General features: G+C 42.9%; 1 protein-coding gene across 1 annotated transcript; it reads left to right on the top strand.

Annotated features, from left to right (window-relative positions):
- The first annotated feature begins 31342 nt into the window (after positions 1-31342).
- Positions 31343-46789, top strand: LOC106573323 (muscarinic acetylcholine receptor M2). The gene is made up of 4 exons (XM_014148276.3): positions 31343-31491; positions 37168-37407; positions 37697-38677; positions 39724-46789. The coding sequence occupies exons 2-4, from the start codon at positions 37234-37236 to the stop codon at positions 40048-40050; spliced, it is 1482 nt and encodes a 493-aa protein (XP_014003751.1). The 5' UTR covers positions 31343-31491; positions 37168-37233; the 3' UTR covers positions 40051-46789.
- Positions 46790-61975: the final 15186 nt, after the last annotated feature.

Raw genomic sequence — 61975 nt, 5'->3', positions numbered from 1 at the left:
AATAGACCAAATTATTCGGGTGAGGAATATGGGCTACTAACAGCTTACTACACACCATACACTTAGTATTACTTCCTTAGCTACAGTATACATATCCCCCTGGCATGTTACATCATTTATGCAGCAGCATACAATACATTTTTGGACTAACCTTGTTGTGCTGTGCTCACTTGAACAGGAAGGTTGTGCGGCGGTCCTTCGTGGGCAAATTTTGTCATCAAACTTTATCATCAAAGTCTGACATTCTCTGGATTTATGGTGCTGTCAAGACAACTGGGAACTTAAAAAAAGGTTGAATCATGATGACGTCAGTGATCTTCAGTTTGTAGCTCTAGAAAGAGGCCTGAGTTCCCGATTTACAATTCCGAGTTGGATGAAAGTTCAAAACGTATTTTCAAGAGTTTCCAGTTGTCTTCAACTCACTGAAGTCAGATTTTGCAGTTCCAAGTCAACAGTTGTTCTGAGCACAGCACAAATCATGCTTCATTGACAGCATGGCCAATATTGAATGTTTATAATTTTAAACTAGGAAAACAGACCCTTAATCTTAGACTTGGGACCACACAGCCACTCCACTGAATAGCAGGATAATGACTGCTTGGCAATGCTTGCAGTTAGCCACTGATTCGTTTCAAACCACTCATTGTTGTATTTGCGATTTCCAACTTGTTGTGCAATGTTTATGCAGTGGTGTAAAGTACTTAAGTAAAAATACTTTAAAGTACTACTTAAGTAGTTTTTTTGGGGTATCTGTACTTTACTTTACTATTTATATTTTTGGAAACGTTTACATTTACTACATTCCTAAAGAAAATAATGTACTTTTTACTCCATACATATTCCCTGACACCCAAAAGTACTCTTTACATTTTGACAGAAAAATTGTCAGTTTCACACTAATCAAGAGAACGTCCCTGGTCATCCCTAATGCCTTTGATCTGGCGGACTCACTAAATACAAACACTTCATTTGTAAATTCTTTCTGAGTGTTGGAGTGTGCCCCTGGCTATCCGTCAATAAAAAAATAGAAAATAAAATTGTGCCATCTGGTTTGCTTAATATAAGGAAGTTGAAATGGTTTATACTTTTACTTTTGATACTTAAGTATATTTAAAACCAAATACTTTCAGACTTTTACTCAAGTAGTATTTTTCTGGTGACTTTCACTTTAACTTGAGTCATTTTCTATTAATTTATCTTTACTTTTTCCACCACTGTGTTTATGTCCAATGGCTGATGAGCACCGATATGTTTTATCTTTAATTTCTCTTAATTATTTCTCTTCATATGACAAAGATTAAAAAGGATTTGCCAGTAGATTGTCGACTTGATTCATGATGATGACTGCAAGCTAAGATTTTGAAAGAATGAATTTGACAGTCCAATCAAAGCTATTGTAGCTATTAAGTGATTTGACGTCATTTTATTTGTGGCCAATGACCTTGAGCCTTCTTGGATGGGCACTTTTAATGTAACTCTATGGCAGCTCCCAATGGGCTTGAATTTTCGAGCTCTACCCTAAGACTTGGTGGTGACGTAGTGTCCCCATGAGTGACAGAAGACCGAGCCAATCAAGGCACAACGCTCCGTATTTTCTGCTGGCTTGACCACCACCACAGAAAGCACTGAGCTAGGCTGAAACACCTGCAGTTTGGAGCTCCCTTACTCAAGAAAACCAAAAAGATGTTTGTATGTTTGCATGCGGCTTTATTAACTCATTTACATATATATATATATATATATATATTATTTTTTTTTAATTATTTTTTTTACATTGTTTGCAAACTGATATGTGACAGGTATTAATGCCAAAATAACAAGCAAAACAGGCAAGCCCCCCCAAAAAAGTTGAAAGTTGAAAATAAATTATTTATAGACGTCAATGTTTGGTTCCAGATTTGGTGCGGTCCAGACCGGCCTTGATTTCAATGTCCATGGACATAGATTTTTAGTCCTGTAAGGACCAAATCTGAACCAATCACAGATGTCTACGTACTGTAGAATAATGGCACCGGAAGGGATGGCTGATGTTTTACTAAACCAATTGTGCTATTTTGTGTGTTTTTTCACATTGTTTGTAACTTATTTTGTATATACAGTGGATTTGGAAAATATTCAGACCCATTGACTTGTTCCACATTTTGTCACGTTACAGCCTTATTCTAAAATGGATTAAATAAAATAATTTCCTCATCAATCTACACATAATACCCTAAAATAAAAAAGCAAAAACAGGTTTTTAGAAATGTTTGCAAATGTATTAAAAAAAACAGAAATACCTTATTTACGTAAGTATTCAGACTCTTTGCTATGAGACTCGAAATTGAGCTCAGGCGCATCCTGTTTCCATTGATCATGAGATCATTGAGATGTTTCTATAACTTGATTGGAGTCCACCTGTGGTAAATTCAATTGATTTGACATGACTTGGAAAGGAACACACCTGTCTATATAAGGTCCCACAGTTGACAATGCATGTCAGAGCAAAAACCAATCCATGAGGTCGAAGGAATTGTCCGTAGAGCTCCGAGGATCTTGGAAAGGGTATCAAACATTTCTGCAGCATTGAAGGTCCCAAAGAACACAGTGGCCTCCATCATTCTTAAATGGTAGAAGTTTGGAACCACCAAGACTCTCCCTAGAGCTGGCTGCCCGACCAAACTGAACAATCGGGGGAGAAGGGCCTTGGTCAGGGAGGTTACTCTGACAGAGCTCCAGAGGTCTTCTGTGGAGATGGGAGAACCTTCCAGAAGGACAACTCTCTGCAGCACTCCACCAATCAGGCCTTTATGGTAGAGTGGTCAGACGAAAACCACTCCTCAGTAAAAGGCACGACAGCCCGCTTGGAGTTTGCGAAAAGGCACCGATAGGACTCAGACCATGAGAAACAAGATTCTCTGGTCTAATGAAACCAAGATTGAACTCTTTGGCCTGAATACCAAGCGTCCCGCCTGGAGGAAACCTGGCACGATCCTGACGGTGAAGCATGGTGGTGGCAGCATGATGCTGTGGGGACGTTTTTCAGTGACTGGAACTGGGAGACTAGTCAGGATCGATGCAAAGATGAACGGAGCAAAGTACAGAGAGATCCTTAATGAAAACCTGCTCCAGAGTGCTTAGGACCTCAGACTGGGGCGAAGGACAATGACAGGACAATGACCCTAAGCACACAGCCAAGACAACGCAGAAGTGGCTTCAGGACAAGTCTCTGAATGTCCTTGAGCCAACCCAGACAGAGTCCGGATTTGAATCCGATCGAACATCTCTGGATAGACCCAAAAATAGCTGTGCAGCGACGCTCCCCATCCAACCTGACAGAGCTTGAGAGGATCTGCAGAGAAGAATGGGAGAAACTCCCCAAATACAGGTGTGCCAAGCTTATAACGTCATACCCAAGAAAACTCGAGGCTGTAATCGCTGCCAAAGGTGCTTCAACAAAGTACTGAGTAAAGGGTCTGAATAAAAATGTGCAATAATTTCTACAAACCTGTTTTTGCTTTGTCATTATGTATGTATTGTGTGTAGATTGATGAGGGGAAAAAACAATTGAATACATTTTAGAGTAAGACAGTAACTCAAGGGGTCTGAATACTTTTCGATTGCACTGTAACGTTGATGCTACGATCTCTTATGACCAAAAAGAGCTTCTGGATATCAGAACAGCGATTACTCACCTTGAACTGGACAGAGATTTTTTCGTTAATGAGTCAAACGCCAAGGATATAATGTTGCTCCCAGACAAGGCCCAAATCCCCGTCATTCGCATGAAGAAAATAAGGAAATACATGGGGCGGAGATCAGGGTGCATTGTGAGAATATGTCGGTGAGTGGGTAACGCGCCTCTACCACCAGTTCTATTAGCCAATGTGCAATCACTGGAGAATAAACTGGATGAGATTCATTTGAGACTGTCCTATCAACGGGACATTAAAAACTGTAATATCTTATGTTTCATCGAGCCGTGGCTGAATGACGACACGGACAATAAGTTAGCAATTCACGATAAGGTCTACACCTGTTGTATTCTGCGCATGTGACAAATACAATTTTATTAGATTTGAATATCTTTTCACCTTTCATTCAGAACCGAAATTGAACCTAACTTCAACGTCTGGAAAATACGTATTTTAGATGTCTTTTCAACTAATTTTGCCTACTGGACTATTCTAGTTTTGTGGGGGGATGCTTTTTTTTGGCTCGCTTATGGCAACAGAACGGCAAGGACCGGCCGAAAAACAATAACCATTACAGACCATTGCTGGTGGTCACTGTTAATACATAGGAATATGAATATATCTGAAGACAGTAGCCTATGTTTAACAGTCATACTTTGGTCCAAATTTTGAATCTTCATTCAATGTGTGCGTGTGTGTTCGTAGTACATGTTTGTTTGCAAGTGTCTGTGGAGGTTTGAATTAATATTTAATAGATCCTGTAATGGTAACTGACAGAGTTTATGAGCAGGAGCAGATTTGCATTGAAAGCTACAGCCACAATAATATGAAGTGTTAGACACAGCAGCCCTATAAATTGTCAGACAGAGATGCTATTCAGAGCCATTGGTTGACAGTGAAAATAAGCTTTCTTATTGGACAGGAATAGCTATGACATAAGGGTCATAACCCTTGGGTAGTTATTTCACTCCAACCACATCCAGAGGGATTAGACATTCAAATGACTGTATCCTGACAGATGCCTAATGACTCATAGAAGACATAGAGAGTGAACCTCAGTCATAGAAGTAGAATAAAAATGGACATTCCATTCAAAGCAATTCTCTGTGGTGTATGGACCACCATAGCCATATTGGGTCACAGTGGACCAGTTGGAATGTTTGATTAATTGCAGTTTATCTCATTGCTCAGAATACTGTGCCTCTTTCCTTGCTTCACACATGCAGCTATGGCATATACCAGTTCTATTAAGTATTGTGTAAATAGGAGGCTCTATTCTATTGATTCTATATCTTTGGCTTCAGTATCATGCCCTTGTCATGTACTGTAGGTGCACTGCTAATGCTGTGCTCATAACCAAGTGGGAAGGTGGTAATTACCAGTTGTGAAGTCGCAAATACCAGTTGGATGCATTCACATGCTTTGAATCCGTTGAGAAACGCAGATGGGCTAATGGCCAACAAGCTGCGTCAACCATAAACTAAAAGTACAGATATCATGTTTATAAACAAATTATAGTGTTAAAAAACCATACTACTATATTGCTTTTTATAAATCATGTTTTGTTATTACATTTAACTGCCAAAAATTCTGTTATCAAGGTAATTTCCTTAGTAGGTGACGTCAGAAGTCAGCATGTGGGAGAAGTCGGAGGTCAGGGACGATAGACGAGTTTCCCAATAGTAATTATGAGTTGGAGGGGCGTTCAAGTGCATTTTTTCCAGTTGTATATGGTACATTTCACCTTCCCACTTGGTTATGAACATTGCATTGGATACAGTATATAAAGGCAATGGAAGATATGGTCATAATCCACCTCCTTGCTTTACATGGCATTTCCATTTCAGGATGGGGCTTTATGCAAACTAGTGGCATAATTTTTCCAATCCACTCACGGTGAAAGACTTTCCTAAGCAACCACACAGGGTAAGAGAGCACAGACAAAAACAAAGACTCAGTAGGGATCAACACAAGGGGCTTACAATCAAACACAAAGTCTAATTTCCTTTTAAACTGTTGTCTCACACCCCTGTGCCCTCATTAGTCTTACCACCGTATCGCCAACATCATACCAGTGTCTAATGTATTCTGAGTAAACAAACTTGTTATAAAGTATAAAGATTGTCTGTGATTTTGCATGAGACTTTTACACAGTGAGTTAAATTTGAGAATAGCAGCTGTACCATTTTCTGGATTGCCATGTGAACAACCCTATCACGAAGGTCCCAGCTATGCTGTGTTTTCTTTTAGCAGTAAGTGATAGCATTCCCAGTTTGTGTGTATGTGTGAGGTAAATGGAGAGTTTAAATTAGCGCCTTGTTAGTACTGTGGTACTCATTATGCTCCTAAGAGAACTTGGCCTCCATGTGGGACTGATTAGTGTGTGTGTGTGTGGTGTGTGTGTGTGGGGGATGTGCACAGGGTCCCATAGGGTGGAGAGAGATGCGCAGTCAGCCCATATGCTTCTATTCAATTTCCTTTATGATTACTGGTCTTCCAGCCGGGGGAGGAGGTAGTGTATACTCTCTCTCCAGCCTCTCTCGATGCTCTGTCTATATCCATTTCTGATGTCTCTTTCTACTCTACCCCTTTGCTCCCTCACTCCAGAACCAGCAACTCATTGCTATACAGCAGAGGTGGATAAACCAGGTCCAGAGGAGAACCAGTGTGTGCAGAATGTTGTTCCAACCCAGCTTTAAAACATTGTATTAAATGATCAATCGACCATGATTAGTCAATTATTTCAATCAGGTGTGTTTGTAGTGCTGAGCGGGAACAAAAGCTGTCACCACCGCAGCCCTCTGAAACCAGGGTTGGCCACTTAAAAAACATTTATAACTGCAGATTTAAACAGTTTTGTTCAGACTATACCCGTATAATTATTAAAATACACTTACACATGATGAAAGGGGTGTTGGGGTTAACATGAAAACAAATCACTGTCTGAGAGAGTAACACAGATTGTCATGAGATTGAACTGCTATTGCGCCATCACGTTGTATTGTGAAACAGTGTCCCTGTGTGGTAGTAAGATTAACAACAACCTGTTAGTCTTTTGTAACTGAGAATGTCATCCTTTTTACTTACTAATTTTGACCATGTTTCTACTATGAATGGCCATGCTGGTCAAGAGTGTTGGTCTCTAAGTCTAAGTCTGGGTCTTGTCTGTCCACAATTAAAGTGGTCTTGGTCTTGATAAACAGGGTCTTGTTGGTCTCTCTGTCTCAAGAGGTTGTCTTGGTCTGGTCTTGGTCAGATCTGGTATTGGTCAAGTCTGATTCTGGTCTGGGTCTTGAAGGTTCTTCTAGTCTTGACTCCCATCACTGCTATCAGTCAATACTGGTGGTGTCCTGTCAGTACTAAAACATTAAAACACTGATCCACTAGATGGCAGTGGTGTCGTTAAAACACAACTGATCTAGCCAGCAGGTGAAATGTAGCCTATATGATCATGGGTCCCTGATTGTAAACGTATTCGTCCAACCAATTATTATATCATAAAAGAGTCCACATTTTTTCATTGGGTTGCTTTGGTTCCACCCATCTTAACAGTAAACCCCTTAATTTAATCTCCCTGTCGGTGTCTAATAAACTGACCAGTGAGTGTATATATATAATATATACATACACACACACACACACAGTGGGGAGAACAAGTATTTGATACTCTGCCGATTTTGCAGGTTTTCCTACTTACAAAGCATGTAGAGGTCTGTCATTTTTATCATAGGTACACTTCAACTGTGAGAGACGGAATCTAAAACAAAAATCCAGAAAATCACATTGTATCATTTTTAAGTAATTAATTTGCATTTTATTGCATGACATAAGTATTTGATACATCAGAAAAGCAGAACTTAATATTGGGTACAGAAACCTTTGTTTGCCATTACAGAGATCATACGTTTCCTGTAGTTCTTGACCAGGTTTGCACACACTGCAGCAGGGATTTTGGCCCACTCCTCCATACAGACCTTCTCCAGATCCTTCAGGTTTCGGGGCTGTCGCTGGGCAATACGGACTTTCAGCTCCCTCCAAAGATTTTATATTGGGTTCAGGTCTGGAGACTGGCTAGGCCACTCCAGGACCTTGAGATGCTTCTTACGAGACTGTGAGATGTTTTCTTTGAGACTGTGGTCCCAGCTCTCTTCAGGTCATTGACCAGATCCTGCTGTGTAGTTCTGGACTGATCCCTCACCTTCCTCATGATCATTGATACCCCACGTGGTGAGATCTTGCATGGAGCCCCAGACCGAGGGTGATTGACCATCATCTTGAACTTCTTCCATTTTCTAATAATTCCGCCAACAGTTGTTGCCTTCTCACCAAGCTGCTTGCCTATTGTCCTGTAGCCCATCCCAGCCTTGTGCAGGTCTACAATTTTATCCCTGATGTCCTTACACAGCTCTCTGGTCTTGGCCATTGTGGAGAGGTTGGAGTCTGTTTGATTGAGTGTGTGGACAGGTGTCTTTTATACAGGTAACGAGTTCAAACAGGTGCAGTTAATACAGGTAATGAGTGGAGAACAGGAGGGCTTCTTAAAGAAAAACTAACAGGTCTGTGAGAGCCGGAATTCTTACTGGTTGGTAGGTGATCAAATACTTATGTCATGCAATAAAATGCAAATTAATTACTTAAAAATCATACAATGTGATTTTCTGGATTTCTTTAGATTCCGTCTCTCACAGTTGAAGTGTACCTATGATAAAAATTACAGACCTCTACATGCTTTGTAAGTAGGAAAACCTGCAAAATCGGCAGTGTATCAAATACTTGTTCTCCCCACTGTATTTATTTAGGACACTTAAGAAAAAAAAAAAAGAAAACGTACGAACGAACAGGATTACAGGCTAAACACAGCTATGCAATCACAATTTCCCACAAACCCCAAACAAAACACACCCCTCTATATAGGACCTTCAATCAGAGGCAACGTGGAGCAGCTGCCTCCAATTGAAGGCCAAATCAATAAACTAAACAGAACTACAAAGACTAGAACATAGAAATATACTAACATAGAACATAGCCCAAAACCCCCGGAAAACACTAACCAAACACCCCTCTACATAAACACACACCCCGAACCACATAAAACAAATACCCCCCTGCCACGTCCTGACCAAACTACAATAACAAATAACCCCTTTACTGGTCAGAACGTGACAATATTAGATATTTCTGTATTTCATTTTAAATACATTTGGGAAAATAATTCTAAAAACGTTTTCACTTTGTCATTATTGTCATGAGTGTCGTAGGGATTGGACCAAAACGCAGCGGGAACGTGTAAACTCATCTTCTTATTTTATTAAAGAAGGAAAAAGAAAAGAAACATGTATACAAAAACAACTAATGACACTAAACAGTCCCGTCAGGTCCACGAACACAAAACAGGAAACATCTACCTACAAAAACCCATGAAAAAACACCCCTACTAAATAGGACCTTCAATTAGAGGCAACAAGGAACAGCTGCCTCCAATTGAAGGTCAACCCAATAAACTACACATAGAAATAGAAAGACTAGAACGAACATAGAAATATACTAACATAGAACATTAACCACAAACCCCGAAACACATAAAACAAACACCCCCTGCCACGTCCTGACCAAACTACAATAACAAATAACCCCTTTTACTGGTCAGGAAGTGACAGTACCCCCCCCCCCCCCAAAGGTGCAGACCCCGGAAGCACCTCACACAAAAATAAACACCATTTAAAAAAAATAAATAAACCCCAAAACAAAAAATAATCCTAACTAAAGGGAGGGAAGGGAGAGTGGCCACCGTCACCGACGGTACTTGTGCTACACCCACCCCCCCCCCCAACCTCCTACTACGGAGGTGGCTCAGGCTCTGGCCTTACTCCCCAACCTAACCTGTCCACCCCCGCTAAATGATTATTCAATTTTACCCCTCCCGAAGTCTCTGGGCTATGGCGCATCGCTGGAGACCTCGGGCTGATGCGCGTCGCTGGAGACCTCGGGCTGGAGGGCGACTCTGGGAGCTCCGGACTGGAGGGCGACTCTGGGAGCTCCGGTTCCGGACTTTGGGCCGTCTCTGCTGGCTCCGGACTTTGGGCCGGCACTGTCGGCTCCGGACTGTGGGCCGTCGCTGCTTGCTCCTTACTGTGGGCCGTCTCTGCAGGCTCCGAACTGTGGGCCATCTCTAGACGGGGCACTGTCGCCGGAAGCTCTGGACGGGGCACTGTTGCCGGACGCTCTGGACGGGGCACTGTTGCCGGACACTCTGGACGGAGCACTGTTGCCGGACACTTTGGACGGGGCACTGTTGCCGGACACTCTGGACGGGGCACTGTTGCCGGAAGCTCTGAACAGGGCACTGTTGCCGGAAGCTCTGAACAGGGCACTGTTGCCGGAAGCTCTGAACAGGGCACTGTTGCCGGAAGCTCTGGACAGGGACTGCGCAATGAAGGCCTGATGCGTGGGGCTGGCTTAGGAGGCGCCAGACTAGGGACACGCACCACAGGGCTAGTGTGAGGAGCAGGAGCAGGACAAGCTGGACTGGGCAGGCGCACTGGAGACCTGATGCGTGAGGCTGGTACTGGAGGTATCAGACTGGAGACATGCACCCCAAGGCTAGCGTGAGGAGTGAGGAGCGGGAACAGGACGTACTGGACTGGGCTGACACACTGGAGGCCTGGTGCGTGGTGCTGGCTTTGGAGGCGCCAGACTAGAGACACGCACCTCAGGGCTAGTGCGAGGAGCCGGAACTGGATACACCGGGCCATGAGTAGGCACTGGAGGTCTGGAGCGCACCGCCTGCACAACCCGTCCTGGCTGGATGGTAACAGTAGCCCTGCACGAGTGGAGTGCTGGCACAGGGCGAACTGGGCTGTGCAGAGGCCTGATGGCTGCCGTGCATAGAGCAGGCGTAGGGTAGCCTGGGCCTAGGAGGCGCACTGGTGGCCAGATGTGCTGCGCAGGCATCCTCCTTCCAGGCTGGATGCCCACTCTAGCACTAGCACTTGCGAGGGGCTGGGATCGCTCGCACCGGACTGTGCATGCGCATGGGCAAGATCGTGCGCACTTCTGCATACACCGGTGCTCTCCTCTCACGCTCCCCATAATAAGCACGGGGAGTTGGCTTAGGGCTCACCCTTGGCCCAGCCAAACTACCCGTGTGCCCCCCCCAAAAAAAATATTGGGGGTGCCTCTCAGGCTTCCTTGCCAGCCGTGTTCCCGCATAGCGTCCCCGGTCCTCTTCAGCCTTCCTCCATGGTCCTTCTCCCGCTAGTATCTGCTCCCAAGTCCAAAACTCCTTATAACTCTATTGCTGCTCCTTCCTCCGCTGCTTGGTCCGTTGGTGGTGGGTAGTTCTGTCATGGGTGTCGTAGGGATTGGACCAAAACGCAGCGGGAACGTGTAAACTCATCTTCTTATTTTATTAAAGAAGGAAAAACAAAAGAAACACGTATACAAACACAACTAATGACACTAAACAGTCCCGTCAGGTGCACGAACACAAAAATGGAAACATCTACCTACAAAAACCCATGAAAAAACACCCCTACTAAATAGGACCTTCAATTAGAGGCAACGAGGAACAGCTGCCTCCAATTGAAGGTCAACCCAATAAACTACACATAGAAATAGAAAGACTAAAACGAACATAGAAATATACTAACATAGAACATTAACCACAAACCCCGAAACATATAAAACAAACACCCCCTGCCACGTCCTGACCAAACTACAATAACAAATAACCCCTTTTACTGGTCAGGACGTGACAATTATGGGGTATTGTGTGTAGATGGCTGAGAAAAAACAACAACAATTTAATTCATTTTGAATTCAGGCTGTAACACAACAAAAGGGAATAGTATATGAATAATTTCTGAAACACTGTATTATTATCCAAGGTATAAAAATATTACTGAAGGCTATATCCCTCTCGCACAGGTTAATTATGGAATGAGACTGCTCCAGTGCCTATTGCCCCAATGGCCAGTAGAACTAATACAGGAACAGATTTTCTCCAAAAGTAAAAGGTACTTTGTGGTATTTGCACACTCATAGTCACATAACATCGTAATCAAAGAGCACCCAACAGAAAGGCACTGTCCCATACACACAATAATGGAAAGAAAATTCCAGATAGAAATCCTAAAGATAATAACAAGGCAAGAAACCCAAGGCCTGTGTCGTGTCTTTGGCTATGCCGGATTAAGTGATATGACATGCTAACCTATACAATTCTTTCTCTGTAATTAATATTACCTGATTAAGCTATTCATGTAAATGTAATTAACTAGAAAGTCGGGACACCACGGAAGAGTGTTTATAGAGCCGTTATCTTCCGAATAAACTCTTAAAGACCTATTTATATTTTACATCGATAGCAGGCAATATTAACCCTTATCTTATTTTCAGTCTCATAATGAAAGTTGTAAATTCTTGGTTATCTTCACGAATCCTGGCTAACAAGTTGAATCAGCAATACAAAATTGGGTTTAATTATTTATTTACTAAATACCTAAACTAATCACACAGAATTACAAATACACAGAATACAAATGATGTCATACAGAAAACGTCCCTGGTGGACGGAAGCTGTATGATGGCTGGTTACACAAAGGAAAGGGGGTTGGGCTTGAATGAAAGAGCGGGAAGACTTAGGAACAAAGAAACAGCAGCTATGCTATCGTAAATACATTATCTTATGCATTACTAAATTACCGCCCATTTGGAAAAGGAAAACGCAATAAATATTTACTCTGAGCTGCGCTTCGGTAGATTGGTCGTAGATGCTGGCCGGGTTGGCCAACAGATCTTCCTGTCCTCGGAAGAATGTCTCTGGTGGTAAATTGGATACGTGGTGGTATCTTCGTCTGTTTGTTAGACTGGATCCGTCGTCCGTCCTTTCCTAGCCCACGTCTACAGCGGCCGCTGCTAACTCAACGGCTAGGAAGTATCACTTCTGTAGTGAATAAACTCAAAGTTCATACCATTCGCCACCAAAGCTCACGCCGAGGTTGGCTTAGTTCTGTACTTGACGTGTGTCCTTCTAACGTAGAGGCTGCAGACCTCACGTACTGGAACATGTGGTTATCTTTTCGTCAAAGGCTTATATAGTGGAGAGGGGGAAGGATGTGTTTCATCGTTTATAACTTCTGTCTCTTCACAGGGGTGGGCCACTGATCAAGCAGGGCACTTTCCTTATGAAATCCCAATTCTCTCGTTTGGAAGCTAAAATTACATTTAATCTCCTAACAAACAATTTCAATATCAAACCTTTCAATTGCATAACAATTCCATGTGACTCTGATAACTAGAGGGTGTATACTTTCCCAGGTACAGTTTATGTCGTCCTGTCATCAGTCATAATGTCTCAGATGACAACCGAACTGACATCCATACTCATTACGTTCTAAAGCATATTTCCAACTGGTTTTATTACCAAAATATGGTTCCTTTCCCCATTTGTTTGATGTTCCCAGACTCTCTATATTTAACAGGACAGCAGTCCTTCAGGACAGCAGTCCTTCAGTAGGGTCAGAAAGAGAGGGGAAGGGAGAAAGGTATTTATGGGGGGGTCATAAACCTTACCCACAGGCCAACGTCATGACAGTCCCCCCATGTTGGGTTCAATCTTGCGATTAACCTGCATGTTGTAAACCAACATAAAAATTAACGTGGGTTGTGCTGGTTGTGGATCATCGTTGTGGTCCCCATCTGGCGGTCGACCCGGGTAGGGTGTCTGCAAATTGCTTCCGGTTTGGAGCGAGCAGTCGCACCACGCTTCGCTCCACAGGTAATATTACACTTCTCTACATTACAACGGCTTGATTTGTTTGATCTGAGCAATTCTTCTTAGCTAGCTACATAGCCGTCTTTGTATCAAAGATAATTGTGTAGTTTAGAGTACTGAGTAATTATCGAGGCTAGCTATCTTCGTCCTCCTAACGTAGTCAACACTGCTAGCTGCTAGCTAGCTAGTCATCACTGTTAGCTAGCCAACTTCTACCAACTTCTACCGACTAGCAGCACCGCAGAAACTATTACATTACAACGCAACGACTTGATTAGTGTGGTGTTAGTGTTAGTTAGCCAGCTACATAGCTGTCTTTGCTGTCTCTGTATCTAAGATAATTGTGTAGTTTGAGTTTGAGTATTATCGAGGTGTGCTAGCCAGCCGCGACGCGGCGCCAGACTTACTCAACACACCTAGTCATCATTAACCCACTGCCAGCTAGCCAACCGTTACCGACTAGCAGCGCTGTAGTTACTAATACTTTACAACGGAACGATTTGACTAGTGCAGTGTTACCTAGCTAGCTACCTAGTTGTCTTTGTCATAGCTTGATAATTGTTAATTGATAATTGTTAGCTAGCCAGCCATCGAGGTTAGCTAGCCAGCTATTTCCGTCCCCCGCGACGCCATTTTTCCTAACCTAGCCAACTATTACCGACGAGCAGCATTGTTGAAACTAAATACACTACAAGGAACGTCTTGATTAGTGTTATGTTAGCTAGCTAGCTACAAAGTTGCTTTGTATCATGACAAGGTGTAGTACTGAAACTACCGAGGTAACCTAGCCAGCTACACGTTCAAAGTCAACAACGCAGCCACTGCTAGCTAGCCTACTCCACCAGCCAGCAATACTGTATCATTTTAGTCAATAACATTTTTGCAACGTAAGCTTAACTTCCTGAACATCCGAGACGTGTAGTCCACTTGTCACTCCAATCTCATTTGCATTAGCGTAGCCTCTTCTGTAGCTTGTCTACTATGTGTCTGCCTATCCCTGTTCTCTCTCCTCTGCACAGGCCATACAAACGCTCCACACCGCGTGGCCGCTGCCACTCTAACCTGGTGGTCCCAGCGCGCACGACCCACGTGGAGTTCCAGGTCTCCGGCAGCCTCTGGAACTGCCGGTCTGCGGCCAACAAGGCTGAGTTCATCTCAGCCTATGCTACCCTCCAGTCCCTAGACTTCCTGGCGCTGACGGAAACATGGATCACCACAGATAACACTGCTACTCCTACTGCTCTCTCCTCGTCTGACTACGTGTTCTCGCATACCCCTAGAGCATCGAGCCAGCGGGGTCGTGGCACTGGAATCCTCGTCTCTCCCAAGTGGACATTCTCTCTTTCTCCCCTGACCCATCTGTCTATCTCCTCATTTGAATTCCATGCTGTCACAGTTACCAGCCCTTTCAAGCTTAACATCCTTATCATTTATCGCCCTCCAGGTTCCCTTGGAGAGTTCATCAATGAGCTTGACGCCTTGATAAGTTCCTTTCCTGAGGATGGCTCACCTCTCACAGTTCTGGGTGACTTTAACCTCCCCACGTCTACCTTCGACTCATTCCTCTCTGCCTCCTTCTTTCCACTCCTCTCCTCTTTCGACCTCACCCTCTCACCTTCCCCCCCTACTCACAAGGCAGGCAATACGCTTGACCTCATCTTTACTAGATGCTGTTCTTCCACTAATCTCATTGCAACTCCCCTCCAAGTCTCCGACCACTACCTTGTATCCTTTTCCCTCTCGCTCTCATCCAACACTTCTCACTCTCCCCCTACTCGGATGGTATTGCGCCGTCCCAACCTTCGCTCTCTCTCTCCCGCTACTCTCTCCTCTTCCATCCTATCATCTCTTCCCTCTGCTCAAACCTTCTCCAACCTATCTCCTGATTCTGCCTCCTCAACCCTCCTCTCCTCCCTCTCTGCATCCTTTGATTTCCTCTGTCCCCTATCCTCCAGGCCGGCTCGGTCCTCCCCTCCTGCTCCGTGGCTCGACGACTCACTGCGAGCTCACAGAACAGGGCTCCGGGCAGCCGAGCGGAAATGGAGGAAAACTCGCCTCCCTGCGGACCTGGCATCCTTTCACTCCCTCCTCTCTACATTTTCCTCTTCTGTCTCTGCTGCTAAAGCCACTTTCTACCACTCTAAACTCCAAGCATCTGCCTCTAACCCTAGGAAGCTCTTTGCTACCTTCTCCTCCCTCCTGAATCCTCCTCCCCCTCCCCCCCCCCCCTCCTCCCTCTCTGCGGATGACTTCGTCAACCATTTTGAAAAGAAGGTTGACGACATCCGATCCTCGTTTGCTAAGTCAAACGACACTGCTGGTCCTGCTCTCACTGCCCTACCCTGTGCTTTGACCTCTTTCTCCCCTCTCTCTCCAGATGAAATCTCGCGTCTTGTGACGGCCGGCCGCCCAACAACCTGCCCACTTGACCCTATCCCCTCCTCTCTTCTCCAGACCATTTCCGGAGACCTTCTCCCCTACCTCACCTCGCTCATCAACGCATCCTTGACCGCTGGCTACGTCCCTTCCGTCTTCAAGAGAGCGAGAGTTGCACCCCTTCTGAAAAAACCTACACTCGATCCCTCCGATGTCAACAACTACAGACCAGTATCCCTTCTTTCCTTTCTCTCCAAAACTCTTGAACGCGCCGTCCTTGGCCAGCTCTCTTGCTATCTCTCTCAGAATGACCTTCTTGATCCTAATCAGTCAGGTTTCAAGACTGGGCATTCAACTGAGACTGCTCTTCTCTGTGTCACGGAGGCTCTCCGCACTGCTAAAGCTAACTCTCTCTCCTCTGCTCTCATCCTTCTAGACCTATCTGCTGCCTTTGATACCGTGAACCATCAGATCCTCTTCTCTACCCTCTCCGAGCTGGGCATCTCCGGCACCGCGCACGCTTGGATCGCGTCCTACCTGACAGGTCGCTCCTACCAGGTGGCGTGGCGACAATCTGTCTCCGCACCACGTGCTCTCACCACTGGTGTCCCCCAGGGCTCTGTTCTTGGCCCACTCCTATTCTCGCTATACACCAAGTCACTTGGCTCTGTCATATCCTCACATGGTCTCTCATATCATTGCTATGCAGATGACACACAATTAATCTTCTCCTTTCCCCCTTCTGACAACCAGGTGGCGAATCGCATCTCTGCATGTCTGGCAGACATATCAGTGTGGATGACGGATCACCACCTCAAGCTGAACCTCGGCAAGACGGAGCTGCTCTTCCTCCCGGGGAAGGACTGCCCGTTCCATGATCTCGCCATCACGGTTGACAACTCCCTTGTGTCCTCCTCCCAGAGTGCTAAGAGCCTTGGCGTGACCCTGGACAACACCCTGTCGTTCTCCACCAACATCAAGGCGGTGACCCGATCCTGTAGGTTCATGCTCTACAACATTCGCAGAGTACGACCCCTACTCACACAGGAAGCGGCGCAGGTCCTAATCCAGGCACTTGTCATCTCCCGTCTGGATTATTGCAACTCGCTGTTGGCTGGGCTCCCTGCCTGTGCCATTAAACCCCTACAACTCATCCAGAACGCCGCAGCCCGTCTGGTGTTCAACCTTCCAAAGTTCTCTCACGTCACCCCGCTCCTCCGCTCTCTCCACTGGCTTCCAGTCGAAGCTCGCATCCGCTACAAGACCATGGTGCTTGCCTACGGAGCTGTGAGGGGAACGGCACCTCCGTAACTTCAGGCTCTGATCAGGCCCTACACCCAAACAAGGGCACTCCGTTCATCCACCTCTGGCCTGCTCGCCTCCCTACCTCTGAGGAAGCACAGTTCCCGCTCAGCCCAGTCAAAACTGTTCGCTGCTCTGGCACCCCAATGGTGGAACAAGCTCCCTCACGACGCCAGGACAGCGGAGTCAATCACCACCTTCCGTAGACACCTGAAACCCCACCTCTTCAAGGAATACCTGGGATAGGATAAAGTAATCCTTCTAACCCCCCCCTTAAAAGATTTAGATGCACTATTGTAAAGTGGTTGTTCCACTGGATATTATAGGTGAATGCACCAATTTGTAAGTCGCTCTGGATAAGAGCGTCTGCTAAATGACTAAAATGTAAAATGTAAAATGTAAGAAGTCCGCTCCAAGGCTGGGCAGCAGATGTCCAGTTGGTGGTTGCTATTGCAGTCCCCCCTCTGGTGGTCGACCCGGGTAGGGTCTCTGCAAATGAAGAAGTCCGTTCCATGGCTCGGCAGCGGATGTCCGGATTGGGATAGCCGTTCCGGACCCGTCGTCTGGTCGTCCAGACTGGAATATCTGGGCAGTAACTTAGGCAGATGTTAAGAACGCATACACACTCATGAAATATATCATTAAATTTCCTCCCAAATGAGCGGCGTTGTGGCACTAACTGATGGTTGTATGGGGGAGTTGTTTATGGCTTTATCACTTTCTATGTGCTGAAGAAAATGAAACAAAATGAATGAAAGCATAAACAAAACAAAATATAGTTATGCCACCTTAATCATCTAATTGGACTGTATTCTATCTACGTCCATGGTCTTGGCAAAATGACCCTATCATGGCATTGTCTAATGTCATATTTGGGGCTTTCCTAATTTGCGGGGTGGCGCTTAGGGTACTATCCTAAGTTGACAACTATATGATAAGTCTACAGCTGTAAGGCACTAGTTTTGGGCAATCTACAGGGATGACCTATGGACTTCTGGTTAGAAAACTGGTGAGTGCTGTAGAGTCAAAGGCCTAGAAGTTAATGTTCAACTTTACTAAGGCTGGTATTTTGCTTGGACCCTTAAGTGATCCTAGCATAAATCCTAATTGGATGTTCCGTTGTGCATGTGCGTTTATGCTTACACAATCGCGCATGTCAAGGGAAGAAAACCAAGTATCCTGGCAGATTACAACTTGCTCAGAATGAGTCTGACGTAGTCAGGTAATTTTCAGGTCAATGCCAGGAGGTCAGTCAGAATTGGTGTCAAGGGAGTCTGTAGTAGTTTTCTACAAGTCACGGTGTCTTCCACTATTGTAGTGGCGGTAGGTATGAAGTCTATTTCATAGCTATGTTATCCACGGAGGAGCTAACCTCACGACGGAAGTACTCTAAGTATTAGACCAGTCGTACGTGGTGTGATCATGGTTCATGACTTCTAATAACTTTTCTCCTGAACGGAGGGTTCTATTTATTAGTGGCATGTGTTAACCTCTATGGGCTAGGTGGGACGTTTGCGTCCCACCCTAGTCAACAGCCAGTGGAATCCCGTGGCGCGATATTCAAATACCTTAGAAATGCTATTACTTCAATTTCTCAAACATATGACTATTTTACACCATTTTAACGTGTTATGGATAGGGGGCAGTATTTTCACGGCCGGATAAAAAACATACCCGATTTAATCTGATTATTACTCCTGCCCAGAAACTAGAATATGCATATAATTATTAGCTTTGGATAGAAAACACTCCAAAGTTTCTAAAACTGTTTGAATCGTGTCTGTGAGTATAATATCACTCATTTGGCAGGCCAAAACCTGAGAAGATTCCAAACAGGAAGCGCCCTCTAGGACTATTTCTTGGCCTTCTTGATCATCTCTATCCAAAACAGGGGATCTCTGCTGTAACGTGACATTTTCTAACGCTCCCATAGGCTCTCAGAAGGCGCCAGAACGTGGAATGATGACTTTGTAGGCCATGGCTGAAAAACAGTAGCGCATTTGGATAGTGGTCGATCTGAGAACAATGAGACTGGGGGCGCGTGCACGAGACGACTCCATGTTTTTATTTTTTCGTCTTTGAACGAAAACAGGGTTTCCCAGTCGGAATATTATCGCTTTTTTACGAGAAAAATCGCATAAAAATTGATTTTAAACAGCGTTTGACATGCTTCGAAGTACGGTAATGGAATATTTTGAATTTTTTTGTCACGAAACGCGCCGGGCGCGTCACCCTTCTTTACCCTTCGGATAGTGTCTTGAACGCACGAACAAAACGCCGCTATTTGGATATAATTATGGATTATTTGGAACCAAACCAACATTTGTTATTGAAGTAGAAGTACTGGGAGTGCCTTCTGACGAAGAACAGCAAAGGTAATCCAAAGACAAGACTCTCGTTAATCTAACCACACTGTCCGATTTCAAAAAGGCTTTACAACGAAAGCAAAACATTAGATTATGTCAGCAGAGTACCCAGCCAGAAATAATCAGACACCCATTTTTCAAGCTAGCATTTAATGTCACAAAAACCAAAACCACAGCTAAATGCAGCACTAACCTTTGATGATCTTCATCAGATGACACTCCTAGGACATTATGTTATACAATACATGCATGTTTTGTTCAATCAAGTTCATATTTATATCAAAAACCAGCTTTTTACATTAGCATGTGACTAGCATGTGACTAGCATTCCCACCGAACACTTCCGGTGAATTTACTAAATTACTCACGATAAACGTTCACAAAAAACATAACAATTATTTTAAGAATTATAGATACAGAACTCCTTTATGCAATCGCGGTGTCCGATTTTAAAATAGCTTTTCGGTGAAAGCACATTTTGCAATATTCTGAGTAGATAGCCCGACCATCACAGGCTAGCTATTTTGACACCCACCAAGTTTGGTACTCACCAAACTCAGATTTACTATAACAAAAATTGGATTACCTTTGCTGTTCTTCGTCAGAATGCACTCCCAGGACTTCTACTTCAATAACAAATATTGGTTTGGTTCCAAATAATCCATAGTTATATCCAAATAGCGGCGTTTTGTTCGTGCGTTCAAGACACTATCCGAAGGGTAAAGAAGGGTGACGCGCCCGGCGCGTTTCGTGACAACAAGTTTCAAAATATTCCATTATCGTACTTCGAAGCATGTCAAACGCTGTTTAAAATCAATTTTTATGCAATTTGTCTCGTAAAAAAGCGATAATATTCCGACCGGGAGTTGTTGTTTTCGTTCAAAGACTGAAAATGTAAACATGGAGTCGTCTCGTGCACGCGCGCCTCAGTCTCATTGTTCTCAGATCGACCACTTACCAAATGCGCTACTGTTTTTCAGCCATGGCCTGCAAAGTCATCATTCAACGTTCTGGCGCCTTCTGAGAGCCTATGGGAGCGTTAGAAAATGTCACGTTACAGCAGAGATCATTTGTTTTGGATAGAGATGGCAAAGAAGGCCAAGAAATGGTCAGAGAGGGCGCTTCCTGTTTGGAATCTTCTCAGGTTTTGGCCTGCCAAATGAGTTCTGTTATACTCACAGACACCATTCAAACAGTTTTAGAAACTTTAGGGTGTTTTCTATCCAAATCAAACAATTATATGCATATTCTAGTTACTGGGCAGGAGTAGTAACCAGATTAAATCGGGTATGTTTTTTATCCGGCCGTGCAAATACTGCCCCCTATCCCCAACAGGTTAACCATTGGAAGAGTGCAATGGAGATTCCCTTCCCCGTGTTGCACTCTGAGTGACTCCTATGTCGCTATTATCAATAGCAATTTAACTTGTGAGGTTACTAATCCTCTTACTGAGTGTTGCTGGACTGACTGTGGTATTGGTACTGGTATTCAAGGGGTCCAGTTGTCCTAACGATTTATTATGAAATATTATCTACCGGAACACATGATTGGAGCATATTACTAGTTGTATTGTAGTTGAACCTACACATGGCAAGGAATTATTATTGTTGCCATTTGTTTTGGAGGTGGACAAGTCCATAGGACTTCCTTTACGACCAGTGTGGTACACCTCAGGACTATCTTAGATGTGTTCTAAGATAATCCCCGTCTAGGGGCCTGTCTGCTCCTCACTGTTCTCATAGGGGAGTTTACAACTAGATTTGATTTATGCTCTGGCGGCCTCGTACGGTGTTGTCCATAGTCTCGACCCCCCCACTGGCCTCGATGAGGCTCATCATGGGTCTGGGCTACTATTCCCCCCGTCATGACGTTGGCCTCTTTGAGTACAGGGAGGACAGTTGACCCCCTCCCCCTTGCACCATTCCCCGAGAGAGAGAGAGAGAGAGAGAGAGAGAGAGAGAGAGAGAGAGAGAGAGAGAGAGAGAACTCTCCAACAGAACGACTCTCCAACAAGGATCCCGACACACACTGAGCGTAAATATATATTGATTGCAATTGTTCCCGAATGAGTGAGCGTTCATGTGCAAAGGGTTAGCATATCAATTGTTAATATTAATGAACTCTGTGTGCCTCCTCAGCTGACCTTTTATGACCCATTGTTTAACAAGACACCAGCCATGCCTGTTTAGCCCACTAGGGCACATTACTCTACCAATTCTTTGTGACGATAATTACTGTTTGTATGCTTTCTGTGAATTACTTAGTTTAGTAAATAAATGATTTTAAGACAATTGATGTATGACTCTTAGTAAAGGCTGGGTTTGTGCAGATACAACAATTTACGACGTTTGGAATGAGACTGGACGCGAGGTAAAATACACCATTTAAACCAGAAGATAATCGGCCTATACTATAACAGAATATAATATATAATGTTATAATATAGGATAGTTATATTAGGAAAATTATAACTTTGTAATCTGAATATTTTCCTTGGTGCCCCGATCTCCTAGTTAATTACAATTAAACGATTAATTACAATTAAACGATTAATCAGTTTGATCGCGTGATAATAATTACAGGGAGTTAATTGATAAACATGTCTTCAGTTTAATGGTACCCCAAAGACACGACACCCCCTTTGTGTCTCGGGACCCCCCCACCAGCGGGTGGTGTTGGTGTCCGAGGCACAAACGAAAAGGTCGGACCCTATGTACGAGGTGTCAGTGGCCGCGTTATTATGAGAATGGCTGTAACCTTTCAACCAAATCTCCTGGTGTTTGTGCTTCAACACCCTCAGTGGCTGTCGAGGTCTGTCAGTCACCACCGCGTCCGCGTGTGGCAACCTCTTCAGTACCCGCAAACTGAGATGAGGATATCGGTCTGTGATATCGCAAAGTGTTTCACCAGTGGGAGTCATCGGGTCAGTTGCTGGACTGACGCCATTAGTGTCATTGTAAGGGGTGACAGTCCCCAACAAAGCAGAAGGTGTATCATCGGAAGCAGAGTGTACTCTGCGCATCAATGTTTTTCTTGCTGAGACGGCCGCAGTGCTTGCGGAAGTGTCCGAAGGGCAAGAGAAGTTAATCTCAACTACCGTATTGCATGACTGCAAGGAGGAGGGAAGTTGCTCATTCACAGAGACAGCTGGCTCGAAATAATGAAAAGAATGGTCAATCAGATTGGCTGATGGAATGTGTCGAGATATCGTAATATCTCCTTGGATCGGATTCTGCACCAAAAGGTTTCTAAACGTCTTTTTCCCCAAGGGTGCTTTCGACAGATACCCCTCGTGAATGACTGCGTTGCAGCTAGCGTTAGGGGAAGACAGTGTGGTCAGTGGAGAAGGCACTGTGGCCTGTGACCATACCTGGTTGGTTTTCCAATCCATCAATGGGAGTAATCGATCCATCAAGTCTGCTCCAAGTAGCAGGGTTACAGTTTCGAGGCTGGTAACATACACAGGGTGAACGAGCGATACGTCCTTGAAGTGTAGTTTCAGCATGACTCTCAATGTGAGAGGCGAGGTAGTCTGAGTGACCCCTCGAAGTGTAGTTTCGCATCGTTCCACTTTTAACCAACGTTTAGTTGGCTTCAAAGCCCTTTTGAGATCATCAAACAATGTTTGAGAGATGAGTGATATTGTCACACCCGAATCAATTAGCCTATGACAAGTTAAGCAGTCCTCCAGGACTGTTTCCAGGTATGGCCGTTTAGATCCGTGGTTTGTGGACATATTCCCCACAAAGTGGAGTGGTCGTTCGCAACGACGTGATGTGCCATTTCTGTTGAAGGTGGAAGCAGATTGATGTTTCCGATTTTGAGTGGGCTTGGCTTTAACGAAGCGTTTGACCTTTTTCTTCGCAACTTTTGTATCAGAGTCTATAGACAAAGCCCGGGGGCTTGTTTCTTGATCAAGCGGGCCCTGGATAGGGTCTTGAATGAGAGCGGGAGAAATTTGAACTTTAACGTCCTTGCTATGGGTGTTAATTTCTGCGGACCTGGTGTCCGGTAATTCCCCGTCTAGTCCTTGTGACTTATCTTTTACCCTTTTCTCAAATTGTTCTCGCTTTAGTTCTTCACGTAGTGGAACTTCTGGAGAACATTGGTCTACGTTTTGATCGTCCTTCAACCCTTTGTTACCCTTGTGTTCTGACACTTTGTGTGGGTTGGGTGCAGGAACGTAGCGAACAGGTTGATTGTAGCGGTAGTCGTTTTGAGGGCGACGTACTTTACAGTTATTTTGACCGCGGCGGTTATTGGAATCATGGTTTCGTGGTAGAAACTGTTGTTGTGCGTCATCTCTCGATGCTCCAATACCTGATAATGCACCCTCTAACTGGAGTGAGTGCTCCTGGTCAAACTTCAAAACCGAGTGGTCAGGGCTCTTAGCGTTGCGAGCTTTTGATGCCTCAAAAGCTGTGCTTGCAAGCTCTCTGAGTTGTAAGATAGGCAAGCCAACGTGGGCTGCAGGGCCCAAGTAGGTAATGAAGGTGGGATACATGTTCGACAGAAACATTTGTTTGAATGGTAACAGCTCTTCCATTCCTGGTTCCGTGAGTAGGCCAAAGTAAGCTGAACGAAGCCTATGATAGAAAGCTTGTGGGTGTTCGTTCCGAGCTTGTTTGACCGTGTTAGCCAGTGAGCTATCGTGTTTGCGAGTCGCAGAACCACTGAATTCTAATTTCAAAGCTGTGGCAAGTTTAGCATAGTCATTTAGCACGTGTTGCTGTTGTAGGCGAATGAACCTCGTCACGTGTCTATTCGACATTTGCTTCAACAGGTAAACCCTGTCAGAACCCGTAGCATTCGGGTAGCCACCCAACGCGTCCTCTATGTCAGCTAGGAACGTCTCAGTATCGTTTGGCTGACCTGGAACGGGGTCAAAGGTGGGGAAATTCTTGATGAGTTTGTCAAGGTATTCCGCGCCAAGCGGGCGGAGAGGGTTGGCTTCATCCTGTGGAGAAATTGGGGCCGACAGGCCAAAAGGAGAAGCCAAGCTTTGGCTTTGTTGGCCAAGAGGCTCCATATTACTCAGTGCCGAATGGCCAAGAGGAGAAGACTGAGGGACACATGATGGAGGCAAGTTCTGAAACCTATCGTCTTCACTCCTTTGAGTACCGGACTCCGGTTGCTCGGATGGGTAGTCATGCTGTAGAGCGTGACCATTCTGGACTTCCACCAGATGGTCCCTAAGGGTGGTCTTCTGCTGCATTGCAGAGTCCACTTGAGCGCTTAGAGTACCGATTTTGGACAAGTGAGTGTCACCTCTGCTCCTTTCGGTCTCAAACTTATCTGTCATGGTTTGCAGATAGAGGTCTTGAGTACGGAGCGAGAGATTCAGTGATGAGATTTCCTTTGCTTGCTTAGAAATCAATATTTCCATCCTCATCACCTGAGTTCTTTCATCATTCATTTGGTCAGCAACTTCAATAAGTTCTGCTGATTTGTCATCCAACTTAGTCATTGTGTTCATCAACTGATCGTCTTTGGTCTGCAGAATTTGGAGTAAAACATTGTTACCTTGATTAACGTTCAACAAAACTGCCTGCATGTTATCAAATTGCACGCTCCTGTTTGTAGATAACTCGACAGATTTATCTAGTTTGGCGTGGACTACATCGCATTTAGTTTTGGCTAAATCGAGTTGTTCCTGCAGACGATGATTTTGTTGGAGAGTTTGTGCTCGTTCATCATCATAAGTATTTGCAATTACTTTTAATTGTTCCAATTTCAAACGCAGTTCCTCGACAAGCAGAATGTTTTCATTTCCTGCATTTGTCAATAGTTGCTCAGTTCTCTCCACCTGTGCCCTCATGTTAGCCATGTCTTGCACGTGCTTCAGCTGTGCACTGTGGTATTGGACAGATGCCAGCCTTTGATGGCGATACATAAGTGCTAAAGTGGAGAGAACTGTGTTTGATGGTTGATTTTGGAGAGCGTTCGCAATTTCGGCTGTTTTCTCACTAATGGCATAATTAGGGTTGTTATCGCTGCTGAGGTCAGAGATCAACCCTTTTATGGGTGGAGGTTCACTAATTAGCGGAGGAGTGGTGACCACCTCCTTTGATAGCTTGCACATTATTAGAAAAATTTAGAGGAAAAATGTTTCTAATTTTTTCAATGTTTGGGTTTGGAATTCATTGGAAGCTGCAAAGACAAGTTTAATCTATTTATAGATGTTGACGAACCATCAGTACTGTACCAGTAATGTGGAAGTTGGACGTGAATGAATTTGCAAAAGCAAATTGAATTAATTAATCAATGCTAATGATTAATCCTACCTGGGTAGGCTATCTGGGTATTAAACTTGAATTAACCTGAGAGGTTGCTTCATCCAGGTTAATATGGGAAGTTTAAAAGTGTCTCATTTGATTGCAAGAACATTAAGGTATGTTCAACAATTTAATTTATTAAATTGAATGAGATGATAATCCATACAATCTCCATTGATTGGATATCATAAGTGTAAACAGTAGATCAAATGTTGGGAACACTCCCCACTATGGTACACTTCTTCCTTGGGCCGAAGCCACATGGGATTCCCGCTTGGGCGGGACTTCTGTCAGTACTGGATTACTGAATGGGTTTTGCAAAAACAAAATTTTACTGATTGATCAATTTTAATGATAAATCAAACCTGTATAGGCTATTTGGGATTTAAACTTTAATTAACCTGAGAGGTTTATTCATCTAGGTTAATGTGGGAAAAAGATTACAATGTCTCATTTAGAAAACTCATCAATTTGGATATTATTTAAAAGATCCACTTGAGAATGTAAATCTGGCAATTTCACTTATTAGTTCAATTGAATAAGACATCGATATCAGTCTGGATATCATGAGTAACGACTTGAGTGTCACCTGACTAATTCTTCTTGAGGGAAAGTACTGGTGACTCTTCAGAGGTCCCTGCTGGCACACGCTGAAATCAAGCGGAAGTACCCAGGGCGGGACTTCCGTTCAGCAAGGCGGAGGATTTACAATGTGGCACAAAACAAAATGGCTGTTTTCCCTTTTGTTAGCTTAGCATCTCGAGCAAGCTAATGCTACTTTATGCCTGAAAAATGCACAACATAGGATTCACTTGGCAAGGGAAAGGTTTTACTTATAACGTATTATGTTCAAACCCTTTTCGGCGATATTTGACGATGTTTTAACCGGAACTCGCGGCAAACAACGAAATGCACCGTGGTCTACTCGCATCGAAACGCGAGAGAGACAGAGAGATGCTTATCGCTGGTCAAGCTAATCTCTCCTAAATTTCAATCGGCTGGCTCTTTGTCCTCGCTCGAGAAATTAATAATGACCTAGCCAACACGCGTCTGAAACGCGCGAGGCAGAAATAGCCCAGCGTTTGGCCAAACGCTCTATTTCTCAGCTTTATCAGCTCTCATACAGAACTGTATAGCTTATGCTACCCACTGACTACGTCAGAACACAACACGGAGGCGATTCTCCAGAGCACACACGCACCAATAATTCCGGTCTACCATTCCCATAATGTATATAATAAACTTGGTATATTATGTAATCTGATTTTCAATTTTATATAGGCTGAATCAAAATGAAAGCGTCATCCTGTTTTAGATTCCTTGCACGGGGCACCAATATGTCGTGTCTTTGGCTATGCCGGATTAAGTGATATGACATGCTAACCTATAAAATTCTTTCTCTGTAATTAATATTACCTGATTAAGCTATTCATGTAAATGTAATTAACTAGAAAGTCGGGACACCACGGAAGAGTGTTTATAGAGCCGTTATCTTCCGAATAAACTCTTAAAGACCTATTTATATTTTACATCGATAGCAGGCAATATTAACCCTTATCTTATTTTCAGTCTCATAATGAAAGTTGTCAATTCTTGGTTATCTTCACGAACCCTGGCTAACAAGTTGAATCAGCAATACAAAATTGGGTTTAATTATTTATTTACTAAATACCTAAACTAATCACACAGAATTACAAATACACAGAATACAAATGATGTCATACAGAAAACGTCCCTGGTGGACGGAACCTGTATGATGGCTGGTTACACAAAGGAAAGGGGGTTGAGCTTGAATGAAAGAGCGGGAAGACTTAGGAACAAAGAAACAGCAGCTATGCTATTGTAAATACATTATCTTATGCATTACTAAATTACCGCCCATTTGGAAAAGGAAAATGCAATAAATATTTTCTCTGAGCTGCGCTTCGGTAGATTGGTCGTAGATACAGCCTTCCCTGTAGCTCAGTTGGTAGAGCATGGTGTTTGCAACGCCAGGGTTGTGGGTTCGATTCCCACGGGGGGCCAGCACAGGAAAAAAAAAACAATGTATGAAATGTATGCATTCACTACTGTAAGTCGCTCTGGATAAGAGCGTCTGCTAAATGACCAAAAATGTAAAAAAAAAAAAAATGTAAATCCGATTTGGACAAAAAATCTTCCTGTCCTCGGAAGAATGTCTCTGGTGGTAAATTGGATACGTGGTGGTATCTTCGTCTGTTTGTTAGACTGGATCCGTCGTCCGTCCTTTCCTAGCCCACGTCTACAGCGGCCGCTGCTAACTCAAAGGCTAGGAAGTATCACTTCTGTAGTGAATAAACTCAAAGTTCATACCATTCGCCACCAAAGCTCACGCCGAGGTTGGCTTAGTTCTGTACTTGACGTGTGTCCTTCTAACGTAGAGGCTGCAGACCTCACGTACTGGAACATGTGGTTATCTTTTCGTCAAAGGCTTATATAGTGGAGAGGGGGAAGGATGTGTTTCATCGTTTATAACTCCTGTCTCTTCACAGGGGTGGGCCACTGATCAAGCAGGGCACTTTCCTTATGAAAACCCAATTCTCTCATTTGGAAGCTAAAATTACATTTAATCTCCTAACAAACAATTTCAATATCAAACATTTGAATTGCATAACAATTCCATGTGACTCTGATAACTAGAGGGTGTATACTTTCCCAGGTACAGTTTATGTCGTCCTGTCATCAGTCATAATGTCTCAGATGACAACCGAACTGACATCCATACTCATTACGTTCCAAAGCATATTTCCAACTGGTTTTATTACCAAAATATGGTTCCTTTCCCCATTTGTTTGATGTTCCCAGACTCTCTATATTTAACAGGACAGCAGTCCTTCAGGACAGCAGTCCTTCAGTAGGGTCTGAAAGAGAGGGGAAGGGAGAAAGGTATTTATGGGGGGGGTCATAAACCTTACCCACAGGCCAACGTCATGACACCTGACTTTTAGTTGATCGGGAGGCTTGGCTCAATCGTCTCACTAGTCTAACCAACCATTTATCAAATCTAGGAGATCTACATTACTCAAGGCTGTATTAACCCACTGACCCGAAGCCTAGGTCTAAGAGCTCGGAGCTAACACTTCAGGTCTCAGGCAAAGGTGAATCATTAGAGAAACTACCTGTGTTACACAAGCACTGTAACAGAAAACACAGCATAATGCACCTTTTGGCATTTATTATTCATTGTTAAACATAAATCATTTTTTCCTGTCACAATACAGTACCCAACACCCTGGGACACAACGTAACCAACTCATACACAAAGTTGGAAGAAGATACAGAGATGCTCCACTGGCAGTAGATAGCATCTGAGACAGTGATATCAGCAGCAACCCTCAGGTTGCACACTCACATCCCTACAGGTGTTTGTGCCAGACCTGGAATTCGAACCAGCAACCGTCCATTCCCTGGCTGTCCTCTTAGGTATACGATAAAGCTGTCCCTCTCAAGTCATATTATGACAGTGATAAACATAGGCATCATCATATGTCTCTATATATGGTTGTGGGTCCCATATCCCGTTGTACTACTGTCATTGAAAACTGGTTTATGCTTCAGATGCTTGTGACCATCTCAATGCGCTGTGTCTAAAACACCAATCACTAATGCTAATCAGGTTTGAATGACATAATCCCCTTCAGTTTTAGCCCGACTCATGTTACACTTAACTTCATTTCCTATTATTATTTATTTCCAGTGTGAGAGCCGTCACCAACGTTAGCATTGTTTGTTGCCATGGAGAGACAATGTCCACATGTCTTTAAACATGATGCTTATTGTAATAACGACTGATCACAAACAATAAACAAAATGTAATAATCGTAGAGATAAATTCAATTATGTTTTGCTACATTATGTTCTATTTAATTATATGGTAATAAGGATGTGTGTATGGAGTCTAATGGGGAGGAAGCTGCAGACATGCTTGTGTTGTGGTCAGTAGTAGTCTGCTACAGAGACCCCAGCATGGAAACACTAAACCTAATTTAGAAATGGGTAATGACCCATATACACTAATTCTACACTCATAATGATCCTACACATCTGTTATGGACACTGTATGTGTGTATATTTCGGACATACTGTAACTACAAAGACTTATGTCCAAAACTGAGGCACAATCTGATGGGATTTCAGATTACTGTGTTATACATTGATGTACAGTATGTACTATGCTACTATTAACCATGACTCGGGATAAGAATATCATGAGAATTATATGTGACCTCTTCCATTCTCAGCCTGAATCATATTTAAGTGCCTTGTATGAGCCTGTTAGATGACAGATCCACATCTCGTCTGTAATAGTTTGAGTGTGGAGGCTGTTATTCTCTCTAGAAATTCCATCAGGGTAAGGCCACACTCAGACTGGGGCAATGTACGTCTGAAGGTCAATACGGCAGAGTTATAAAGGTTAAAATCCTCCGGCTACAGAATAACTATGGAGTTGAGCAGAATCTCTTTCCCTCGTTGTGCTGAGAGGGAAAACCATTTATTTTACATGGATCCATTTTGTGGATCATTTTTCACTATTATGTCCTCATATAGTTTCCATAACAACTTTGCTCTAAATATTTTTGCAAAGCCCCTCATTTGATTACTGTGATGCATTAAGTGAGTTAGGCCTACTAACATGGAATACATGGTTAATACAGAAAACAGGACTGATGCAGGGACAGATTTCACCCACTGAGTGAATAGTACCATTATTGAATTGTATTTTGTACATGTTCAGCCATAACAATCAACTACAAGGCTTGCATTGTCACATAGAGTGTTCTTAACAAACCTAACTGTCATTGTTCAAGTTAAAAAGCGGGGCACTTTAATTAATGAATGAATGTTTAATTTAAAAAAAAGTCAGGGTTATTATGCGTATAGAAGCCGTGATATCATAGATCTACAAGGGACACGGAACGGAACTAACTTCATATATATATTTTTAAATAGGCAGCCGGTTATGAACAAATTCTTATTTACAATGACGGCCTAGGAACAGTGGGTTAACTGCCTTGTTCAGGGGAAGGACGACAGACTTTTACCTTGTCAGCTCGAAGATTCGATCTAGCAACCTTTCGGTTACTGACCCAACGCTCTAAACACTAGGCTACCCTACCTGCCGCGACATGCTTGCTGTGTTTGAATGCCTGTGAATAATTACTCCACAGTAAACACTCACATGCTTGGATTCTCAAGCACTGGCAGGCTTTCTGTTTGTCAGATTCTGCTTAAATTAAGTCATGGCTAATCCAGTGAAGCATGCAAAGTTGTTTACCTACGACCTTTTAATTGGCACCACGCGCGAGCACTGTCCATGGTTCTTAAACAAAATCTTGCACGCACCTCAAATAATGCGTTCTGTAATAGGCTTTACTTCCTCATTGCAAAGGAAAATAACTTACACTTGAATGTTTAGTGTTGACAATGTTTCCTCAACTTCATAAACTTGTCGAAATACAACTTAATTTTATGGTGCAGCGTCGTGATTCATTCACGACCTCCCCCCCCCCTCTCTCCCCCTCTCGCTCTCTCGCACATAAGACTACTGGTGAACACGCAAAGTCGCCCTTTGTCCTTCAGCCTGAGAAGTATGCGACATCTGCCATTACATTTCCCCAGGTTGTTGAAGCTATATTTTCTGGACGGTTACAGTGATATGGGCATAACAACTGGATCCATCCACCTCCTGACTCAACTGGTCGAAGGTAAGTCCGGGACAACCATTGTCACAGCGAGACTGTTCAAACTTTAACATAGCCTATCAAATATTATATTATTTACGCGAACTGCGTTTGGTTTGTAAGTGTGGAGTCCATGCTCGAATAAAAACGCACAGATCATTTAAAAAGTTGGGTGCATGTACAATTTTGGTTGGAGTTTTGTAGCTACGTTTCTTGAATGAAGTGAGACTGTTCTCAGAAATAAAGTTACTGTACAAACAATGTTTCTGTCGGAAAAATAAACGTTTTTAAATGGTTTTAACAACATGGCTGTTGTTGTGCTTGTGTAATAAAACTGTACTATTGGAGAAACATATTAGCATGTTGTTACATAATACTTTGGTAATTGCATTTTAATTGGATAGCAATGAGCTAATCGTTTTTGCAAGAGGAATAATAGTGACTGTTCCTTATATCACTTATGTAATAACTCTATTATTATGCAATTATAAAGCAATTTCCAAAGTCCTATGTAACAACAATGTTGATATTGTAATAAACCCAAAGTTACAACACATGTATAAGAACTAGATGTCAAGTGTTACTGTATTTCCTGATGTCTCACTCATGAAAATATATTTGTTAGTAATTTGGAAGCTGCAAAAGTGGTCTACTCTAATGTTGAGGTGATTCCATGTCCCTCATGTATTTAATTGTAGGCTATTGGCTATATTAAGATGTATATCTAAGGGCCCTCCAAACCATGTGCTTATGATCATATATTTAGACTAATTCAATGAACTGTTGTAGTTTTTGGTTCTTCATCAAGTATTTGGCAGCCATCAAAGAAATATATTTTAGTTTTTTAAATGTCACTTGCATATATTCAAATACCTTCAGTAATATTTGGTTTTCTGTGAGGTATTCAAAGTACTTTTAAATATTATTTGTTTTTCTGAGACCTGTATTTGAATATCAAAGAAAAAAGTTGCCTTTTAGTTGAAACTCTATATAAACTATATTACACTACCTCGAGTATTTGAAAAGTTGGTATTTTCAAATAAACTACAAAATACCTTTGCGGCCCAGGTCTGGAGTGTCTTATCATTGTGACTTCCACACGATATCCCTGAGGCGCGAGTCTTCATGTACTTCCCTTGAAAAATAGTTTGCCCTACAGCCAATTCTGTCGAATCAAAATAATTAGCAAAAACAATCAGATTTCGACAGAAATATGGCTGAGACGCAAAGAAAGTTCAAGGAGAGGGGGTAGAAAAATGATCAGATGAATATTGCCATTGATAAAATTCAAAACAAAACGAGACATTACCTTTTTCAAGGTCAGTTTCGCAAAAAGACGCATTCTTGCGTTCTAACTACCCGCTATTCAAAGCGCTCTGAACAAATTAAGGGAATCGTTCACAAACATTGGCACATTCTAAAATACGATGATAGTCTCGGTAATGTGTTTTCGGACCTTCCATTGGTCGTATTCTCGCAGAAATCTCAGAGACCAATTGGTACACTCTGATTTACCACCCCAAGATATTCCTGAACAACATCTATTTGCGCCCCTACTGGATGGAAATTACAAGTGTAATGGCTGTGCTCAATGCAATGGTACTTATAAATGTAGATCCTTCAAACACCCACAAACAGGGAAATCGATCCCAATCAAAGGTGTTATTACGTGCTCCACTAATGCAGTTATTTATCTTAGAACTTGTCCTTGTGGTAAAAATGATGTGGGTAAAACAAAGCGTAAATTAAAAGTACGTATCTCAGAGCATCGTAGCTCCATTAGGTGGTAAAACTTGACTTACCCAGTTGCGGCCCACTTTTTGGAAGAAAACCACTCGATTTCGTCTCTGCGTTATATTGGCATCGAACATGTCACCCTCCCTAGGAGAGGGGGTGACCTTGATCATTTATTGTTAAAACGAGAGGCTGCCTGGATCTTTAATGTAAAGACCCTTGCACCCTTCTGTCTCAACATAGACTTTGATCTTAAGCCATTCTTGTGATTATTGTGACTTTGCCATTGTAATTGTTTGTAAGCTTGTGTAGTCTAAAATGAATCTATGATCTTATGCTATCCATTCGTTTTTTTTGTATGCTGTTCTTTGTATGCTATTTTTATTTTTGAGAATTAACCAATGATATTAGGCCACACTTGGCCATGATTACAGACACCTGTGTGTCTTTTGACACTATATAAACGAGTCATCTCGCATTGTTTGTGATGATACCCTGATGATGACAGCTTGGCTGTCCAAATGTTGGATATACCATTTTTGCATCTGAGCTCCTAGAGTGTGTGGCTCTCCCTTATTTTCTAGATTTCTATTCCGCTAGCCAGCTGTCCTGTACCTTTAATTTCATGATTTAAAGTGAGGCCAGAACAATTATATTGTTTCTCACCAGGAATCTCCCATGCTGTAGTACTGTGTGTGTGTGTGTGTGTTAAACAGCTAAATTGGATTGCCGAAGGACTCCTCCCTGGGAATTGTACATGGTAGATCTTATTATGTTTCCTAATCTTCTATTAACTCTCATATTCCTCCCCAGGGTGCCCTGACTCAGATAGACCGACTCTGTCTTTCTGCCTGTGTGTGTGTACAGCGATCATCCCTTTCTCCTCTCCTCTGTCCCATAGTTTTCTCCTCTTTCTCCTCTCCTCCTCCCCTCTGTTCTCAGGGTGTGTTGTTTGGTAGAATCTGGTGTTGGCAGGTTGTTTCTGTCTCTCCTGCTTGGCTCTGTGATGCAGAGTGGCGTGTGTTTTTTCCACACTCTGTTACACTCCTACGTCAATGCAGAGCACACAGTGATGTAAAATTTCCCACCTCTCCCAGTGTAGCACAGACTTCCCAGAAATTGTTACAACAAGTGGTGGCAATTTTATTGGCCTTGTATACTGTCAGGTTGTTTATTTGCGATGGACTGTGCAGAGAGAAGAAAGGTGATCCAAGCCCTCAATAGAAAAACAGATTAACGTGCTTTGAGTGGACTGAACATGAGAGGGTCTAAGAGAGCAAGATCACACACAAACACGGACACACACGTTCCAGGACATGTTCCAAGTTGTGTTCCAGTGCCCCAGGTTCGTTCTCTGTAACATGGTGAGACAGAATGTAGCAGCAGCATGCCGTGCCCTTCTCAGTCCCAGTGAGGTGAGAATTCTTCCCTGAAAACCAACTCAGTCAGACAGCCAGTCATACTAGCACATTACCGGAACCAGCTGTTGGGGCAAGCAGCTGTTGAATCAGATTACGCTAGATAAGCTAGTGGGCCTGACAAGGAACTGCTTTGTTTTTTTCTCTCCAGATGCCATCCATAACAATTAGTAGGAGCTGTCCTGTTATCATCCTGTTATGTTTGAATCAGAGGGTCTGGGTGTGAGGGGCTACATGTGCATGTGGTATGAGGGAGGGAAGAGGAGCTCTGTCTGACCCATAGACATACATATGTACATTATTATTGCATACTGTTTAGACACATCGTTGGTCTGACCCCTATCCTCATTGTAGATTCATAAATAAATGTGTTTGCCACTCAGGCAGCTAATTGGACAGTTATGTAATGGCTGTTTGGTCTCCCTGAATTAATCCTTAATGCCTGAAGCAAAACACAATGACTCAGAGCAGGTCACTGATTGATTCATAATGTTGATGTAACATTTAATGTCAGGTCTGTATATGAGGTTCTCCATAGGGCCACCTATTACAGCATCTACTGTACGTGTGTACATGAGTGGGCGGGGGCTTCATGAATAATTCATGCACAAATATGTTTGTCAGAATACCGAGAATATGAAAGAATATGAAACGTGTTTGTCTTACTTTCACCTCAAACACAAACGTATCAAAAGAGCAGAGCAGGCTCTCTTCCTGATCTTTTGAGTGTTATGACCATTCTGTATTTCTATGGTTATGACCGTGTAAGTGCAGCACAGCACTGTTTCATAATTGAACAAAATGGGGTATCTGAGGGATAACAGATGGGGGTACTCATACTGTAATGATATTTGAGCTGATGTTAAAAGCAGGAAGGAAGCCTCTATCAGGTACAATCTTATCACACAGTCTAATGGAGTTGCTTATGGGGCTGCTTCACAGCATGCAATGATCCTTAAAGTCTCTCCTGAGTGTCTTTCCATTGATTTTCTGATCAGGTAATCACATCGCTGTCTGAGTAATGTTTGTGCTGTAGATACTTTTTGTTCTTACCATGGTTCCTTAACAGCTATTACAGTGGTGTTCTTCCATTTGCTAAATGTAGTTATGGTGTTGTTTGTTTTGTGTCATAGGGAATTGCTATACCTGTAAATCGAGCTATCTGCTTTGTTACTGTCAGACAGAAGAGGGTTGGGGTTGGTGCAGAGATGAGCTAGAGATGAGCTAAGACATCAGAGAGAGATTGGGGTCTCACAAAGTGTAGAAAGTATAAAAGACAGCAAGGAAGATGAACAACTGCACCAACATCACTCTCTCAAAGTGGACAGCATCCCTCCCTATTCCCACAGTCAGTTACACATCTTTAGCCTGATAGGATCTGTGCTGTCGTGACATGGAGACAGGCGCTTGCTGATAGACCTCTATCTATCTGTACATCTTCCCCTCACAGTTAACCCACAGTGGCAGAATGAATGTAGTCTCTTGCTGTGACAGTAGCTAGCTAGTGACCAGTGCAGATTCAAGATTACAGGGTTAGCCATGGTAGTAAAGCACCCCTGGAGCAAATTAGGGTTAAGTGCCTTGCTCAAGGGCATATCAATAGGTTTTCACCTTGTTGGCTCAGGTATTCAAACCAGCAACCTTTCAGTTACAGGCCCAATGCTCTAACCACTCGGCTACTTGCTTGTACTTCTACAAGCCTATAGAATTAGTGGAACAACTTGACATTATTAACTTGGCTCTTATTATCAGATTAGCTATCTGCTTAAATGTCAACATGTATGTTTCCAGGTAAACCACAAAATGTAAATGAGCTGTCTTAGAGGTTAGGGTGACCTAATAATGTGTTCTGACTCGACCTGTCAGATCACATCCTATCCCAGTGAGTACTTTCATCGAAAGGATTGCTGTCCCTCCTTATCCAAAGGCTTACAGGATAAGGAAACTAACATTTCACTTTGTAATTTAGGTAATTATTAGGTCAACTATTTACTTTTAATTTAGTCTTTAGTGTTCAGCAGTTAACATTCAGGTCAAATCTACTTTCTACAAACACAGCAGCAGGTGGATAAATATTAGGAGTCAGGTCATTGCTGCTCACCAATAATTCTTTGTAAATTGGATCTGAGAATTCTCTTCGTTCATACCTGTCCTAAAATATCCAGGGTGATACTGCATATTGATTTTGAGATATAGGACACTACTGTGTGGATTTTTAAACCCTGCAGCTACGGGAAAGGGCCTTTATTTGCTCACCTGCCATTTTCTTCACACCTGGGGAAAGGAACACACCTGCTCTCTCCTCTACCAGTCAGGAAGCTGGTGTCAGAAATCACAAAGGAACCAAGTACAAAATCATCAGGTAGTTGATTGTGAGGAGTACAGAGAAAATGCTTACACACACACACTAAAAGAGATGCACTCATGCTTAGAATTAATACACTATGGGCTGGTTTCCTGGACACAGATTAAGCCTTATCCTGGACTAAAAAGAAGGCTTAATGGAGAATCTCTTATCAAAAGGGTATGTTATCTTTGTCATTACCAGGTGTATCTTATAGTTCTGAGATTGGCCCCAAAGCATACTTGAAAAGGATAACCAAGACCAGACAAGATGGAGATGCTCGACATCACCAACTACTCCAACCTCAGCTCAGACAATGGAAGCAGCAGTCTCTTCTCTGGGAGTCCCTATAAGACGGTAGAGATTGTCCTCATCATCCTGGTGGCCGGGTCACTCAGCCTCGTCACCATCATTGGCAACATCCTGGTTATGCTCTCCATAAAGGTTTGGATTAAAGATTCATCACTTAATTTTTTTAATTAATCATATTCTTAGGATACAGTTGAAGAGGTCACATATTGGATAGCCAATATTCAGTGCACCTAAAATACTGGAGACCTGTTATTCTTTAGTGCTGTGATTGAAAGATATTGGCACAATGCATTGCACATTGTTAGGGTCAGGAGTTACTCATGACCATGTGACCTTGGCCAGACCACATGGTCAGGAAAAACTCCTGGTCCTACACATATCATTGTCTTTTCTAATATTCTCCTGTATGCTCTCCATGAAGGTCAACAGGAACCTCCAGACTGTCAACAACTATTTCCTGTTCAGCCTAGCCTGTGCTGACCTCATTATTGGCCTGTGCTCCATGAACCTCTACACTGTCTACATTGTGATTGGACACTGGCCCTTAGGCCCGGTCGTGTGCGACCTGTGGTTGTCCATTGATTACGTGGTCAGCAACGCCTCAGTTATGAACCTCCTCATCATTAGCTTTGACCGCTACTTCTGCATCACCAAGCCTCTCAGCTATCCGGTGCGCCGCAGCACCATGATGGCGGGGATGATGATTGCGGCGGCCTGGGTGCTGTCATTCGTAATATGGGCTCCTGCCATCTTGTTCTGGCAGTTCATCGTGGGTGGGCGGACGGTGCCGTCTGGCGAGTGCTACATCCAGTTCTTCTCCAACGCAACGGTGACGTTTGGCACGGCCATCGCGGCCTTCTACCTGCCTGTGGCCATCATGATCAGTCTCTACTGGCGCATATCCAAGGCCAGCCGCAGCCGGGTACGGAGGAACAGCAGGAAACCTTCAGGGAATAGCCTGGGAGAAGGCCCATCGCAGAGCCAGGAGGATGGGTGCAGGGCCCAGCCCAATGACTGCACTGTGACTGGGGAGGAGGAAGAGGAGGAGGAGGGTGGGGATGGAGAGAAGTTCGGGGAGGGGGTCCAGCAGCAGAATGGCAGGGAGCCCTGCAGAGGGGAAGGGCCAGACAGAGATAGCTCTACCACAACAGTCAGCAACCTTGCCTCATCATCCAATCAAAAGGAAGAGCCTGGCCTATCACAGAAGGGGTCAAACGGTGAGGCCAAATCCAGCCAGACGTGGTGTTGCTCTCAGAACCAGGCCACAGGCTGCGGGCCCAAACTCTCCTGTATCAGAAGCAACCCCCGGCCTGAGGGAGAGACATACACAGCCACGCACAGCAACACAGATTCCACCCCTGCCACAGAGAAACACAGCCTGGTGACACGGACGCTGTTAAAGGTGTTGATATATAAATAATGCACAGCAGAATAGACAGCAACTTCCCTTAAATAATAATATGAAGTATGTGTAAAGTGAAAAGATACATACACTGAGTATACAAAACATTAAGAACAACTGCTATGATCCCTTATTGATGTCACTTGTTAAATCCACTTCAATCAGTGTAGATGAAGGGAGGAGACAGGTTAAAGAATGATTTTTAAGCCTTGAGACAATTGAGACCTGGATTGTGTATGTGACCCATTCAGAGGGTGAATTGGCAAGACAAAAAGTGTACAGTAAGTGTCTTTGAATGTGGTATGCTAGCAGGTGCCAGGCACACCGGTTTGTGTCAAGAACAGCAACGCTGCTCGGTTTTTCACGCTCATTGGTATTAGAAATCTGACAGCACTATGGTGTTATAAAAGCATCTGCTAAATGAGCTAAATTTACAAAACATTAAGAACACCTGCTGTTTCCATGACATAGACTGACCAGGTGAATCCAGGTGAATGCTATGATCCCTTATTGATGTCACTTGTTAAATCCACTTCGATTAGTGTAGATGAAGGTGAGGAGACAGGTTAAAGAAGGATTTTTAAGCCTTGAGACAATTGAGACATGGATTGTGTATGTGTGCCATTCAGAAGGTGAATGGGCAAGACAAAAGATTGAAGTGCATTTGAACGGGTTATGGTAGTAGGTGACAGGTGCAACCGGTTTGTGTCAAGAACTACAACGCTGCTGGGTTTTTCACGCTCAACAGTTTCCCTTGTGTATCAATTATGGTCCACCACCCAAAGGACATCCAGCCAACTTGATACAACTGTGGGAAGCATTAGAGTCAACATGGGCCAGCATCCCTGTGGAACCCTTTCGATACCTTGTAGTCCTCAACCTAACTCAATATTAGGTATGTGTTCCTAATGTTTTGTATACTAAGTGTATACTTATAACCAAAATCAAAAAGCACAAGATATTTTATGTGTGGTAGGAGAGAATGTAGAATCATGAAAAAAATGCATGCGTATTGATACAAAAATCTATCACTTTGCTGTCTCCAGGTGACAAAGAGGAACTCCAAGCAGAGCCCCAAGAGGAAGACGAAGAAGAAGGGCCCTCCATCCCGGGAGAAGAAGGTGACGCGCACCATCATGGCCATTCTGGTGGCGTTCGTGGCCACGTGGGCGCCTTACAATGTGATGGTGCTCATCAACACCTTCTGCTCCAGCTGCATCCCCAACTCGCTGTGGACCATTGGCTACTGGCTGTGCTACATCAACAGCACCGTCAACCCAGCCTGCTACGCCCTGTGCAACACCACCTTCAAGAACACCTTCAGACAGCTGCTGCTCTGCCAGTACAGGAACATACGCACGATGAGGTCATGAGGACCAGGGGGTCAGGGGTCATGGCTGCTGTCTTCATTCACTCAGATACTCACAGGACTGGATAGGTGAAAGTAGGTGATGCTATTGTTTAGACCTACCCTGTTTTGATCTGTGCAGAGGCTGAACCAGAGCAGAAGGGAGACAACTTCTTAGAATGAAATTCAGCTCAGATGTGTATCTATCTATGATGGTTTTATGTGAGTAGGTTCCAAATTAGACTACTATTCTCATGAAACGTTTGGTTTCAACATGGTGGCTAAACTCAGTTTAATAACCACTTTCTATGTTATGGGTATGTGACATGTCTACTCTATGGTATGAATTTGGATATTTCAGGTATGTCTGGGTGATTCTGTCTGACATCTTGTGATTGCTTGTTGTCCTGTGCTTGTATGCTGTTTGCAATTTTTTTTTTTTACCTTTATTTAACTAGGCAAGTTAGTTAAGAACTAATTCTTATTTTCAATGACAGCCTAGGAACAGTGGGTTAACTGCCTTGTTCAGGGGCAGAACAACAGATGTGTACCTTGTCAGCTCAGGGATTTGATCTTGTAACCTTTCAGTTACTAGTCCAATGCTCTAACCACTTGGCTACGCTGCCGCCCCTGTGATAGGCTAAACAGGTACAGTGGCAGAGGTTTGCTCAGAGCTGTTTCTGCACTGTTCAGACACTTAAGGTTTGTTTGTTGATATACTATGACACATGGTTATAGATGTTCCCCTGTGTACAGTTGAAGTCGGAAGTTTATATACACCTTTGCCAAATACGTTTAAACTCAGTTTTTCACAATTTCTGACATTTAAACCTAGTAAAAATTCCCTGTCTTAGGTCAGTTAGGATCACCACTTAATTTTAAGAATTAAATGCCAGAATAATACTAGAGAGAATGATTTATTTCAGCTTTTATTTCTTTCAACACATTCCCAGTGGCTCAGAAGTTTACATAAACTCAATTAGTATTTGGTAGCATTGCCTTTAAATTGTTTAACTTGGATCAAACTTTTCAGGTAGCCTTCCACAATAAGTTGGGTGAATTTTGGCCCATTCCTCCAGACAGAGCTGGTGTAACTGAGTCAGGTTCTAGGCCTCCTTGCACGCACACACTTTTTCAGTTCTGCCCACAAATTTTCTATAGGATTGAGGTCAGGGCTTTGTGATGGCCACTCCAATACCTTGACTTTGTTATCCTTAAGCCATTTTGCCACAACTTTGGAATGAGTTGGGGTCATTGTCCATTTGGAAGACCCATTTGCGACCAAGCTTTAACTTCCTGACTGATGTCTTTGCGATGTTGCTTCAATATATCCACATAATTTTGCCTCCTCATGATGCCATCTATTTTGTGAAGTGCACCAGTCCCTCCTGTAGCAAAGCACCCCCACAACATGATGCTGCCACCCCCGTGCTTCACGGTTGGGATGCTGTTCTTCGGCTTGCAAGCCTCCCCCTTTTTCCTCCAAACATGACGATGGTGATCATGGCCAAACAGTTCTATTTTTGTTTCATCAGACCAGAGGACATTTCTCCAAAAAGTACGATCTTTGTCCCCATGTGCAGTTGCAAACCGTAGTCTGGCTTTTTAATGGCAGTTTTGGAGCAGTGGCTTCTTCCTTGCTGAGCGGCCTTTCAGGTTATGTCTATACAGGACTCGTTTTACTGTGGAAATAGATACTTTTGTACCTGTTTCCTCCAGAATATTCACAAGGTCCTTTGCTGTTGTTCTGGGATTGATTTGCACTTTTCGCACCAAAGTACGTTCATCTCTAGCAGACAGAACACGTCTCCTTCCTAAGCGGTATGACGGCTACGTGGTCCCATGGTGTTTATACTTGCGTACTATTGTTTGTACAGATGAACGTGGTACCTTTAGGCATTTGGAAATTGCTCCCAAGGATGAACCAGACTTGTGGAGGTCTACAATTCGTCTACAACCAGACCTTGTGGAGGTCTTGGCTGATTTCTTTTGATTTTCCCATGATGTCAAGCAAAGAGGCACTGAGTTTGAAGGTAGGCCTTGAAATACATCCACAGGTACACCTTGAATTGACTCAATTATGTCAATTAGCCTATCAGAAGCTTCTAAAGCCATTACATTTTCTGGAATTTTCCAAGCTGTTTGAAGGCACAGTCAACTTAGTGCATGTTCTGTTCTACTTAGTGTATGTTCTGTAACTTCTGACCCACTGGAATTGTGATACAGTGAATAAGTGAAATAATATGTCTATAAACAACTGGAAAACATTACTTGTGTCACGCACAAAGTAGATGTCCTAACCGACTTGCCAAAACTATAGTTTGTTAACAAGACATTTGTGGAGTGGTTGAAAAACGAGTTTTAATGACTCCAACCTAAGTGTATGTAAACTTCCGACTCCAATTGTAAGTATAAATTAGGTTTAGATTGTTCAAATAAGATGTGTAAGTATTCTGAGAAAGAACATAAAAACACCAGTACTGTTGATATATATCTAGAAGAAGACGAGGGAAAAGAGAGAAAGAAGACTGAGAATTTCCTGCACTGCCAAAACCAACAGTTTCAGAGAAACGTACGACTGTATGAATACACCAGTAAATATACAGTACCAGTCAAAAGTTTGGACACACCTACTCATTCAGGATTTTATTTTGTACTATTTTCTACACTGTAGAATAATAGTGAAGACATAACAACTATGAAATAACACATGGAATCATGTAGTAACCAAAAAAGTGTTCAACATTTTATATTTGAGATTCTTTAAAGTAGCCACCCTTTGCCTTGATGACTAGCTTCACCTGGAATGCTTTTCCAACCGTCTTGAAGGAGCACTTGTTGGCTGCTTTTCATTCACTCTGCGGTCCAACTCATCCCAAACCATCTCAATTGGTTTGAGGTCGGGTGATTGTGGAGGCCAGGTCATTTGATGCAACACTCCATCACTCTCCTTCTTGGTCAAATAGCCATTACACAGCCTGGAGGTGTGTTTTGGGTCATTTTCCTGTTGAAAAACAAATTATAGTCCCACTAAGCGCAAACCAAATGGGATGGTGTATCGCTGCAGAATGCTGTGGTAGCCATGCTGGTTAAGTGTGCCTTGAAATTCTAAATAAATCCCTGACAGTGTCACCAGCAAAGCTCCCCCACACCATCACACATCTTCCTCCATGCTTCATGGAGGGAACCACACACGTGGAGATCATCCGTTCACCTACTCTGCGTCTCACAAAGACACGGCGGTTGGAACCAAAAATCTCAAATTTGGACTCATCAGACCAAAATACATATTTCCACCGGTCTAATGTCCATTGCTTGTGTTTCTTGGCCCAAGAAAGTCTCTTCTTATTATTGGTGTCCTTAAGTAGTGGTTTCCTTGCAGCATTTCGACCATGAAGGCCTGATTGACGCAGTCTCCTCTGAACAGTTTATGTTGAGATGTGTCTGTTACTTGAACTCTGTGAAGCATTTATTTGAGCTGCAATTTCTGAGGTGCATTCTAATGAATTTATCCTCTGCAGCAGAGGTAACTCTGGGTCTTCCTTTCCTGTGGCGGTCCTCATAAGAGCCAGTTACATCATAGGGCTTGATGGTTTTTGTGCCTGCACTTGAAGTAACTTTCAGTTCTTGAAATTTTCTGGATTGACTGACCTTCATGTCTTAAAGTAATGATGGACTGTCATTTCTCTTTGCCATAATATGGACTTGGTCTTTTACCAAATAGGGCTATCTTCTGTATACCCACTCTACTTTGTCACAACACTGATTGGCTCAAACATATTAGGAAGGAAAGAAATTCCACAAATTAACTTTTAACAAGGCACACCTGTTAATTGAAATGCATCCCAGGCCTTTTGAACCTGATTGAGAGAATACCAAGAGTGTGCAAAGCTGTCATCAAGGCAAAGGGTGGCTACTTTGAAGAATCTCTAATATAAAATATATTTTGATTTGTTTAACACTTTTCTGGTTACCACATGATTCCATATGTGTTATTTCATAGTTTTTATTTCTTCATTATTATTCTACAATGTAGAAAATAGGAAAAATAAAGAAAAACCTTGGAATGAGTAGGTGTGTCCAAACTTATGACTGGTTCTGTACATATACACTGTATATACAAAAGTACATCGACAACCCTTCAAATTAGTGGATTCGGCTATTTCAGCCACACCCATTGCTGACAGGTGTACAAAATCGAGGACACAGCCATGCAATCTCCAAAGACAAACATTGGCAGTAGAATGGCCTTACTGAAGAGCTCAGTGACTTTCAACGTAGCACCGTCATAGGATGCCACCTTTCCAACAAGTCAGTTTGTCAAACTTCTGCCCAGCTAGAGCTGCCCCGGTCAACTGTAAGTGCTGTTATTGTGAAGTGGAATTGTCTTTGAGCAACAATGGCTCAGATGCGAAGTGGTAGGCCACTCAAGCTCACACAACGGGACCGCCGAGTGCTGAAGCGCATCAAAATAATCTGTCCTTGGTTGCAAAACTCACTACCAAGTACCAAACTGCCTCTGGAAGCAACGTCAGCACAAAAACTGTTAGTCGGGAGCTTCATGAAATGGGTTTCCATGGCCCAGCAGCCACACACAAGCCTAAGATCACCATGGGCAATGCCAAGTGTCAGCTGGAGTGATGAATCACGCTTCACCATCTGGCAGTCTGACGGACAAATTTTGGTTTGGCGGATGCCAAGAGAACGCTACCTCCCCGAATGTATAGTGCCGATTGTAAAGTTTGGTGGAGGAGGAATAGTGGTCTGGGGCTGTTTTTCATGGTTCGGGCTAGGCCCCTTAGTTCCAGTGAATGGAAATCTTAATGCTACAGCATACAATGATATTCTAGATGATTCTGTGTTTCCAACTTTTTGGGGAAGGCCCTCTTCCTGTTTCAGCTTGACAACACCCTGTGCACAAAGCGAGGTCCATATAGAAATGGTTTGTCGAGATCAGTGTGGACCTCACTAATGCTCTTGTGGCTGGATGGAACCAAGTCTCGGCACGAATAATCCAACGTCTAGTGGAAGTCTTCCCAGAGTACTGGAGGCTGTTATAGCAGCAACTACATATTAATGCCCATGATTTTTCAATGAAATGCTCGAAGAGCAGATGTCCACATACTTTTGGTCATGTTGTGTATCTGTAAGTGAGTGAGTGAGTCTGCGCACACCGTGCGTCTGCACATGTATAGTGTCTTCAGAAGTATTCACAGCCCTTTACTTTTTCCACCTTTTGTTGTGTTACAGCCTGAATTTAAAATGTATTAAATTGAGAGTTTGTTCCACTGGCCTACACACAATATCCCATAATGTCAAAGTGGAATTTGTTTTTAGAAATGTTTACAAATTAATGAAAATGAATTTAGTCAGTAAGTATTCGACCAATTTCTTATGGCAAGCCTAAATAAAAATGTGCTTAACAAGTCACATAAAAGGTTGCATGGACTCACTCTGTGTGCAATAATAGTATTTAACATGATTTTGTTTTATGACTACCTCATCTCTGTACCCCACACAAGTGAATTTCACAAACAGAGGTATTAATTACACTTTGAATGGTGTATCAATACACCCAGTCACTACAAAGATACAGGAGTCCTTCCAAACTCAGTTGCCGGAGAGGAAGGAAACCGATCAGGGATTTCACCATGAGGCCAATGGTGACTTTAAAACAGTTACAGAGTTTAATGGCTGTGATAGGACAGAATGAAAATAAGAAAGCCTGTACAGAATACAAATATTCCAAAACATGCATCCTGTTTGAAATAAGTTACTAAAGTAAAACTGCAAAAAAAATGAACTTTTTGTCCTGAATACAAAGCGTTATGTTTTGTGCAAATCCAACACACCATGTCACTGAGTACCACTCTTCATATTTTAAAGCATGGTTTTGGCTGCAACTTGTTATTGGTATTTTTGTCATCAGCAAGGACTAGGTAGTTTTTTGGGGGGATAAAAAGAAACGAAATAGAGCTAAGCACAGTCTGTTTTCCAACAGACACTGGGAGACAAATTCAACTTTCAGCAGGACAATAACTTAAAACACAAGGCCAAATATACACTGTAGTTGCTTACTAAGACTACATTGAATGTTCCTAAGTGGCCTAGTTACAGTTTCGACTTAAATCGGCTTGAAGATCAACGGCAAGACTTGAAAATGTCTGTCTAGCAATGATTAACAACCAACTTGACAGAGCTTGAAGAATTTTTTAAAGAATAATGTGCAAATATTGTGCAATGCAGGTTTGCAAAGCTCTTAGACATTTACCCAGAAAGACTCATAGCTGTAATCGCTGCCAAAGGTGATTCTAACATGTATTGACTCAGGGGTGTGATTACTTATGTAAATGAGATATTTCTGTATTTATAAATGTGCAAACATTTATAAAAACATGTTTTCACTTTGTCATTATGAAGTATTGTGTGTAGATAGGTGAGAAAAATATATATATTTAGGTTGTAACTCAACAAAATGTGGAATACTGTAAGTCAAGGGGTATGAATACCTTCTGAAGACTGTATCTTTCTGTGCTTATGGGGGGGAGAGGAGTATACTGTATATACCAATAAAGAAACATAATAAACCACATCTGTTATCCAACCCTGTAACTGTACAACGTGAGCTATTGTGATATAACTACCTTTGCTCCCCAGTACCGCTCCTCTAACCTCCCCTCCTCATGTCCTGCTTAATCATACTCCATACATTTAACCACAACAGGTATTTTGAATTGGGAATAAATTTAAAATAATATGTTAAACTGAATGTCCTTTCTTTATCACAGAGAATGGTTTAGAGCACTATTCAACATGGTAACACATCAACCAACAATTCTTACCACCGTGAAACTGGATCTTACGGGGAAATGACACAGGGATGTAGTTCGTGGGGTGGTTCTTTGTCTGTGTTCATATTTTCCATTTCCACCAGAAGACAGCTCTTGAGAGAGGAATAAGTGTATTTATCACCTAGACTAGGCAAAGCAGTCATCAGACACAGGTCGTAATGTTATATTTCCCCTGTCTTCAGTAGTGCTTTAAATCACAGCATGAAAAACACAACATCAACAATGGTAGTTAAGGCCCATTCACTTAGCCATATTTAGTCCTGTGTTTTTAGACACCAAGAGTGTTTCATAATGAATGGACTGTCGTACTGTATGTGGGACATCATGTGTAACACAGCCCTCCAAACACACACAAACACATCCACACACACTATGTGTTTGGTGTTTTCATTAATGTACTGGTACTGTGGCTGCCAGGATAAGTAATGAGTTGTAGGAGCTACAGTGGTGTATGTCTAACTATGTCTTAACTCCTAACTCAAAGCTCCCATTACATGGATTGCTGAGGTGTGAGCGCCCTCTAGAGGTGAAATTGATAGGACACAGCAACATAGTTGCACATGGATTCCGTTTTGCACCAGACACGGTAGTGTGTGTGTGCATTGTGGTTGGTATGGCAGGGGATATGCTGATTTTCTACCAAAAACAAACCTGACTTTAATGTCATATGCAAGCTAGAAGAGAATATCAGTGTCATGTTGTGAATGTAGCCAGTACCAACATAGCCTATTTTGTCCATAACCATTATTATTAGGTTTACGGACTGGTGGTTGACATAACGGCTTGACACAAAGTTTGACACAACTTTAAAAGCTGGCTGGACTGACAGGATGCACAGAGGGTTGTTCTGATATCACCTTGCATGCCTTTGCAGGCACAGACTCTTACCTGTGTCGGTATGTTGCTCAAATGAATACCAAGAGAGTGAGAGAAAAGAAAACCCCCCCAAAAATTCAGCATCAAACAAGAATTTGATGCCAAGCCGTTCAACTTCAGAATAAATCCTGTTTGAGATGAGTAGGCCTATAAAGCAAATCGAACCTAAGCCTACAGCCATTCATCAAGCTGGGGACCCCAATGAAAATAGATCCACAGGTGAACTCTGTAGAATAATGATGGTGGCCAACGTAAGCCCTTTGGAATTCGGGCACAGTTTATTTATTCCCAGGCTCAACCGGTCCTTTCCACAGGCCAATCCTGGCTCCCATTAGCACCATCCAAATCAGGATCGAATCTGTGCTCTGGGCCCAGTTTTTCAAAACTTTTCATCTGGATCAGAATGATCCGGATTCTGTAAACCTCGTTTTTGCAATCCAGGATCAGATCGATCTCTCTGTTTTAAAGACGTTAGAAAGGATCATTCTGACCCAGATACCACAACATCAAGATCACAGAATCTGGATTTTCAGGGCTTTGAACATGCCTACACCTTGCTATCTACTAGACAGGTTATGGTACTACTTCTACACTATGATAAGGAAACAGATAAGAGTAAACTACATGAATAAAGGTAAAAATAATATGTAAGTACAAACCTTTATTTGACACTTCTCAATATAGCAACTGATCACATACCTATATTGCGGTCAATTTAACATAATGAACCTTTGCTTTCAAGTACCTTACAACCAAGACATTTCAATGTAACTAAGGTGACAAGGTTTATACATTTTTTATACATTCTTTCTTTCACCTTTCTAAATCCACCCTTCCAGTAGGACCAAGATAATCCTGATTTTCGGCATGAAAACTATCCTAATCACCTTTGAAAAATCCAATAAAGACATTTGATCCTGACTAAAGGGCAGATTGGATTACCAGATCCAAATCCCTATACGGAGGATCAGAATCAAATTTTTCAGTCTTGAAAAACACAACTATAACATTTAATCCAGCAAATTTGAGGAACTTTTAAACATGCTACCTGAAGAAAATCAGTGTGACTGTTAATGTAGGCCTACTTAATTTGTGCTCAACTGGAATGTTTATTGGAATATGCAAGTCAAGTTCCCAAAATACTGTATCTGGTTTCCAAGCTTGCACATTTTGGTTCCTTGGAAGTTGTGGAAAGTACGTTTTTGGTTTCTGATTGATTCTGGGAATGAAGCCAATGGTAAACCTGAACTTTTTGTAAACATTCTGAGAATGGAAGTGAACATTTTTAGTTTGTATGGAGGTTCTGAGAACGTTTTATTATGGTTCCCTGAAGGTTTTCCTGGGAGATTTTATTAACATTCTGAGAATGGAAATGATAGGTTACTTGAAAGTAATTCTCTAATGTTGTGAACATTTTTAATTAGATTTAAAGGTTATTTGGAAGTTTTTTAATAACTTCTTTAAAACTTTCACAGAATGTTTCAATAAGACTTTTCGTAACACTGCTAGCTTAGTTTTGGTTAACTGTTTTGAACTCCAAGCACAGATAGCACACATAGAAATGTATTTCCTTCTTCATTAATCATTGCAAACATTTTTTATTTTTATTTTGTCATGGCGTCTGTGAGATTCTAATCTATGACCTTCTGTTCTCTATCCATGGAAATAGTTCACTGGCCCCAGGATGTTTTTTTAACTGATACAAAGCAGTTTTTTTTTTGTCTATTAAATGCTTGATGTTTGGTTTATTCAGGTAGGCACGGATAGAGGGAGAACATTTACTGCCTTTTAAAAAAACATAGCTGATAAGGCTGACTTGGTTAAATAATGTGGTTTCTGCTGACAATTGAGATGTACAAACTATGGCATAAGGGGACGATGAGTGGAGAGTTAAAATGAGAGTCGCTACATGCAAAATTGTCTAGGGCAGTCAGATATAGCCTATGTTTTTGAGTGGCAATATAATTCTAAATTAATATTCAGAGATTATTAATCTTCCTGTCTGGTTTTGTGCCCCCTCGGGCTTGTGCGGTGGAGGAAATATTTCTGGTCCTATACTCAGTCTTGTCTCAAGGTAGTAAGTTGATGGCCTGTTGATAGCCCTCCAGTGGTGTAGGGGCTGTGCTTTGGCAAAATGGGTGGGGTTATATCCTGTCTGGTGGGCCCTGTCCAGGGGTATCGTCGGACGAGGCTACAGTATCTAGGGTCAGTCTCTTAAATCTGTTATATCTGGTATAATTCCCCTGTCTTATCTGGTGTCTTGTACAGTAGCGATTTTAGCATGTAAATCTTGGTCAGCAATTTTTTTTTTGCATGCCAGCAAAGCCCCTACACAATACATTTATTGCACTATAACGGTGATAAACAGTGCCCACAAACTGTTAGGGCCTACATTTTTTATTTTAACTAGGAAAGTCAGTTAAGAACACATTTTTATTTACAATGACGGCCTACTCCGGCCAAACCCTAATCTGAACGACACCGGGTCAATTGTGCGCCACTCTATGGGACTCCCAATCACGGCCGGTTGTGATACAGCCTGGAATCAAACCAGGGTCTGTAATGACACCTCTAGCACTGAAATGCAGTGCCTTAGACCACTCGCAACTCAGGAGCCCGCCCAAAAGCTGTCCCAACAGCAGAGCTATCTTTTCAGCACCATGGAGTGAATCATTACTACTGCTACACCTGGCTATCAGCGGAGCCTTGTCTGACAGCGAAATAGGCTGTATCAGCCCCATTTATTGCCTTTTAAAAAAACATAGCTGATATGGCTGACTTGCTTAAAACCTGTTGGGGCTAGGGGGCAGTATTTACACGGCCGGATAAAAAACGTACCCGATTTAAACTGGTTACTACTCTTGCCCAGAAATGAGAATATGCATATAATTAGTAGATTTGGATAGAAAACACTCTAAAGTTTCTAAAACTGTTTGAATGGTGTCTGTGAGTATAACAGAACTCATATGGCAGGCCAAAACCTGAGAAGATTCCATACAGGAAGTGCCCTGTCTGACAATTTGTTCTCCTTCTGTGGCATCTCTATCAAAAATACAGCATCTCTGCTGTAACGTGACATTTTCTAAGGCTTCCATTGGCTCTCAGAAGGCGACAGAAAGTGGAATGACGTCTCTGCAGTCTCTGGGCGAAAAACAGCAGGGGTTTTTGTGAGTGGTCAGGCAGGGAACAATGACACTGGAGATGCGCGTCCACGAGACGACTCCAAGTTTTTCTTTCAGTCTTTGAATGAATACAACGTCGCCCGGTTGGAATATTATCGCTATTTTACGAGAAAAATCGCATAAAATTTGATTTTATACAGCGTTTGACATGCTTCGAAGTACGGTAATGGAATATTTGGAATTTTTTTGTCACGAAATGCGCTCGCGCGTCACCCTTCAGATTGTGACCTGAACGCACGAACAAAACGGAGCTATTTCAATATAACTATGGATTATTTGGAACCAAAACAACATTTGTTGTTGAAGTAGAATTCCTGGGAGTGCATTCTGACGAAGAACAGCAAAGGTAATCCAAATTTTCTTATAGTAAATCTGAGTTTGGTGAGGGCCAAACTTGGTGGGTGTCAAATTAGCTAGCCGTGATGGCCGAGCTATCTACTCAGAATATTGCAAAATGTGCTTTCGCCGAAAAGCTATTTTAAAATCTGACACCGTGATTGCATAAAGGAGTTCTGTATCTATAATTCTTAAAATAATTGTTATGTATTTTGTGAACGTTAATTGTGAGTAATTTAGTAAATTCACCGGAAGTTTGCGGTGGGTATGCTAGTTCTGAACATCACATGTGTAACGCCCTGGCCATAGAGAGGGGTTTTTGTTCTTTATTTTGGTTAGGCCAGGGTGTTACATTGGGTGGGCGTTCTATGTTCCTTTTTCTATGTTTTGGTATTTCTTTGTTTTGGGCCATGTGTGTGGCTCCCAATCAGCAGCAACGAGCACCACCTGTGCCTGATTGGGAGTCACACATAAGGAGCATGTTTTTCCTTTGGGTTTCGTGGGTAATTGTTTCTTGTTTAGTGTGGTTGCACCTGACAGGACTGTTGGCTGTCAGTTTCCTTGTTTTTGTTTTTGTTTTTGTTTTTGTATAGTGTTCTTTCCAATTAAATTGAAGGATGAATACTAACTCTGCTGCATTTTGGTCCTTTCCTGAAGACAGCCGTTACAACATGCTAATGTAAAAAGCTGTTTTTTGATATAAATATGAACTTGATTGAACAAAACATGCATGTATTGTATAACATAATGTCCTAGGAGTGTCATCTGATGAAGACCATCAAAGGTTAGTGCTGCATTTAGGTGTGGTTTTGTTTTTTGTGACATATATGCTTGCTTTGAAAATGGCTGTGTGATTATTTTTGGCAGGGTACTCTCCTGACATAATCTAATGTTTTGCTTTCACTGTAAAGCCTTTTTGAAATTGGACAATGTGTTTAGAATAACGAGAGTCTTGTCTTTAAAATGGTGTAAAATAGTCATATGTTTGAGAAATTGAAGTTATAGCATTTATGAGGTATTTGTATTTCGCGCCACGCGATTCCACTGGCTGTTGACCAGGTGGGACGGAAGCGTCCCACCTTGCCCAGGGAGGTTAAACAAATGTGGTTTCTACTGACAATTGAGATGTACAAACTATGGCAGAAGGGGACGACAAGCGTATGAGAGACAATCTGTCATTTAGATTAAGACATTAATGAGGGAGCTAAAACGGATGTAGTCAATATAACTATTTGTTCAGCACTTTTGAAATGTACAGAGGCATAATTCAGAACATGGGCTGTTCTTACAGTATTTTCCCTGTACACCAAGTCAGACCCTTAGGATAAATAAAGGGGGCACATAAGCAGACAATGAAAGCTTTTACAATATTCAGTGATTACATTTCTCAAAAACAGGCTATAGGCTACATGTGCACCACCAAGTCAGAACAGTAGGCTAAATTATGAGGGGGAAAGTGACCAAATTATTAGGGTGAGGCACATGGGCTACTAACAGCTTATTATACAACATACACTTAGTTTTACTTTCTTAGTTACAGTATACATATCTCCCTGGCATATTACATCAGTTATGCAGCAGCATACAATACATTTTTGGACTCACCTTGTTGTGCTGTGCTCACTTGAACAGGAAGGTGGTGTGGCGGTCCTTCGTGGGCAAACTTTGTCATCAAAGTCTGGCATTCTCTGGATGTATGGTGCTTTCAAGATAACTGGGAATTCAGATAAAAACTTAAAGGAAAGGGGGATACCTAGTCCAACTGAAATGTGTCTTCCGCATTTAACCCAACCCCTCTGAATCAGAGAGGTGCAAGGTTGAATCATGACATCAGTGATCTTCAGGTTGGAGCTCTAGAATGAGGCCCGAGTTCCTAACTTGGAATTGTGAGTTGGAGGACCATTCAAAACGTATTTTCCCAGTTGGAGCTAATTTTCTTTCCAGTTGTCTTTAATTCACTGAAGTCTGAGATTTCCCAGTTCCGAGTTTCCAGTTGTTTTGAACACGGCAGAAGTCACGCTGGATTGACAGCGTGGCCAATGTTGAATGTTTATTATTTTTAGCTTGGAAAAGAGACCCATAAACCCAGACTTGGACCACACACCCACTCCACTGAATAGCAGGCTAGTGATTGCTTTGCAAAGCTTGCAGTTAGCCACTGATTCCTTCCAAACCACTCATTGTGGTCTGGAAGGATTTGCGATTTCCAACTTGTTATGTAATGTTTATGTCCAATGGCTATAATTTCTTGTCATAATTTCTCTTCATATGACAAGGATTGAAAAGGATTTGCCAGTAAATTGTCGACTTGATTCATGATGATGACTGCTAGCTTTCTAGCTAAGATTTTGAAAGTATGATGTTTACATGATTAGTCCAATCAAAGCTATGGTCGATATTATGTGATTTGATGTCATTTTATCTGTGGCCAATGACCTTGAGCCTTCTTGGATGGGCACTTCTAATGTAACTTTATGGCAGCACCCAAGGGGCTTGAATTTTTTTGCTCTACCCTTAGATTTTGCGGTGATGTAGTGTCCCCATGTGTCACGTCCTGACCATAGTAAGATGTGATTTTCTATGGTAGAGTAGGTCAGGGTGTGACGGCGGTGTTTTGTGTTTTTCTATGTTTTCTATTTCTATGTTTAAGTTCTAGTTTTTCTATTTCTATGTTTTTTTGGTGGGGGTTGATCTCCAATTGGAGGCAGCTGGTCCTCGTTACCTCTGATTGGAGATCATATTTAAGTAGGGGTTTTTCTTCCTGGGTTTTGTGGGTGATTATCTTTGAGTAGTGTTTGTTTCTCTCTGCGTCACGGTTTGTTGGTTTGTAAATTCAGTTATTTATGTTTTGCAAAGTTTCACGGATTTAATAAAATGTGGAACTACAACCACGCTGCACTTTGGTCTGATCCTTTTGAAAGCCGTGACACCATGAGTGACAGAACACTGAGCCAATCACGGCGCAGCTGGAGAACATTCCCAACGCCTACGCTAAGGAATTTTCAAGAGGCTGCAACACTACCAAAGAAAGCACTGAGCTAGCCTGAAACACCTGCATTTTGGAACTGCCTTACTCAAGAAAGCAAAAAAGAGATCATGTTTGTATGCGGCTTTATTAAGTACACTTTTTTATTTTAAATTGTTTGCAAACTGATATGTGACATGTATTAATGCCAAAATAACATGCAAATCAGACAAAAAATAATAATAAGAAATAATGAATAAATATTTAATTATTTTGCCCCACCTGCCCTGAATGATGAGTCGCCACTGGTCCTGTGTGAATTTAAGTATGCTCCCTCTAATTCTCTCCCCTCCCGGAGGACCTGAGTCCTGGCTGTCCCCAGTCCACCTAGTCGTGCTTCTGCTCCAGTTTTAACTGTTCTGCCTGCGGCTATGAAACCCTGACCTGCTCACTGGACATGCTATCTTGTTCCGACCTGCTGTTTTTGAATCTCTCTCTCTCTCTCTCACCTGCTTTCTCAACCTCTGAATGATTGGCTATGCAACAGACATTTACTCCTGAGGTACTGACCTGTTGTACCCTCTACATCCACTGTGATTACTATTTTACCCTGCTGGTCATCTATGAATGTTTGAATATCTTGAAGAACAATCTGGCCTTAATGGCCATGTACTCTTATAATCTACATCCCGGCACAGCCAGAAGAGGACCTGCCACCCCTCAGAGCCTCGTTCCTCTCTAGGTTTCTTCTTAGGTTCCTGCCTTTCTACATCGGCATTGCTTGCTTTTTGGGGTTTAAGGCTGGGTTTCTGTGAAAGCACGTTGTGACATCTGCTGATGTAAAAAGGGCTTTATAAATAAATGTGATTGATTGTCTATTTACTAATTCATCTGAAAGGTACAGTATTCACAAATGCCACTTTACCGGTTTATTTCGATTTTCAGACCACTTGCAATACACGTCATAATCGGCAATTATAAGTGTGGTAAGATAATTTATAATGCTAAAAACGCAACAATACATGTTCACACATTTCTTATTCAGTTCATTAAAATGTTAATTTTTATTCTTTCAAAAATAGAATTAAGAATGATTAGTTAAATTTTTCAATTACTTACTACTTTTGAGCTACTACTTAGCAAGTTAGCTAACCCTTCCCCTATCCCTAACCTAACCTTAACCTTAACCCCTAACCCTAACTCCTAGCTTAGCCCCTAGCCTAACCATGTTGTGCTGCCATGTTGGGTTGCTCCCGTGTTGTTTTGCTACAATGCTGTGTTGTCATGTGTTGCTGCCATGCTGTGTTGTTGTCTTAGGTATCTCTTTATGTAGTGTTGTGGTGTCTCTCTTGTTGGGATGTATGTTTTGTCTAACTTTTTTTTTTTTATCCGACCCCCGTCCCCGCAGAAGGCCCTTTGCTTCTTGGTAGGCTGTCATTGTAAACAATAATTTGTTCTCAATTGACTTGCCTGAGTTAAATAAAGGTTAAAAAAAGCTAATGTTAGCCACCTAGCTAACATTCGCATTAGCCACCTAACTAACATTAGCCACAACAAATTGGAATGTAACATATCATACGAATTGTAATTTGTAACATATACAAAATGGATGATGGACATCCACAAATTAATATATGTACATACCATACTAAACTTAACATATCATACTAATGAAGTGTCTCGGATTTACATTTACTATGTTACATCTACACATGAGTCCAGGTTGCCCAGGGATGAATGAGATCTGCAGGAAGGATCTACTGGCCAGGAACATGAACAGGATGCTTCGACTCGTCCCTAAAGAGCACAACATCTTCCCCAAAACCTGGTGCCTCCCTGCAGGGTAAGAGCTCACCATGGGAGAGTGGGGAACAGCTAGCTGCATGTTGGCCTACTCTGTAAATCGCACATGCAAACACACACACATTTTCCAAAGGCACCAAAGTTCACAACACTGTGGGTGCAAGGGTTGAAGAGAAAATTATGAAGGAACTAAAGCCTTAAATACCAATAAGCTATAAAATGTAATAATTTGAAACCACACAACATCCCTTGCATTGCAGGTACAATGAATTTCAAGGTTACTGTAAGAGTGTGGAAGCAAAAGACCTTTATCCGCAAACTCGAAAATGGTTGCCAGGGCAAAGGGAATCACATCAACCATCAGCCCCGGGATATCAACCCTGAGGAGCACATCATCTGCCAGAACTACATCTCCAAGGTAACCATTCCAAGACATGCAAGGCTTGGCTACCTGCTCATCCATATGAACTGCGCTGCTGATTGGGTAGTCAGTTGAGTGTGATGTGATTACTGTACCTGCAGTGAAGGTGGTTGATGTGTAGGAAATAGGAATATACACTGAGTGTACAAAACATAGGAACACCTTCCTACTATTGAGTTGCATCCCCTTTTGCCCTCATAAGAGCCTCAATTCGTCGGGGCATGGACTCTACAAGGTGTCGAAAGCGTTCCAGAGGGATGCTGACCCATGTTGACTCCAATTCTTCCCATAGTTGTGTCAAGTTGGTTGGTGGACCATTCTTGACACACACGGAAACTGTTAAGCGTCCCGTGTGGCTCAGTTGGTAGAGCATGGTGTTTGCAATGCCAGGGTTGTGGGTTCGATTCCCACGGGGGACCAGTACGGAGAAAAAATGTATGAAATGTATGCATTCACTACTGTAAGTCGCTCTGGATAAGAGCGTCTGCTAAATGACGTAAATGTAAAAACAAAGCAGCATTGCAGTTCTTGACACACTCAAACCGGTGTACCTGACACCTACTACCATACCCCGTTCAAAGGCACTTAAATCTTTTGTCTTGCCTATTCACCCTCAAAATGGCACGCACACACAATCAATGTCTCAATTGTCTCAAGGCTTAAACCTTCTTTAACCTGTCTCCTCCCCTTCATCTACACTGATTGAAGTGGATTTAAGTGATGTCAACAAGGGATCATATCTTTCACCTGGATTCACCTGGTCAGTGTATGTCATGGACACTTACCCTACTACTAGTCTCCTCTTCTTGTTTGCTGTGTGTGTGTACCGGTCTTTTTGGTGTGGTAATAAAGTGTGAATTGTATCCCTGTCTCCTACTGGTCATTATCAGTCCTCTTACTGGGATTATGGGCCAGCTGCACCTATAATCAAAACCTGCACCTCTATTGGAGGCCACGACATGGTGGCACTCTTTTTCAGACAGGGAAGATGTGGTCATTAAGACCCTGATCACGGCCCACCCGACCCTGAGGCAGAAATACTGCACAGGCTTCCCCAGCCAGCTAGGGCACAGCTCCAGAGATCCTGGACTTTGACATCCTGCTGGATGCCAAGCTCAAGCCCTGGATCCTGGAGGTGGGTGGTGTTATCCCACTTCTGACACCAGAAGGTTTGTTGGGGAACACACATGAGTAATCAGTGAAGTTTAGCCATGCTTTACTATCATCTGTCTTCTGCAGACGGTCAGTTCACAGCCTCATAAAAAAGATTGATCCCACAGGAGGGAGCAGTTGCTCAGCAACCAGGCATCATGGATGGCTGAGCTGGAGAGGTATGAGTAGGACCACAGTGTCGACTTCCTCTGAATCTACCCCAGAGACGACTCCAAAAAGCATGACAAGTTCCTGCAGCAATCTGGGCCACTCTGACAGGAGACCCTGGCCTCCAAAGCCAGAGTGGAGTGTGCCAGGTACAGAGGTGGCACCACAGGTCCCAGAGTGATGTGGCGAGAAAAACATTTCCTGATCTGGTAACCTAGCCAGGACCTTATCAAAACTTCTGACCTTAGGCTATACGGTATGACATGATTAATCTGTTGTATTTAGGTTAAATATGGCCTTTGATGGCACCAGAGTTTTTCTAATCAGGTCACATGTATTGTTCATACCGCCCCAATAGATCCACAGACGATGCAATCGTCATCTCACTGCACACTGCCCCTACAAGAGGAATACCTATGTAAGAATGCTGTTCATCGACTATAGCACAGCATTCAACACCATAGTACCCTCCAAGCTCATCATTAAACTCAGAGTCCTGGGTCTGGACCTCGCCCTGTGCCACTGGGTCCTGGACTTCCTGACGGGCCGCCCCCCAGGTGGTGAAAGTAGGAAACAACACCTTCGCTGAGCCTCAACACTGGGGCCCCACGAGGGTGTATGCCCAGCCCCCTCCTGTACTCCCTGTTCACCCATGACTGCGTGGCCATGCTCGCCTCCAATTCAATCATCAAGTTTGCAGACAACACAACAGTAGAAGGCCTGATTACCAACAATGACGAGACAGCCTACAGGGAGGAGGTGAGGGCACTGGGAGAGTGGTGCCAGGAAAATAACCTCTCACAAAATAACCTCTCAACAAAACAAAGGAGATGATCGTGGAAACAGCAGAGGGAGCATGCCCCTATTCACATCGACGGGACCGCCCTGGAGAAGGTGGAAAGCTTCAAGTTCCTCGGCGTACACATCACTGACGATCTGAAATGTTCCACCCACACAGACAGTGTGGTGAAGAAGGCGCAACAGCGCCTCTTTAACCTCAGGAGGCTGAAGAAATTTGGCTTGGCCCCTAAAACCCTCACAAACTTTTACAGATGCACAATTGAGAGCATCCTGTCGGGCTGTATCACGGCTGTATTCTATTCTACTGTATTTTAGGCAATGCCACTCTGACATTGCTCAATCTAATATTTATATATTTCTTAATTCCATTCTTTGACTTTAATATTTGTGTGTATTGTTGTGAATTATTAGATACTACTGCACTGTTGGAGCTAGGAACACAAGCATTTTGCTACCGCAATAACATCTGGTAAATATGTGTATGTGACCAATAACATTTGATTTGTTTTTGTTTAAAAACAAAACTCCTGGAAGAACTGCTGAACTTGGGAAGGATGAAAACCCTGTCAAACTGCAGAAACCTTGTAGCCTACTGAATTATATTTAAACACAGACACATAGAAAGCAACAGGATTGGAAAATAAAACTCAGAGGGCTGAGCTTGCTTTATGCAGGTTTGCATAGTGTAGTCCTGCCCTATGCAACTGTAGGCCGAATTAAAAATGTATTCACAGTCTGTCTGCTAATGTGTTTATTGATTCATTCCAGTTATTCATTTTGGATTGAAAAAGTAAGTAGCCTAGTCAGCCCAAGTTTGAATATAAACCAAGTTTGATCCCATTCACATTTTCTCACAAACAAATGGGCTGTAAATACAACCCATTACAGCTTTGTTTACCCTGCCCAGAGTGACAGGGCGCATAGTAGGCTAGACTATGCACCTGCTGTTGTTAGTAGCCTACAGTTGATCAAATCAAATCACATTTATTTATATAGCCCTTCTTACATCAGCTGATATCACAAAGTGCTGTACAGAAACCCAGCCTAAAACCCCAAACAGCAAGCAATGCAGGTGTAGAAGCACGGTGGCTAGGAAAAACTCCCTAGAAAGGCCAAAACCTAGGAAGAAACCTAGAGAGGAACCAGGCTATGAGGGGTGGCCAGTCCTCTTCTGGCTGTGCCGGGTGGAGATTATAACAGCACATGGCCTAGATGTTCATAAATGACCAGCATTGTCAAATAATAATAATCATAGTAGTTGTCGACGGTGCAACAAGTCAGTAACACAAGAGTAAGTGTCAGTTGGCTTTTTCATAGCCGATCTTTGAGAGTATCTCTACCGCTCCTGCTGTCTCTAGAGAGTTGAAAACAGCAGGTCTGGGACAGGTAGCACATCCAGTGAATAGGTCAGGGTTCCAGCAGGTCTGGGACAACAGGTCTGGGACAGGTAGCACGTCCGGTGAACAGGTCAGGGTTCCATAGCTGCAGGCAGAACAGTTGGAACTGGAGCAGCAGTACGGCCAGGTGAACTGGGGACAGCAAGGAGTCATCAAGCCAGGTAGTCCTGAGGCATGGTCCTAGGGCTCAGGTCCTCCGAGAGAGAGAAAGAAAGAAAGAGAAGATTAGAGAGAGCATATTTAAATTCACACAGGACACCGGAAAAGACAAGAGAAATACTCCAGATGTGACAGACTGACCCTAGCCCTCCGACACATAAACTACTGCAGCATAAATACTGGAGGCTGAGACAGGAGGTGTCAGGAGACACTGTGGCCCCATCCGATGAAACCCCCGGACAGGGCCAAACAGGTAGGATATAACCCCACCCACTTTGCCAAAGCACAGCCTCCACACCACTGGAGGGATATCTCCAACCACCAACATACCATCCCGGGACAAGGCCGAGTATAGCCCACAAAGATCTCCGCCACGGCACAGCCCAAGGGGGGCGCCAACCCAGACAGGAAGACCACGTCAGTGACTCAACCCACTCAAGTGACGCACCCATCCCAGGGACGGCATGGAAGAACACCAGTAAGCCAGTGACTCAGCCCCCGTAATAGGGGTAGAGGCAGAGAATCCCAGTGGAAAGAGGGGAAACCGGCCATGCATAGAGAGCAAGGGCGGTTCGTTGCTCCAGCCTTTCCGTTCACCTTCACACCCCTGGGCCAGACTACACTTAATCATAGGACCTACTGAAGAGATGTGTCTTCAGTAAAGACTTAAAGGTTGAGACTGAGTCTGCGTCTCTCACATGGGTAGGCAGACTATTCCATAAAAATTGAGCTCTATAGGAGAAAGCCCTGCCTCCAGCTGTTTGCTTAGAAATTCTAGGAACAATTAGGAGGCCCACGTCTTGTGACCATAGCGTACGTGTAGGTATGTACGGCAGGACCAAATCGGAAAGATAGGTAGGAGCAAGCCGATGTAATGCTTTGTAGGTTAGCAGTAAAACCTTGAAATCAGTCCTTGCCTTAACAGGAAGCCAGTGTAGGGAGGCTAGCACTGGAGTAATATGATAACATCTTTTGGTTCTAGTCAGGATTCTAGCAGCCGTATTTAGCACTAACTGAAGTTTATTTAGTGCTTTATCCGGGTAGCCGGAAAGTAGAGCATTGCAGTAGTCCAACCTAGAAGTAACAAAGGCATGGATTAATTTTTCTGCGTTATTTTTGGACAGAAAGTTTCTGATTTTTGCAATGTTACGTAGATGGAAAAAAGCTGTCCTTGAAATAGTCTTGATATGTTCTTCAAAAGAGAGATCAGGGTCCAGAATAACGCCGAGGTCCTTCACAGTTTTATTTGAGACGACTGTACAACCATCCAGATTAATTGTCAGATTCAACAGAAGATCTCTTTGTTTCTTGGGACCTAGAACAAGCATCTCTGTTTTGTCCGAGTTTAAGAGTAGAAAGTTTGCAGCCATCTACTTCCTTATGTCTGAGACACAGGCTTCTAGCGAGGGCAATTTTGGGGCTTCACCATGTTTCATTGAAATGTACAGCTGTGTGTCATCCGCATAGCAGTGAAATTTAACATTATGTTTTCGAATGACATCCCCAAGAGGTAAAATATATAGTGAAAACAATAGTGGTCCTAAAACGGAACCTTGAGGAACACCGAAATTTACAGTTGATTTGTCAGAGGACAAACCATTCACAGAGACAAACTGATATCTTTCCGACAGATAAGACCTAAACCAGGCCAGAACTTGTCCATGTAGACCAATTTGGGTTTCCAATCTCTCCAAAAGAATGTGGTGATCGATGTTATCAAAAGCAGCACTAAGATCTAGGAGCACGAGGACAGACGCAGAACCTCGGTCTGACGTCATTAAAAGGTCATTTACCACCTTCACAAGTGCAGTCTCAGTGCTATGATGGGGTCTAAAACCA

The sequence above is a fragment of the Salmo salar genome, chromosome 16, assembly GCF_965601325.2.
Source record: "Salmo salar chromosome 16, fSalSal1, whole genome shotgun sequence".
Classification (NCBI taxonomy): Eukaryota; Metazoa; Chordata; class Actinopteri; order Salmoniformes; family Salmonidae; genus Salmo; species Salmo salar.
The sequence above is the reverse complement of the archived record's forward strand: the minus strand, read 5'-3'. Positions and strand labels throughout refer to the sequence as shown.

Bases quoted from the DNA above. Each gene is read 5' to 3' on its own strand.
- LOC106573323 (XM_014148276.3), top strand. From the start codon at position 37,234: ATGGAGATGCTCGACATCACCAACTACTCCAACCTCAGCTCAGACAAT. The intron at 37,408-37,696 runs GTTTGGATTAAA...CTCTCCATGAAG, and splicing joins TGGTTATGCTCTCCATAAAG to GTCAACAGGAACCTCCAGAC. The intron at 38,678-39,723 runs GTGTTGATATAT...TGCTGTCTCCAG, and splicing joins TGACACGGACGCTGTTAAAG to GTGACAAAGAGGAACTCCAA.